The sequence below is a fragment of the Quercus suber genome, unplaced genomic scaffold, assembly GCF_002906115.3.
Source record: "Quercus suber isolate HL8 unplaced genomic scaffold, Cork oak 2.0 scaffold_138, whole genome shotgun sequence".
Classification (NCBI taxonomy): Eukaryota; Viridiplantae; Streptophyta; class Magnoliopsida; order Fagales; family Fagaceae; genus Quercus; species Quercus suber.
In genome coordinates, this window is record NW_027069600.1 from 112,668 (window position 1) to 183,286 (window position 70,619).

The 70,619-nt window shown below is 36.1% G+C and overlaps 7 protein-coding genes across 14 annotated transcripts in view; 4 read left to right on the forward strand and 3 right to left on the reverse strand.

Moving 5' to 3' along the window:
* Nucleotides 1-4,631: 4,631 nt before the first annotated feature.
* LOC112005223 (uncharacterized) lies at nt 4,632-11,194 on the reverse strand. Of its 2 annotated transcripts, XM_024037478.2 has the most exons (9): nt 10,811-11,193; nt 9,842-9,957; nt 9,356-9,409; nt 9,236-9,260; nt 7,786-7,908; nt 7,227-7,393; nt 6,926-6,995; nt 6,428-6,526; nt 4,632-5,114 (listed from the first exon to the last, which is right to left on the reverse strand). In XM_024037478.2, the coding sequence occupies exons 1-9, from the start codon at nt 10,991-10,993 to the stop codon at nt 5,025-5,027; spliced, it is 927 nt and encodes a 308-aa protein (XP_023893246.2). In that variant the 5' UTR covers nt 10,994-11,193; the 3' UTR covers nt 4,632-5,024. The 2 variants fall into 2 exon arrangements, with proteins under 2 accessions (XP_023893246.2, XP_065632728.1); XM_065776656.1 differs by lacking the exon at nt 7,786-7,908 and having other exon boundaries at nt 10,811-11,194.
* Nucleotides 11,195-11,833: 639 nt separating this feature from the next.
* LOC112005214 (mitochondrial import receptor subunit TOM20) lies at nt 11,834-19,934 on the reverse strand. Its single transcript, XM_024037471.2, has 6 exons — nt 19,682-19,934; nt 19,463-19,541; nt 18,930-19,099; nt 18,774-18,821; nt 15,817-15,906; nt 11,834-12,349 (listed from the first exon to the last, which is right to left on the reverse strand). Exons 1-6 carry the CDS (start codon nt 19,778-19,780, stop codon nt 12,215-12,217), a joined length of 621 nt encoding a protein of 206 aa, XP_023893239.2. The 5' UTR covers nt 19,781-19,934; the 3' UTR covers nt 11,834-12,214.
* Nucleotides 19,935-31,548: 11,614 nt separating this feature from the next.
* Nucleotides 31,549-35,550, forward strand: LOC112005135 (B2 protein). Of its 2 annotated transcripts, none has more exons than XM_024037384.2 (6): nt 31,549-31,685; nt 33,101-33,706; nt 34,068-34,168; nt 34,754-34,837; nt 34,932-35,042; nt 35,139-35,550. In XM_024037384.2, exons 2-6 carry the CDS (start codon nt 33,112-33,114, stop codon nt 35,184-35,186), a joined length of 939 nt encoding a protein of 312 aa, XP_023893152.1. In that variant the 5' UTR covers nt 31,549-31,685; nt 33,101-33,111; the 3' UTR covers nt 35,187-35,550. The 2 variants fall into 2 exon arrangements, with proteins under 2 accessions (XP_023893152.1, XP_023893153.1); XM_024037385.2 differs by lacking the exon at nt 31,549-31,685 and adding an exon at nt 31,724-31,862.
* Nucleotides 35,551-38,225: 2,675 nt separating this feature from the next.
* On the reverse strand, nt 38,226-44,065 carry LOC112005195 (transcription and mRNA export factor ENY2). The gene is made up of 5 exons (XM_024037447.2): nt 43,955-44,065; nt 43,680-43,767; nt 43,431-43,525; nt 39,406-39,482; nt 38,226-38,532 (listed from the first exon to the last, which is right to left on the reverse strand). Coding segments are annotated over exons 1-5 (336 nt in total). The 5' UTR covers nt 43,957-44,065; the 3' UTR covers nt 38,226-38,458.
* A 1,757-nt stretch (nt 44,066-45,822) lies between these two features.
* LOC112005144 (plastoglobule-localized metallopeptidase 48, chloroplastic) lies at nt 45,823-50,011 on the forward strand. Its single transcript, XM_065776657.1, is given in 9 exon segments — nt 45,823-46,267; nt 46,486-46,543; nt 46,761-46,828; nt 47,594-47,773; nt 47,870-47,966; nt 48,582-48,691; nt 48,790-48,923; nt 49,007-49,144; nt 49,601-50,011. Coding segments are annotated over 8 exon segments (1,011 nt in total). The 5' UTR covers nt 45,823-46,039; the 3' UTR covers nt 49,143-49,144; nt 49,601-50,011.
* A 1,574-nt stretch (nt 50,012-51,585) lies between these two features.
* LOC112005158 (uncharacterized) lies at nt 51,586-53,486 on the forward strand. Its single transcript, XM_024037408.2, has 4 exons — nt 51,586-51,772; nt 52,133-52,797; nt 52,905-52,982; nt 53,031-53,486. Exons 1-4 carry the CDS (start codon nt 51,586-51,588, stop codon nt 53,484-53,486), a joined length of 1,386 nt encoding a protein of 461 aa, XP_023893176.2.
* Nucleotides 53,487-64,984: 11,498 nt separating this feature from the next.
* The window catches only part of LOC112038896 (patatin-like protein 2), a 12,108-nt gene continuing 6,473 nt past the window's right edge, over nt 64,985-70,619 (forward strand). For 4 of the 6 annotated variants that reach the window (XM_065776659.1, XM_065776658.1, XM_065776660.1 and 1 more), the window contains exons 1-4: nt 68,140-68,390; nt 68,561-68,742; nt 68,868-69,057; nt 69,232-69,393. In XM_065776659.1, the coding sequence (XP_065632731.1) occupies nt 68,259-68,390; nt 68,561-68,742; nt 68,868-69,057; nt 69,232-69,240 (513 nt within the window). In that variant the 5' untranslated portion in view covers nt 68,140-68,258 and the 3' untranslated portion in view covers nt 69,241-69,393. Of the gene's footprint in view, nt 65,265-67,709; nt 67,911-68,139; nt 68,391-68,560; nt 68,743-68,867; nt 69,058-69,231; nt 69,394-70,619 lie in introns of those variants that run through there. The other 2 variants (XM_065776662.1, XM_065776663.1) reach the window with 2 other exon arrangements.

The following is a 70,619-nucleotide window of genomic DNA, read 5'->3' on the forward strand; positions in this document are numbered from 1 at the left end:
TGCATTACTATGTACCATAATGTTGTAGGTAGCAATTAAAAATGAATGTAAAGTCTTTTGAGCAATACTACCCTCACTGAAAGTTCTTACAGAAATCCCATATAGACAGACACCCAGGTTAATTACCTATTAGGCATACATCAATGAAATTTCCATATGAAAAATCTATAACTGCAGAAATTTCTTTAAATCTATCATCAAACTAGACGAAACTTGAGGAAATATAGCATATTTTAACATTAACGCCACTAAATAAAAAAATAGAGTGATGAGACTAACCATCTTCTACCTCATTCACCATATAAAATTCCTATCATCAATCACAGTATGAACTGCCCCTCTAAAGCAGATGATGTCAAAAATAGAAGACAAAGTTCCTTTTTTTTTTTTTATAACCCGACAAAGTTCCTTTTTAGACCATCCAAATTTGTAAATATGGATAATTGATTTTTCATAACATGAGAATAATTTAATGTGTTGTCCCTAGTCCCAGTCACCTTGCTAATTATCCTTACAAGCCTACACCGCTTGTAGAATATGAAGCTCACAAACTAGCACTTTCTTTATACAAAATAAAAATTTTACTCTAACCTAATCTAAGTATATATGTGTGTGAAACTCTCTCCTAGAGACTTGAACATCAGCCCTTGCCCCCCACACCCAACAAACACTTAGGGTATATTTGGTATACTGTAATAGCCCCTGTAATGGATTAATTATTTATATGTAATAGCAATTCGGTCATTTGGTTGCATTTTTATTACAAGGATTAGTTATTACATTGGAATAACTATTCTTTAAATTGAAGAATAATTATTCTTCTTTAAAATGGATGTAATAGTTATTTCTTAGTGCATATAATAGGTTTTAAAATTAATATATTTCTAAAAATATAAAGTTTCCTTATACATCATCTTTTACAAGCTTTCCATATGTAACATCCAAACATATGAATAATAATAGTTATTTCATTACAATGTTTTCTATTCCCAATAATAAAGATTACTATTTCTAATGTAATCTACATTCAGTATACCAAATGTGCCCTTATACTTGTAGAGTGACCATCGCGCTAAGAGTGCACGGTGGTGACAATAACTTTAATCCCATTAAGGTAACGTTTGAAACAATTGAAAACTATAAGCCACTTATGTACACAAAATTTGCCAACAAAAAGTCTTCCTTATAAAGTTACTAAATTGTCAAAAAGAAACTAAATTGTCATTAATATAAGAAAACTGATATGTTAATGAATAAAATTAATCTGATATTATTTTTTCAATTAATGACGATTTTATCAAAAATATTTTTTTATAAAATAATCTAATTCATAAACTTATTTTTTCATGCATATTAAAAAAAAAAACTTATTTTTTTATACATAATTTTAGATTACAAAAACTTACAATTTAAACAGTTGATTGATGACATAAGTATTGTCTTTGAGAAATTTTGCAAGTATGGAAGATATAAAAAGAAAATGTAATCTAATGGTAAATTTGTCAAAATCCATATTCAATAAAAAGATATTGAGTGATGTTATAACATATGTTAGGCTATTGGCTATATGCAAGTTGTATAACTAGATGCATTAGTTTACTTAATTGTACATTGTTAGTTAATTAGGCCTGGCTTAATTGGGTAGTACTATTATCTTAACTATCAAGTCCAGCTATAATTCTGTTATACTATTATAGCTAAGTATAAAGGCTAATCTGATTGTAATATGATGGTATGAGGATAATAATGCAATTGATTAGTTTCTCATTGAGATTCTAATTAGGAGTTTGATTATCTCGAAAGAATCATTGGAGGCCTAGTTCCCTTTAAGAACTACCATAAATGTGAGATTGTGAGTTGAAGTACAAGAAGGTTCTTATTATTAGACTACAACCAATTTTGTAGCAAATTTTTATCCTTAAATGAATAGAACCATTATATAATTGGAATTAATTAATCAATTCAGATAATTGGTTAATTGAACCGGGGTCAATTTCATCCCAACAAGTTCTTTCATGGCAAGTGATGAGCCCAATCGTTTTATGTGATGAAGGATGTAAGAGTCGTCAAGAGAGAGACCAAAATGCCACCATCATTAAATGTAAATAAGGAATATTCTGCCTGTGATGCCACAAAAGCAAGATCCTTAAGATAATAAGAAAAACGTTAGAACCATGCTTGAGGTGCTGTTCTAAGAAATAGAAGGTAGTTCTTTAGAGTCGACAAACATGATGAGGATAATTATGATCTTTGAACCCCCGAGGTTGACACATATATACTTCCGCTATTAAATTACCACGGAGAAATGTATTTTGTACATAGGAGCTTGCTAATGCTTAATAGCTTTGCATGCAACTATGCAAGAACAATATCAATTTTAATGTGTTTTACTACTGAGCTGATATGATTTTATGCCCCATTTAAATCCCTGACATTCTTATCGGAGCCCACTTTCGGGATAGTGTTTGAGCCCATACAAGACTTTGGTACGATTTATAATAGTCAAAAGAAAAACATTAGTCACATCTGCGATATACCCACAAAGAATTAGTCTAATTACAATTAAGGTTCATTATAGTTGTTCATCTTCAATCTAATATATGTCCAATATAAGACTCAAGACACACCCACGTAACACACAATTATCAATATTCAATCAATCTATGGCATCATAATATATTAGAGTGTTGAGGAGCAGGAGGAGAAATGTCAAATTTTGTAGAGGAGTAGGGTAGGGAGAACACATGGGAGAGAGGGTGGTAAATTGGGGTATCAAAGGTGCATGAGAGCAAAATAGGATTGGTTTAATTAAAATGTTAATGTGTTTTTTTTACATAGAGTGAGTAGGAACTCAAGATACTACATATGATTTAAAGAGGAAAGAAGTTTCGTTAAAGAGAGAACATGATGAGATATATATAAACAAAACTCTATTAATTTAGTAAATAATTTTTGTTTGTTTGTTTGTTTTTTTTTTTTTTTTTTGCTTTTAATATCTATTTTATCATTTAATTTAAAGCTTATCATAGAGAATCACCCTTAAATGTTAATTCTTGTGTACTGAAAATATTCTATATCATTTAGGGCTGTATAGGACAAACATTGAGCTACACAATAACATGAGAACAAACGTGAATCATACATATTCCAAAATTACACCAGCTAAAAGTCTTTTCAGAAGCACCCAGGACCAAATGTGAAGCACTTAACAGAGAAAATTCATAACTTTCCTAGTTTAAAAACCCAACTAGAAAAGCCCAAATAAAAACTGATAAAAAAAATCTTATCTTTAGCAAAACCTAGAACACCCATTGGAGTGAAAAGCATAAAGAAAACAAGAACTACACGTACCTGGCACTGTAGAGACAGATCTGGCGGTTTGAAACTACAAAACTCCAACTGGGTTTTTGTTTTTGTTCTTGTTCAAAGAGAGAACAACAAACTACAAGAAAATCCAATACTGTGTATAATGAGTGAAGAGAGAGTAAACCCAGAAAGCAAAAAAAAAAAAAATTGAAACTTGAAGGCTTTAGCCACAAACCCAGATAGAATATATGAAAAAAAACCCAGATAGAATCGGGTCCTTCTCTTTTCTCGATGAAGACATTTCCAAAAACACAACAACACTATCACACACACACAAACATAACAACACTATCCAAAATCTAAAACCAAACACAAAACAAGAATGACTTACACAGAGTCTCTGAGGGAGGCGAAGAGCTGAGGGAGGCGGAGAGAACAACAACGGAGTGTTGGGATTTTTGTTTTTTTAAAAATCGGGTTCAGACTTACTTACTTATATGACCCGACAACCGACCCGATACCGACCCGACCCGTAAATAACCCGAAATTAAGACCCGAAAACCGATCCGAATATTCTCAGACCCGCCCAAACCCTATCGGGTCGGGTCGGATCGGGTCGGGTTTTCGGGTGGGCCGGGTCCTTGCTCAGTCCTAGTATGGACCATCGAGAATCTCCTTCCACTGCTACTGAAGACGATGATGTAGAAGAAAATGCAGTGGCTTTCATTGGTATTTGGTAAGACTCCCTACTCCCTTCCTAGCCAGCTTACCGGCTACCAGATTGGCAATCGGCAAGTTGGGAGTTCCAGTTTTCTAGAGTGGGAGGCAAAGAAAGAAAGTAAAAATTAAATTTTGATGTTAACTTTGGTTCATTAGGTAAATTTGTTTTACAATCTGGTGAAGAATGGTGCTATGAATAAGCATATAAAATAAACAATCCACAAAACATCATAACACAACCACAACACAGATGCGTTATTGAAGACGAAAACATTGAAGCTTAGAGAAACTGAGTCACAAATCAGACAAAGTATTCGGACATCTCAACTCCTTGCTCCTTGAGTTTCAGGTCAAATCCATCAAAGGTCTCATGGTTCTGGGCCAACTTGGTGATAGATTAATCGGAGTGGGTGGCTTGTTTGCCGTTTGCATGGGTCGTTATGGGTTCACATGACTTAGTTTTTCATCCAACTTAACAGCCAAATATAAAGTATAACACAGAGTATAGTTAAGAGGGTAAAGTGTAATTTTCAAAAAAATAAAAAAATTACATACAGCATAGCCACGTCAAAGTAGAATGGCTTTTCAATGGCCAGTTCAGTACATAATGCAATTTGATTGCAAAACAAATCACCACATAGTTGCTCAATAAGTAGCTACGTACACAAAAGTATATTAAAATTCTCCCTCTAGGGTATTTCCTATAAACTTTTCCATTATTACCATTTTTTGACCGAACATTTACAGAAAATACTACTCTGTTTTAAACAACATTATACATATTTTCACACACTTTTTCACCTACACGTATTTTTACATGTTTTCAAACAACAAAACACACATTTTCAAACACATGTACCAAACACCCCCGACATTTCTCTAGTATCCTATATGTGTGGTACTAAAGCTTTAATCATCTGTCTGCAAGAGAAAGCAAAAACACTGTACAACTTCGAAGGCATACAAATAAAGGTTCTCTACAGGGTTTCCAATTATTCTTAAGTTGCAGAAGCAGTGACGAGGTTTGCTTCATGCACAGCATCAGATTCATTATCATCTTCAGCGACCAGCCAGTGTAATTTAGGTCCCTGAATCAAATATAAGTACAACAACAAACTTGAAGTCAGCCAATAATGCATTGTAGTATGTTGAGCACACAAGAACTTGAATGTCCCATCTAGTCTAAAGTCTAAACTACAATGGCGGTAAAATGCTCATAGGACTAGCAAATTTCAGTGAAATGGCTAAAGCGGATGCAGGGGCAAGGCTGTCAGTCCCATAAAATTGTAAATGAAAGCATTCATCTCTTGTTAAATAGGGAACCATGTTTATAAAATGCACTATGAAAGTGAACTTGGTATGTGTTATATCTAGAGAACCTTTGTTTCTTCAGAAATATCACATGTGAGAATGCGGCATGCTTCACATTAGTGACAAAATCAAGATTTTATTTTTGGAAGGCCAAAGCATGGAGTCATTAACCATAACATTTTCACCCTTCCAAATGAGAAATATACCAAGATTCAATATATACACACATATATATATATACATATATACGACAATAATTACTTTGTCGTATATTTTAACACAATCATTTATTAAAACGGAACTCAACATTTTATCATGTCATTATTTGTCAAATATTCTTCTTAAGAAAAAACCAATAAGTCTTGCCAAAGTTTTTATAATAAAAAGAAAAAAACAAAAAAAGGGAACACACAGACAAAACAACAAAAACAGATACCGAGACAGTTAGAAGTCCAATAATTGAAAGTTGGAAACTGCTCAAGCTCAGCTTTTTGTTCCACAATATGTCCAATATTATTTTAACTATAAAACCAATTAGTATTGCCAAGTGAAAAAAAATACCAAAAAAACTCCAAATAACGATTTCTACAGGACCAAACAAACTTAATTTCGTTAATTTGTTATAAAATCTAAATTATATTAGTACTCAAAGATTGGGTCCCAAACAAAAAAGTCACAAGTAGGAGAGAAAATCCGTGGGGGTGAAATGGAGCTATGGCCCATGGAGGGAGGAGGCAAGAGCCAAGAGTCTTTGCAGTAGATTCTCTCCTTGGTTGTACTACTTGAGGTCAATGGTTCACCATGCATGAGCTAGCAAGTGGCAATAGGTGGCAGTCCTGACAGCTCTGGATTGCTTAAGGTGTATGTTCTTTTTTGTATCAAGCTTTAGGAATTTTATTCATTCTGGGCAAGCTTTTAGGGATTTGTTAAAGAAAATAGCTTTGGCAACAACAGAACTCTTTCCCGTTTAGTTACAAAAAAGCAATAGAGCCCTTATGTTAAACAACAAATGCTATATATATTATGTAAAATGAAGTAACTAACTCAAACTATAGAGAGTATACTTCATCAATATTATGGAATTCATTACCTTTCCCTGCCGTATAATTTTTGGAGGCATCACTGTCATGTCAACCACAGTGGACGGATCTGCCACTCTTACCCCGCTATCAACAACAAAGTCAAGACCCTAAAATAGATTAAACTACTTGAGTCAGGTGCTAACTTTTATAATACTAATTATATATATATATATATATATAATATTTATATATATATTGAGTCAGGTGCTAACTTTTATAATACTAATTATATATATATATATATAATATTTATATATATAAAAAAAGAACCTGCAATTATACAGAAAGCTGTCATAAATTTATACATTTTCTTTTTCTTTGCAGCCTATAAATCATACCCAAAAGCAAGGATTATATAAATGGAATGTAATGAAATAACTTCCATAATGCATCCACTTTAATTTCTTTTTTCCATTTTGCATAAATATGGGGGCGAAATAATAACCTGCAAAGTAATTTTAACCTTAGAATTTAAACTAAAGCACCCTCAGACAATAGACTCATACCTCTGGTCCATACACATCAGCTATTACAACTGGATCGATCAGCCACTCATTCTCCTTTGGGCACTTGACACTGAAAAAATGGGACATACATTCAGAAATAACATCATGGAGTATATGTGAAATGCAAACAGTTGGTATAATATTTTTTCCTGCTTAAACATCAATGATTGATTGAAGAAAAAGAGTTTTCTTATCCATTTAGAGTTATCTGTACCAATAAAGAAAACAAAGTTTAAGGCACACATCGCTTCCAACAAATGCTATCCCATTAAAAGAAATTGAATAGAAAAATAAAACCAACCTCGTGGAAATTAAAGGTGCATCTGTCTTCTCGAGTATTGCTTGACATATGGCATCGTCAGGCATACGAACACCCACGTTTTTCCTCGCTGCATATTTGGCAGCTGCAGTTCTATTCCTTATACACTGTTTAGGTAGTTCTTTACTTGCAGTTAGGATGAAAGTATACTGTTGCATAGAAGATGTGTTAGGGATCAAAATATTCACATAAAGTGAACATAAATTGTATCCCGTGCATTGTCCTATGACCCCCAAAAAATCTTCAGGCCATATAAATTCATTAATTTGAAGATTTCTTTTTCAAAATTCACCATTCTCTCTCTCTGACTCTATTTATCAGGGAAGAGAGAGGGAGAGTAACAGGAGGGACGCTGCAAATACTTAAATCTATGTGATCTTTTGTATAGACAATAGACAGCTAGGTATACCAGTGGATGATGGGCCCATCCTAGAGCAATAGCTACAAGGTTACATGTAAGATAAAAATAGTTGAATCAGGACCCAACGGGTACCTCAGGTTTTTCTCAGCAATAATCATGTGATCCAGAAAACATACTTACAGGCCCAGGTAAGCAATGCTTAACAGCTCGGAATATATTAGCATGCCCTTGGCTATCACCACGAGGAAACCCTGTTGTATATGTATCAATGTCCCGGAAAGAGTGGCATAAGATGCTAAGAGGCTGCACTCGTTATATGAAGATAAATAAAAATATGCATACACAAGAAGTTCTCAAAAAGAAAAAAAGAATTGTCAAAACACAAGAATGCAGATATTGTAATCAATGGCTTCAACATGTTGAGACCATGCACCATCCAACTAGATTATAATATTCAGTATCAGCATATTTTCTTCAGTGGCTAGTTTTCTCACTTTCTAAAGCGCAATAAAGGAGTGATTTGGGTAAGTACTGTTATATTATAACTTTTTTTAACCTTTTGCTGAAGCATGAAATTTATTTGAGGAATTGAGGAGAGTGAATTTGGCATGGGGAGTGCTGAAATCAAGTTGAATTTGACATTCTTAATGCCAAAGTCAACGTGAATCAAAATTGCTACCTCCCCCACAATGCACACATACACGCTTCTTTTAATGTGCTGGCTCATTTCGTTCTTTTTGAATGCTGAAATCAAACATTTGGACTTTGATGGCACTGAGCTCAGAACATAATGATAATGACAAATGTAGGATCAGAAGACAAGAACTTGCACTTAGATTAGTCTATTTGACCCAATAAATTTGTCTATTTGACCCAATAAATTTTGGCATTCTGTGTGCTTATTGGGACTAGAAACTAATACTTTCATTGCTGAAAACTCTAGTGGAAATCATTTTGTTTTACTGAAATTACTATTTTATGAGAGTTTGGAACTCATTGGTTGCCCAATAAAAAGGGAGAACTTTTTGTGTGCAGAGAAAATTGTATGGGAATAAAGGAATTGAAGTTTTGGGTCTTAATTTTTAACTGTTTCAGACCAGAGTTCTTGTTTCTGTTGCTGAGAAAGTTAATGCTTTCAAAAAAAGAAAAAAGAAAAAAAAAAAGAGATCTTGATGGTTAGATTTTAAATTATTTGGATTCCAAGAAAATAACAAATAGGAATGTTTAATGAAAAATCATACCAAATCAAAAAGCTGATTTTGGCATTATCATTGTGTTGGACTTCAGTGCAGATTTTGGTATGCTTTTCATTAACATTAAGTTAGGATCTCAGTGCCAGCAAAGTCCAAAAGCTGATTTGAATTCGGCATTGAGGAAAAAAAAAATGATCCAGCACATTAAAAGACAATAATAGCTAGCAGTTTTGGCACTCTTAACATCAAATTCATGTACTTTGGCATCAAGAACTTCAAATTCAACCTGAATATGGCACTTCCCATGCCAAATCCACTCTCTCTCCTTGATTCCCCAAATAGCTTCACTCACACTACAGCAAAAAGTTTTAAAAGTTTATAATATAATAATATTTACCCAAATCACTCCGTATTAAACAAGAAAAGCAGTGTCATGCCTTTGAAGCTTCTATATTCTTGATCCTGCAATGGAAAAACATATATAATGCTCTTGTCAAAAGGAGGTGAAATATGTAGTATCTAGTGATAAAAATCTGTAAAATTAGCATAGTGTCTACCTCCGAAGACGTTCAATTGCTAATGGGCTTTTCAAATCACAGACTATAGCATACCTATAAACAAAGAAAACTTCTAAACTCATCAAATAGGAATGGGAAAAAAGAGAATAATCAAATGTGAACAAAAAAAATGTTTAGAAAGGATAGGAATATCAGCATAATGCTTTTCATCAACTTCAATTAATAACTAGTCATAAATAAAAGACAAAAAAAAGGGGCACTAAGGAAAGGTCAAAACAAATAATTACAGAAAGGAAATCTCCTTCAAAACTAAGTTGACCATACAACCACAACTAATATTACAGCAATAAGAAACATCAGAGGGTCCAGAACAAGCACAACAGCTTAGGTTATTCTAGAAACATAAGCCCACCAATCATAAATATCTCTCAATTATATTAAGCCATGACAATTGATGCAGCCTTGAAATAGCTGAGGCAAAATCGAAGAAGAGAGGAGGTGGTGAGAGGACGAAGTGCAACATACAAAGTGTCTGTCGGAATGACCCCAACAGCTCCCTGTTTCAAAAGATCGACAATCGGCTCCAATTTCCAGCTGTCTGCTCCTGATGAATCGGCTTCAACATAAAGCAAGCCACCCTCCTGATATTTTCATTCCAACAACAACTAAGCCTTACTTTTTTGGGGTCAATTACAGATTCACAATAGATTAGTTAGGGTTAGTTGCACCACATGTAAGAAAAATAAATATTTCCGTCTGCCTATACATCAACTCAGAGTAACTTTCGCGGGATTTATAGCACAAAATCTTTTATGTAACGACCCATCTCGCAGTGCAACAATTAGAAAAACACTTGATTCATTTTGAAAAAAAAGAGGGGGGGGGGGGGGATGCTTCCTCAGCCCATCAGAACTTAGGGAAGGGGGGGGGGGGGGGGGGGGGGGTGGATGCTTCCTCAGCCCATCAGAACTTAGGGAGCAAAATATACCCTGTGAATTCAGCAGACCACCTTGCAATGCAATGCATTACATTTTAACATAAACGATACGAATTGCTGCCTACAATCAACATAGCCATCAAAATAGCATACGTACTAGGTCATTTTTTAATTACAATTCTCCAATGCAAGTGTCAATAGAACATATGTCTCCCATTCAATTCCCAATATTAATATATATATATATATATAAAGCTGAAAATCACATAAATCTATTTCTCAATATGCTTTTCATTGAACCCATAGATGTCCAAACTTATGAATTAAGTGATCGTAACGCCTAGTTTTTTAATTAATTGGCAAAAATATGATACACCAGATTCTGTTGAGAGTTATGTCAGTTAAGGCAATGCAAACAAATGGATATTAGAGCAACGGATTCAACTAATTCAGCTATTAGGAACAAAACCATAACAACTGCATCGAACGGAATCGCACCATTTTCTAGGCAACCAAACAAAGTCTTTACAAGGAGAGAGAGAGAGAGAGAGAGAGACCTTGGCGAAGCGAGGAGTAGAGTATTTGAGACGCTTAGGGCTGCGCTTAACGGCCATGGCTAAGACTACTAGTCGTTGGGGTTTGGGAAACGCCATTAACGTACGGACACGTGGCGGACGCGGAAATTGTATAGAAAGTGATAGCGAATCGTGTCCGTACAGTTTCGCTTGCCAATAAGACATTTTTCGTTTCGGTTTTTGTTGCTTTTAGCCTTGGCTCCACTGATCTTAAAACTCTGTGAGGCGCTCTCGGATTTGGACACAGACAGAAGAGACAGCTTGGAGTTCAGACTGAAGAGAAGAGAAACTTCGAGTCTCATTGAAAGAAACGACGGCGTTTCCAATTATCTAATAAACGACATTTGTACGGCAAGAATGACAATATCTCGGATTCTCAATGCTGCTATTTCCATCCTAAATATGGATTTTTTTTTTTTTTTTTGGGAAAAGAAATTTTCATCCTAAATATGAAAGTAGTAAATGAAACCAAAAATAAAATAAAATAAAATAAAATATTATTTTCGACTCTTCATCCTTAAAGTATACACTAAAATTCGAGAAATTCCTTCCTTTTTTCTTAAACTATAATTTTTTTTTAGGCATGAACCTGCCTACACCAAAAAATAATTAATATATTAACTTGATAATAAAAAACAATATTATAAAGTATGCTTTATATATTAAATTCCTATCGCATCATATTTTATATATATATATATATAAAATGTTTTAAGGACAAGATTTGACTTCAAACATGTTTGGAATTATCTTACTCCAATTTATTATGTTTCAAAACCATTAATGCATAATTTTAGTCGTATAAATTTTTTTTAATGAATTATGTGACTTAATTTAAATAATATAAAAATAATTAAAAGTTTTTTTAATGGGTTGAAAAAATAGCATAACTTTGTCCATACAATATTATCACTTCATTTATACCATACAACATTTATTACTTAAATAAAAAAAACGTGCCATCTGGTGGCCATTCAAAGGAAGTTGACGGTAAGTACCACTGCATGCAAAAGAAGTCATCGCTTCTAATATTGCCATTTGCACTAAAAACTGCTTCTTGACCTAAAAACTTTTGGTTTCTTCTTTCTTCACACAACCAACCACCAGGAAAATGTCATTTTGCACTGAAACATTTTCCCTCCAGTGAAACAAACCAAGAAAAAATGGCTTAGTTACAGTTGTAGTATCACAATACAAACATAAATTGCATCCAGAAAGCAGCTGCCATTGGGAGAAAAATCCATATTTCATATAGGAAACATTACTAGGGTGAAAAAAAAATAACTAATGGACGATGAATCAGATGTGATGCTCAATTTTCTACATAATCAGCTTGAAACTCATGATAAATGTTCAATCTCTGCCTGAGACAACCAAATGCCTAACTCATCTTGGTGGAGGTGGAGGTGGAGGTAACTGGGATTTTGCAAATCCCACCCATGCAACAATTCCGACAGCAAGAATTATCCATCCAAATATGTCATACTTGAGATCACTGCTCTTCTTTTTCTTTAAAGTTGTCTGCAATAGAAGGGAAAAAGATAAACCAAAATTACAGATGTGTCAACTGATCAAGATAAGCCGAAATTACAGATGTGTCAACTGATCAAGAATATTAACAATAATGCAAAGTATTGAAAATCAACACATTACAGAAATCTAAAACCGGATATGCAGAATTGACTGTCAAAAGGGGTACAACCCTATTATGAACTGAGCAACCTACACTGCAATGCACTCTAACAAACACATAATGTAAGCATTCAAGGAGCATCCCAAACAAACACACTGATTAAGGATCCTGATAATTATGAGTGCAAGAAGCATGCTTGTCAGACAAAGGGTTGCATTTGGTTGGCAACTGGTCTTCATTCAACTGATCAAGATAAGCCGAAATTACAGATGTGTCAACTGATCAAGAATATTAACAATAATGCAAAGTATTGAAAATCAACACATTACAGAAATCTAAAACCGGATATGCAGAATTGACTGTCAAAAGGGGTACAACCCTATTATGAACTGAGCAACCTACACTGCAATGCACTCTAACAAACACATAATGTAAGCATTCAAGGAGCATCCCAAACAAACACACTGATTAAGGATCCTGATAATTATGAGTGCAAGAAGCATGCTTGTCAGACAAAGGGTTGCATTTGGTTGGCAACTGGTCTTCATTCGCCAAACCATCCCATATAGATCCCAATATATAGTTTAAATCTTAAATAACAAAAGATATGTTAAAACAGTATTCTCATAAAAAAGCTTCGTACTTACAATAACTGAAGGCATACAGCATGGATACAGAATGTATAGCATAGAGTCATAGACAGTTTCTACTGTAACTATTATGCACAAAATTTGTGAGTGTAGTATGTAACTCTCTTGACAGGAAGTGCCAGTATGCCTGTGCCTACCTCTATGTCAGACACTTGATCCTTGAAATGCGTGGTTGCATATGGTGGGATCCAAGGGCAGAACCAGGAATTTTTTTTTGGGTGGGCCAAGACTAAACTACTATTTTGAATCACCATTCAAGTAAAAACTCAACACACTATGAGAGCACTATATCTTTCTAAATCCTAGTATACAAAAATTTTCTAGTTTGCAATACACATGCATAAAAAATATTCAAAAAAAGAGACTCAGCATCTTGACCTTAAAGTGGCAATGTGGCATTATGCTACAAGAGTAAAACATTTGGCATCAAATTTAACTCCTCTTTAAATAATCAAATGACTAAACATACCAATATAACAAGAAAATGTATTCATCAACGGATAATCAATTGGCTTAATAAATGAAAAAGAAAAAAACGAAAATCATAAGCTACAAGATAAATAAATAGAAATTGAACTGAAATATAAATAAAAACAATAAGAAAATTTTGTACCTCTCAAGATTTAAAACTATTTTCCCTTAACTTCAAGTAAGAAAACTCTTTATTAAAAGAAAAGGTAATTGAATAAGAATGTGACTATGAGACTACTAAATGGATGGAAGTCAATGAAGAGTGAGACTAGAAAAATTGCACCAAGACGAGACTTTTTTAGAATTGAGTGGTTCATGGCTAAAAATTAAAGTACTTGGAAATGGAAATTATCAATTTGAGGCTTGAAAGGGACATGGACAGGTGGGGCCATACCCTTTTTTTAAAAAAAAACCCAACAACCCCCTTTCCCCCCCCCCCAACTCGTAAAAAATGGCATTGAGTCACATTTTTACCTAGAGTTTACCTACAATAAACTTTTTTGTAGGGACCATGGCCCCCCTGTTATACACACAGTTCCACCCTGGTGGTACCTGCACTTATGCCAACCAAACAAACCCATGGGCATGAAGGAGGCATATCATGGCCTGATCAAGGTGTTTTGGGCAGCACCAGGCTGTGCTGCCTCTCATTGTAGTGCATGCATACTTGTGTTGGCTAAAGTTGGCAGCGTGATGTTGCCCTGGTGATTGTGTTAGAACTTAGAACCATGGTCTTGGCCTGGGAGGTCGCAGGCTATGTGTGTTGTGGACTACATGTGCGGTGTGTGTTGTGGTAGCCTTGTATGGGCTTGACCATGGACAAGTTGATGAGAACTCAGTGAGCTACTTGGGTGCAAGACAAGGTTGGACAGCCTGTGTAGTATGTTGGTTCATTTGGTAAAAACAAGTTTGGGTTGTGGCTCACTTGAAAATGCACGACTAGGTTGAATATGGGTGGTGATGATGTAATGTGCTGTGTGGCTGAATTTGGGAGATGACATTGACATTGGCCAAGCCCTCCACTTGGTGTGCATGGACCAAGACTGAGTATCAGGCAATTAACTTGGGCTGTCAGGTTGGTTTGCATGGCCTGTTGTGAGCTGAAACATGTACACAGGTAGCAAACTTGTTAAACAGGTGGCAGCAACATTGTAGAGAGATTAACAAGCAGTTGCATGTCAAAAACAACCTTGTTCATGCGCTAGCAACATGAAAAGTCTCTAAAGAAAGCAAGCAGTTGTATTACTGCCTCAAATTTGAGCAGCAAATCTAGAGGGGGGAAACAGAGTGTGCTGTAACAGTTTTCCCACTCGATCCTTAAAGCCGCTGAGGGGGAAAACAGCGTGTGCTATGTAGAAAAGCAGTGTATTCTGTGTTTTTGTATGAGCTTGTAAGCCTCGGTGGCTGAATTGGACTAAGACATATCTCAAGGCAGTGTTTTGCGTAAGTGAAACCTCTGTATCATTTAAATGTTGTGCTAAAATAATAACGGTTACAAGTTTTCTGCTATAATTTCTGTGTTGTGCATTTCAAGAGCCTTGTATCTCAACTAGTTGGCACCTCAACGAAGACATCCAGGGTTCAAATACCCCCTCCCCCATTGTAACAATCAAATTATCATAAAATAATTTGTGTTGTGCATGTTTTGATACACAAAAAGTTTCCAGGTTTTTTGGGTTCAAGTTATAGCCCAGTTGTATTGGCACCAATTATGGTGATTGATGTTTGGGATTCAAACCTTACCTCGCCTGTCCCCCACTATTTATCTAGCAAAAAAATATTTGTTTCTAGGTTTCCTTGTATTGGTGTTGGGTTGTTGGTTGAGACTAAGTAGGGTTTATTTAAAGCCATCACAAGGCAGAAAATATGGATGAAAATCTGTCCTGTGACACTATAAAAGCCTGTGGATGGCACTGAGAAATTTAAAAGTGATGTTGGTCTAGCTTATAAACTAATATTCCAATGGATGGCATTGAAGTTTAACCACTGGAAGACAAAATGCAATGCCCTGTAATTTATTTATCTGTCAGCTGCAGAGAATCAAGTAATGAATGACGTCCATATACAATCCATTCACTTAAATTAAATCAACAATATTCCAAGAGCAGGACTGTTAATCTAAATTCTTATTATCGTTATGTAAAACATAACTAAGACAAGAAGAACAACAAAACCACAACAAAGTGAACAGAGAAACAGCAAATGTAAGAGAAGTTTAACTTTCAGGATCTCACCTTTGAACCTGATGAAGTAGAAGGTCCTGCTGATCCCATTGCTTGTTGTGCTAAACCATGGGCATGGATTTCCTTGTGCAATTCAGGGGCCTAAGAGTAAAGTAATTCAATTTTTTAATAATGGATTGAAAATTGACATCAAAACAAGTATACCATGGATATGTGAGACCAAGTGCATTCTATAAATGATAAATTAAAGGAAAAATATAAACAGCCAACATTTTGAAGAATTCGCTTCAACAAAGAAGACATGTCAGTCAAAAAAGTTCACCACACCAAATCTTTCTTGTGACTCAATAGATGTTCCTTTAGACCTAGTTTTTTTTCACCATTTCGGGATTACGCACCATATATATATATATATATATAAACTCTAAAAAGCCCATGAATAATAAAACTAATAAACTTGTCCAACCATTCAAATCCATGACAACCCAAAAATAAGGCCCACAAAGTTATTTTCATCAATGGTTTTTAAAATCTATCTTTTTATTTCTTTTATCTCTAACCTGTCAAACTCTTGTTCTAGACTATTCTATTTCTTCATTTCTTTTCATTTCACATCATCACTTTTTTAAGTTTTAAACATGTCAGCTTGAGCTTATCTTGTCTTCTCTCTTATCTGTAACCAAATCCCCAAGTCCCAACCCCATATTTAAAACATCTCTTTCTTTTCTATTCCAGTTAGTTTTGCTCTTTCATAGAATCTCTCAGCTTCTGTTTCTCTCGTTTGATCTTTGGTCCAACTCTAAAAATGTCCAGTGCAGTTTCTCTTCCAGAAAAGCTAGACTCAGTTTCTCTTCAAATGACGATATAGAAAGATTTTAAGATGTACTCAGTTTCTCTTCAATTCCAGTCTAGAACATGATTCTCGGCTGGAACAATGGAATTTCAGGCAGCACAGCTTAACAGTCTGGCACAGGCTAGAGTTTGAGGCGAAATGGAATTTTTTTTTTTTGGGGGGGGGGGGGGGGGGGGGGGGAGGGGGGGGGGGGTGGTTAGCTGCACCAGTCCAAGCACCAGAACAGAAAATTCTGCCCCTTCTTGCCGGAACAGAAAGGAATTCAAAACCTTGGGAAGGATTCCTTTTGCATACTCACTATATAACTGGGTTGCATCCCTGACACTTTGTTCATAGAAAATTTATAATTCATAAAAAATGCTCATATTTGGGAATATTCATATAAGACCTAAGAAATCTAAAAGGGTAATGCCCACCATCGAATGGTTAATTTTTTGTCTAGCAAAACACTCAAACATTAAGAAGCCTAGATAGCTCCTCAAGGTTATGAAACAAGATGCACAGACAGGATAAAGCTACATCCTTCCTCTTATGCCTACAACATGCACCTGGAGGATTGTTGCCAAGCAACAATACAGTTTTCTAGCTTTTTCTTTTTATTAAAAGGAAGGGACTCAAAGCAAGAATTACTATAAAAAATTATAAAATAGTTCAACTTTTACTCCTATGAGCATGCACTCCCTCCATGATATTTGTAAGCTCACTGAAAGTGCATGAGGATGAGCTAATCCAAAACATTAACCAAATCTGAGGTTCTACATCAGTAGGCACAAACTACTTCCTTTATTTTCATCCCATCCAACAGACCTACAGGGCCAAATCATTCACACTAAAGAAAGGAGACAGGTTCCTATGGGTTGGTTTCAGGGAAGAAAGGAAATTGCCCTAGGTGAAAGAAACACAATTTATTCTGCAATTTAATTGGGAGGCATTTGAAGGCTCAGAATCTACAACCAAGATCTTTTAGAGAAAATGGTTTTGGCATTATGCCACAAAAATAAATTCTATGAAGAGAAGGGTTATGGGGGGCTTAATATGGGGAAGTGGAGGGACAAGAACCACAGATTTAATGTGAAATCCTTCTATGGGGCTTTTCAAAAAGAACATAGAGTGGAATTTCCTTTGTGAGCCATTAGGAGACTAAAGTTCCAAGGAAGGATGTCATTCTTACCATGGATAATCTTCGAAAGCAAAAGATCATCATTGTAGATTGGCATTGTATGTGCAAAATGGATGGGAATACTATTAACTTCTCCTAAATTCTGCTATAGATAGGGACCTTTGGTCTATTGTTCTCTCTTTATTTGATGCCTCTTGGGTCATGCATTATTTGGTGAAAGATCTTCTGGCTTGTTTGACAGGTGCCTTCAAGGGCCATCAAAGTGCCGTCATGTGGAATGCTATTCCTTTATGTCTTATGTGGTGCATTTGGAAGAAACATAATTCCAGGTCATTATTGAACATATTGAAACTGATGTAGGAATCGTAGGAAGCCTAGGTTGTCCTGAATCAGAAATTCTATTGCTTCAACTAAAGTTCCTCTTTCCTAGGTCGTTGTTTGATTGGCTAAAAATCATTATTGATTTTAATTGTTCTTCTCTTTTGGAGTTCCTTGATCTTTGTAATTTTAGGGTTTAATTTGTTGCATGGATCTTGCATACTCCCCATGTACTTGCGCTTTGCCCTTTTTCTTTAAAAAAAATTGTTATTACTTCTTAAAAATAATTTTTTAAAATTTAAAAAAAGTTAACATTTCATTCAAGCATTATAAATTACCATTCATTCTTTTTTAAGACTTAAAGCGTGTGTTCCATCTCCAATAGTGCAACCTCTTGTGGCTGAAAAACTATAAAAACCACACTAAGGTAAAAGTCATGAATACATAACCATGTGCCTCATACTTCATTAGCTACTGTTGCGGGTATCCATCTAAAAGCAAGAGAAATTAAGAAATCCAAGAAATGAAATCTCTACTAATGCAACAAACAATGGCTTCTCATTTTTCACCTGGACATGCTAAGAAAAGCAATAATTTCTAACAAACCAATCTGAACAGGTCAGATTTAAGATAAATAGTTTCTTTCTGGAACACTTACATGATAGTATACAACATAATGCATATGGACATTTCCCAGAATAAGAAATAGTATATTACCTTTGCAGCGACTTCCAAGGACTTGCGATAAAGATCATTCCCCGGATCCTACCAAAAGGCAGAACTACACTGTTAATAAATCTACAACAGCACGGCATTTACAAACATAATACACAAGCATATGCTTGGTTTCCTGTGAGATTTTGCAAAAAATACCTCGTCAAGAGCTTGCTGAAAGTAGATAGCTGACTTGTCAAAATACTCCTTTGCCTCATCCAGGTCCGGAGTCATAAAAGCTTGAGAAGTGTGAGCATTTCCCAGGCACCATAGAGTATCATGCTTCTTGGGATTAACCAACAATGCCTCCTCAAGCTTTGAAATTGCCTCTATAAGTCAAAAAACACATCAACCCCTAATCATAAATTTTGAACCCAGCTACGAAATAATTCTGAACTTTGATACCCCTCACAAAAATTAATCAAAACAAACCCAATAACCCATAGTGGACTTGAATGTAACAGAAGCAAAGAATTATGCTGACAATAAATTTATAGTGTCATTCCAATATTAACTGCAACAAAACACTACTACATGGGTTGCCTTCAAGTCTTAACTCATTTAATGAAGAATCCATAACCATATATCATCCATAAAACCTATAGGTCCCAAAAATCTTATGTGAAGCTACAGTTTGGTAAGCCAGTAAAATTCAAAACAAAGTTATTAAGAAGAAAATAAATCTAAAGCACCTTGAATCATCTTTTTTGACTCAGCCATGTTCTGAAACTGAGACAACTCTAATAGCGCTCCTCCCCACCTTGTCAAGTTCTGCATAATCAACCAAATTACAATAAGCAATCCACAAAAAAAAAAAAAAAAAAAAAAAAAAAAAAAAAGACTATTCCATCTATTTCCCACAGTTTCCCAGGAACCAAACAGACTATTCAGAAAAAAAAAAAAAAACGAACATCGGCATCGAGAGGGTCCTTAACGTAGGTAGCCTCGGCGGTCTTACGGGCGTGCTCGAAGAAAAAGATTCGATCGAGATCACCTTGCTGCATATCCATGGCAGCAAGCAAATTTTTTTTTTTTTTTTAGGGTTTTGGGAATTTGGGGCAGAGAGAAGAAGAGAACTGCCAGTAAGATTTTGCACTGTGGGGGTGGCTCTTTTGATTTTGAATACAACGAGAAAGAGAGAAACCGAACTGGGCACAACCGCCACGAATCGGTTTCCGTAAGCCGGTTTCTTGGCCCGTACTCAGCCGTTAGATTTTGGAATATCACACTAGATAGACGGTCCAGATCTTTTATACAAAACCTTTTTCGGCCTAAGCTGTATTTGTTTCAGATAAAAAGGAAATTTGGAAAATATTTTAGACTCTTGTTCCAATTTCATACACTCTCTCTAGGCTCTAACTTTTGTTTAATTTTGATTTTGCTTCATATATAAAAAAAAAAAAAAAAAAAATTGATTTTGCTTCTAATTATTTGAATTTGAAATGACTAATGATAAGTTGAATTTGAGATATTAGAGATAATGTAATTATGTTCTGAAATATAAAATATTAAATGTTGGTAATTATATTGATATCCCTTTGGCCAATGGGGGCTTGGCTCAGCTGGTAAGGTTCGGACGCTTCGTCTAACTCACTTAGGTTCGAGTCCCGCTGCCAGCAGGTTTCCGTTGGTGGGCATACTTAGTGGTGAGATATACTCAAATGAGGTGACTCTCACGCAGTGGTACAGGCAGGCCCCCGAGATAGGGCTAACCTGTCCCGAGGCCACTAGCTCCCTGCCGGGGGTGTAATATAACCATAAAGACCCTCATTTTTCCTTTCTAAAAAATATATATATATATATATATTGATATCCCTTTCTTGCTTATAAAAATAATAAATAAATAAAATCCTACCTTTTATAAATGATGTTTCTTACAATTTTACATTTATTTTTGTGTTCTAATTAAAAAAAATTAATGTTTATACTAATTTGTTTTCCATTGTAACGAATAACAAATTTTTTTTTTTTAACAATGTACTGAGCAAAGCATTGCTATTGGCTAATTTCCATGAAAAGAAAGATCTTTATTAAATTTTACTGGTGCCTTTGGCTCTAGCAGCCCCTCATTAGTTGTGATTTGATCTTTGATTTAAGAAATTAAAAATATATATGATGTAGGGTGGAACCTTATTATACAATAGGAAAAGTTTTGTTTTTATGAGTTCTTATACTTTCACATGTCATCATTCACGAATTCAATGGTTTCATATAAGTTCCAATCTCATTCGTTAGACTTTAGATGGACCTTTTTTGTTCTTTTTTTCTCTTTCATTGGAGAGAAAATTGACGTGGAATAACCTTTTTTGCCCTCCAATCCATTGCTCATTTCTATTTCCCTTTGTTAGTTGCCTCTCACTTTAGAGAGCTTGATTGACGTACGAAGGAAATACTTGGATTTGAAGTTTTGAACTTCTTTTACTCCTGCCTTGGTTTTTTTTTTTGCTATCTCAAATCACAATTGCTGGTCTTGCTCGACTCGAAATAATAATAATAACTAGCCTTATCATATGCGCTTTGCACATTTGATGAGACAAAAAAAAAAAAAAAGCTATCTCAAATCACAATTGCTGGTCTTGCTCGACTCGAAATAATAATAATATCTAGCCTCATCATATGCGCTTTGCACATTTGATGAGACTTTTTTTTTTTTTAGTGTTATAATTTTCCTTTATTATTATTATTATTTTTTGGATAAGTTTATTTTAAAGACATGAATTAGTAGGAGAGTGTTTTATTTTGTAGGCATTTTAAATAAAGTTTGAGATATATTTTTATCGGGTTATTCTCAAATTTTTTTTCTTGTTAAACGTAAGACTTTATATGGACCTTTTTTTTTTCTTTTCTTTTTTTGTTGGAGAGAAACTTTAGATGGACCTATATTGACATGGATTAACCTTTTTTGCCCTCCAATTCATTGCTCATTTCTATTTCCCTTTGCTAGTTGCCCTTTGTGGGGCCCGTGGACCTGATAGCCTCGGCCCATTGGATAGTAGGCCCAAGGACACCGCCGAGGAGAACTGACCAGCCAAGGCTAAGTCAGGCAAAACCTCTGTTGTGACCCACGCCAAGGACCTGTTCGTCCTCGGCATTCTAAGGATAACTTTCGGGAGGGGACAAGCTCAGAGCAAGCTGTCACATTCGCACTTAATGCATTCACCTAACCCTTCTGGCCGCATTAATGGGGATATAACCCCTTGGCAGGGCAATGTTGATCAGAGTGAACCACTTGAGTACTGATAAGGCCTCTGATGGGACGGACGGCCAGAAGAAAAGCAAATGGATGATCAACAGATGGAATAAGGAGATAGGCAGATGGAAACTATATAAGAAAAGCAAGTGAAGAAAGAAGAAAGGGGGAAAAAAGAAAGAAGAAAAGGGTCTCCTCGACCATGGGCCGAGGAGCATCCCCCCATTTGTAAGGAAACTCTTAGTATTTTTTATAAAGAAAGTTCATGCATGGTGATCGACGGCCAGCACCTAAACCTTTAACCCACTCTCTATAAATTTATTGTTTGGGCTTGTTGGGCTGAAAACCCAGCAAAACTCAGGGTCAATCCAAACTGAGTCCCTACAATTGTCGCCGTCTGTGGGAAGGATTAGGGTGCTGGCCGGCGCACCAGGCGAGTGTTCCGAGTATTCGTTTTACAGTAGGTTAAAAAAAAAAAAAAACAACAAAAAAAAATAGAAGATTTGCCAGTAGAAAAAAAAAAAAAAGAGAGAAAAAAAAGAAGAAAGATCTTGATTTCATTATTTCATGAATAGAAAAAGTACAAGTTACAATCAGAGGGCCAGGTGGAGCCGCCCTAAGAAAAAACTAGCCGATGGGAAGTGTCAAGCCGTCCCTTTATTGGTATAAAGAGAATGAAAGAGCTTGACAGGAGGCGGAGAAAGGGAAGGGCAATCATGCTTCCGGGTCACCAATAACTCCCTTCTCGGCCGGGCGGAGCTGGAACAAAGAGAGGAGCAGATGCAGGGGCTCCGGGATACCTTCCCCCATGATGTTCCCTCGATTCTATCCGATCCTCTCGAGTGTTGGCCATTGGAGACGGCAACACTCGAGCACGCCCATGAGGTGAATTCGCACATCTTCCTCGTCAGGGGTGTGCTCCAAGGAAAGACGTTAGGTTCTTTAACAACACCCTTCTGGACACCTCGAAGGCACCATCAGGGTTACGCCTAGACTCTGCCGCACCGAAAGCCCAGTGGGGGCTGCGGCCATACCGGTTTTTGTCAATCCCGGTAACAATTCCGGCGGGGTTGTTAAAAGCGCTTAGGGAGTTGGAGGAATGTGTTTTGTTCTATTTGTGTTGAGAGGTCCATGGGTTGTGGAGAAACCATCTCCCCACTTTATATAGGGGTTGGGGGTTGGTAAGAATTAATTCATGCAGAGCTCGAAAAGAGAATTATCAGTTGAGATGATAATGAAGCCATCAATTTCCAAGGAGGCCGTAGACCATTGGACTCGTGTTAATTCACGAGGACATTAATGAAAGCGCGTTTCGCGCACCGAGGCGTCCAGCGCGGAATACGAACAGACAAAGGGCGCTTCATAAATGAAAAGGATGGGGCCTCGAGCTGGAGGCGAGATCAATGCCACGTGTAAAGATCATAATCTGACCCAAGGAGGAATCATCTCTAGTAAAGCGGTCTGAGGACAAACCTCCGCTTACAGAAAATAGAAGTGGTAGACAGAACCAAGGTATTGCATGGTCCTCGGACCCAAACCTATGGTAAAACTACACACACCATTATATCTGAGTACTAGGCTGAACCAAGGTCTTGTATGGTCCTCGGACCCAAACCTATGGGAAACTAGATACTTACAGAAAAATAGAAGTGGTAGACAGAACCAAGGTATTGCATGGTCTCGGACCCAAACCTATGGTAAAACTACACACACCATTATATCTGGACACCAGACATAACCAAGGTATTGCATGGTCCTCGGACCCAAACCTATGGTAAACACTACACACACCATTATATCTGGACACCAGACATAACCAAGGTATTGCGTGGTCCTCGGACTCAAACCTATGGTAAAACTACACACACCATTATATCTGGACACCAGACATAACCAAGGTATTGTATGGTCCTCGGACCCAAACCTATGGTAAACTACACACACCATTATATCTGGACACCAGACATAATCAAGGTATTGCATGGTCCTCGGACCCAAACCTATGGGGAAACTAGATGCTTATAGAAAAATAGAAATACTGGGCATAACCAGGGTATTGCATGGTCCTCGGACTCAAACCCATGGAGAAAATAACTGTCTGAAGAAAAACCAAGGCGTTACTCAGAGTCAAGCTATAATACGATCTTAGGTTTATATTCGAAGGATAACAGATGGTTTCATAAGGCTAACTCCAGAATAGAATACGAATATTGAGCAGAGTACAATAGTAAAGCGAATAAAAGAGGACATCATCAGATGGAAGCAAAGTATTATGTATTCAGTTCAAACGGAAAGTATAGAACTCCCTTACAACGCCACTGAGGCAAGAAANATTTTTTTTTTTTTTTCTTGTTAAACGTAAGACTTTATATGGACCTTTTTTTTTTTTTTTTCTTTTTTTGTTGAGAGAAACTTTAGATGGACCTATATTGACATGGAATAACCTTTTTTGCCCTCCAATTCATTGCTCATTTCTATTTCCCTTTGCTAGTTGCCCCTCACTTTAGTGAGCTTGATTGACATATGGAGGGAAATACTTGGATTTGAAGTTCTGAACTTCTTCTGCTTGTGCCTTCTTCTTTTTTCTTTTTTTTTTTTCTTTTTTTTTTTTTTTTGTGGCTATCACAAATCACAATTGCTAGTTTTGCTCTACTTAAAACAATAATATTAACTAGCCTCATCATACGCGCTTTGCGCGTTAGATGAGACTTTTTTTTTTTTTTTTTTTTTTTTTTTTTTTTGTCTAGTGTCATAATTTCTTTAAAAAAAAAAAATTGGATAGGTTTGTTTCATGGACCTTTTTTTCCTTTTCTTTTTTGTTGGAGAGAAACTTTAGATGGACCTAAATTGACGTGGAATAACATTTTTTGCCTTACGTGGAATAACCTTTTTTGCCTTCCAATCCATTGCTCATTTCTATTTCCTTTTGCTAGTTACCTCTCACTTTAGTGAGCTTGATTGACATACGAAGGGAAATACTTGGATTTGAAGTTTTGAACTTCTTTTACTTGAGACTTTTTTTTTAACTATCTAGAGTCATAATTTTCCTTTAAGAAAAATTGGATAAGTTTGTTTTTGAAGACATGGATTAGTAGGAGAATTTCTTATTTTGTAAGCATTTTAAGTGGAGTTTAAGATATATTTTTACCGGATTATTTTCAAGTTTTTTCTCTATTAAACGTCAGGTTTAAGAGTATTTCTGAACCACATAAAAGTCTCGTCCAAATAAATGAATAATAATTGCTGGTCTTGCCAATTTCATGGGCTATGTTAATGGCTGGACTTTGCTGGCCCAATTTAGATTAAATGCTAACTGCCCATTTGATCACTCATATGGATTAAAACTCAGTGTGCTCTTTACACAACTTGTATGGTTACATATGCTACTTCAGTGACCTGGCCTGAATCTAAGGGGTTGATTGATAGCTTGGGAAATTGTGGGCTTTATTCCATGACATATATGCTCTTTTGAAGATCCATCTTGGACCCATTTTAAGGCTTTATTTGCATCGTAAACGGGCCAATTTTATTTTGGGCTATGGGTTGATTGTTGTGGGATTCAGCCCATGTGATTTTTTTTTTTGAACGCAACCCATGTTGTTTTGTGTATTGTAAGGCAAACTTTTCAAGTATGGCCTATAATTCGATGGAGTTCAGTAGAACCTGATTTCTTTTAATTTTAAATTTTTTTTTTTTTGGCTTCTATCGCATTAACTATCAATAATTAAAATAAATTTTTTTAAGAGAATTTTAGTCCATAGCGTCCACTTCTGATGATAACTCTTTATCATCAGACCAAGACATCAATCAGTTTTGAGTGTAGGCAAGGATTAAACCCAAAATCTTTTATTCAACCATCAGAGACTTTACCAGTTCAGCTAACTGAAACCCACAATAATTAAAATAACTTAATTCTTCAAGATGGAGTATTTATTCTTCTCCATACCATATTGGTCATAGCTCATAGGTTTGAAACTTTGCCTCTTATGTATGTATGCCTGTGGCAGAAGCTGGACCCATTGGCTATCTACCAAGTTAGCAAAATGGTCAGCTTCACTTAAAAGTGCAAGGAAGCCCTGGTGATGTGATTCCATACCCTATAAGTTACACTACAACCAATTCCCACCAACTCTATGAAAATCATTAAAAAGACAATTCATCAATGCGAAATATGATTACAAGTTGATGATATTAAAAAGGGTTTTGGTCTGCAGCTCATGGGACATAAAAGCCTTGTTTAGTTTTCTAGTTAAAGAACAATTTTTTGGATTACTAGAATTGTACACTTCCTCTCGTGGAACAATGGATATGGACCTTGTAGCTTCATAAAGAAAGTGATTTGCCAGCTAATTTCAGACGAGGTTCACATTCTGTAATGAATTTTTGGAGTTACAAAATTGTCCCTTGAAAGTTTTAGAAATAGCAATTGGGGTCAGATTCAATTCTTTACTTGTTTATTTAATACTATAAAAAAGAGACTTATCTGATTATGATTAAAGGCAAATTACATTCTCTTATCATAAAGAATATGCGAAACTGCGAGATAAAGCAAGAAGGGCAATGCTTTTATTCCAATGTAATGAATGGAATTTTAAACGTGTGTCCTTTACTCCTTTTAGTACATGTGAAGTTATACTCCCAAGTTTAGGTGATAAGTTACACATTTCAAGAGTTACGCGTGTTCCACCATTTCGATGAGAGTACGTTGTAAGCCACTTAAAAAGATTCAATCATAAGTGGCTCAACCATTAGGCCTAATGGCCTAAGACCTAAATGGAAGAAGGCTTATTCAAATAAAATATAGTAATGTATTGATTTGTCTTGTGGTATTGCAAGAATTTTTTTTTTTTTTTTTTAGTACGGCCTCTCATCTAGCCAAAAAAAAAAAAAAAAACCCTTCTATTGGCCAACATAATGCTCTATCTATCTATCTTGGAATTTAGTCTTCTAAAATAAAAATTGGAATTAATAGTTGTGGGGGCATTTTTTGCTTCAAGGAAACTCATGTACTCCTAGACAATTTTTACTTGTCTCACATTGAAAGGACTGCCTCCCTCTTTCTTATAAGGGATGAGCCAATGGTTGAAGAGTACCACTAGTTTGGTCATGAGGCAATTCTTCTAATGTCTACTCTTCAACCATTGGCTCATCCCTTATAAGAAAGAGGGAGGCAATCCTTCCAATATGGGACAAGCAAAAATTACCTAGGAGTACATGAGTTTCCTTGAAGCAAAAAATGCCTCCACAATAGTTTTCTAGACAAATTCATTACTAAAACTCACAATAGAGTGACCATCTCAAACATGATATTTTTAACAATTTATTCTTATGCTTATTGTTTAGATTTATTTTTAAAATTAAAAGGTTTGAACTTTTTTTCTTCTAAAACATGTATAGCTTATAAAATATTAACTAACAATACATTTTACATTTGCACATACAAAAAGAAGTTATTCAAAATTAAAATTGACAACATCATATTTAAGATTGCTTATCTCACAAGAAAGATTAAGTGAATTAACGACATTATTAGTTAAAAAGGAAATCTTAGCGGACCTTGAACACAATACATAATTAATAGCAATCTTGCATCTCAAAAAGTGATAAAAATATATTTTTAAATGAAATAAATATCAAAACATAAATATTATTAAATTAATATTTAACAAATAAGAGAACACTCCAAATGTGTTGAGTCAGTCCTGAATTGGGCCTTATTATTGCATACCACAAATTTGAGCAAAGTTTGAAATGATTTTGTTTGAAGCTAAATTGAGGTATTTGACAAAAAATATATCATTTAGAATTTGCAAGTTTATATATATATATATATATATATAATGCTCCACACATATGAAAAATCATCACAATAAATCAAATGTATTTAACATGCCAATAACAGGGTTAATATTTCATGATTTTCGCATGATCATCGTGGTATTAGTACAAAAAAATCAATTCAATTGAGGCTAAAATTGTTTAAAAAAACACAACTATTTATTTGATAGCTTTGCAAAGAAGTGGACTACCATTAGGATATTGGAATAAACTAATAACTTGCACATAAAAATAAAATGCAAATTATCCTCTTACACTCCAAAATATGTTGAGCCGACCTAGATCCAACATAGAATATTTTACATGTTCATATAATGATTAGACCATAATTTACGTAATCTTTGGCCAATAATTATTTTTTCTATTATAAATTTAGCGCCCTAGCATACTAATGTATTTTCATATGAATGGATTGGAATACTATCCTACTAAAATTTAAGAACTTTATCCTAACCTATTCTATAATCCTATTTAAATCTATCCATTTAGTAGACTCAAATGGGTTGGATGAGGTTAGGTTGACCAAAAATTTTAACATTTAAAATCCAATTAACTACCAAAATAACTATAGACAACAAAAAGATCATTTCTGTTAACATGAGACCAAGCGTGTTCCTAGGACAAAGCGGAAAACTCACTAGACCTAAACTATCGTTATCCCTATATTTTTAGTGAGAAAGTCTAGAGATAAAATATAATCTCATAATATATTCAAAACACTCTTATTTTGAATTTTGATTGATTTAAGTATAATTTTTTTAAATTTTATTTTATTCTAACCTATGGTGGTTTGACGCATCATTTTTTATGTGCTTAGAAAACTCATTTTTGGCTCAAACTATCCATATATAAGACTAGCAAATAAGATGGTGAAACGTGTGTTTTAAAATTAGAATTTAAATTGCTTCATAAAAAAAAAAACAAAGAGAACCCTGTCACAGGTAAGAATCGTAAGATGGCATTGGCGGCACGTTCATAGCATGACATCAACTAGAACCCGTGAAAGATGCATTCAAAGCCTTTGTTTTTTTTATTGGTGGGTGGAGAACTGAAAGTGGATGAGCATGTGGATCCGTGTTTTAAATTTGAAGTTCACTGGTTTTGGCATTTTGTTGAGGGCTCTGCTTAACTTTTGAGTGGTGGAATTCCAATTAAGAATGATCAGCAAAGCTGACTGAGTCATCTGTGTTAGTAAAAGGTGTTCAAATTCGAGTTTGAAAATGCAGCTAAGTGTTAGCTTTTAGAAATACGAAAAAGTTGTAGACTCGAGAGAGTTCTAGTACTACTTCGTAGACTCGACAGATTACTGGTACTATTCACATCACCTGGCCAGTGACAAAGAGCTCAATTACAACTTTACAAGTACTCTTCTGTTTCTCGTGGACCCATTTATGACACCAATAGAGGCAGCTCCACTATTTTGCCAGGCATTTCATGTGGGTTTGAGTTTTTGACCAATATTGTTAAATGTCAATGCAACTTGTTTGTGCCTGTGGGACTTTACCAATTCTTGTGATCTATGATTGCCTTGCCCCCAAGAGTACTAGACTGTAACATTATAAAATCTTAACGTGAGTGGAAAATTAAGAAGGGTTTTATATGCACTTGGAGCGTATATTAATAAATTATTTTTAAAAAATTTTTATGAAAAAACGAAAATGTGGTTAATTTTTTTAACAATTTTTTTTTTAATTTTCTATAAAAAGCCCTTTACTAGACCCAATTAAGAATTCACAGCACTAGTTTATAAAAAGTACAAAAGATAAAATGATATGGAATAAAGAATACTGCAAATGAGTTTTAATTAGTAACATTTTATTGTCTTATAAACGAAAGGTAAATCACCATCTTATTGAAAAATAAAGGTAAATGATAAGGTTGTGGTGGATTTAAAATACATTGAATATGTGTAGTTTACCAATAAAAAATATTTAAGCAAACCTTTTGCAAGAACTTTAAAATATTATTACTAATAATCTAATTTTTTTTAATTTTAACTTATTTTTGTAGATTAAATAGTATAAAATAAAAAATTTCACCTCAAAGTCTCAAAAAAACAAAATAATAATCTTTTCATAATATGGGTTTTGAACTAAATCTAAAGACAAGTATAGATTTAAAAAATAAAATGCATGGAGGTATCGTGTATCAACAGCTCTTGGTAACAAATCTTATCCATAACATTTACGAGAACGTGTAGAGATGACAATTTGTCTCTACTCACAATCCGGGATAGTTGCCACTACAGTATACCTTAAAACTAAAGTCAATGACTTTACGCAATTTAAGAAGGTATATTTTAATGTTAAATGACTAAAAATAATTTATATATTGTTTTAATGTTAAATATTTATCTAAATTAAAATTAGCTAATGACGGGTAAGTAGTTGAACATTTAAGTATATTGCAAATGGGTCTAAACTAAATGACATTTCATTATCTTGATAAAAGAAAGGTAAACGATGAAATTGTGGATTCAAAACGTGTTTTATGTGTGTAATTTACAAATTAAAAAAAAAATCTAACTAGACTTATAATTTTAAAAATTATTACTATCAATGCAATTTCTTAAATTTAAAATTATGCTTTGATGTTAAAATTTAAAAAGTTATACAGTATAAAATAAAATAAAAATTTAACCTCAAACAAAAGAATGCAAATTAATAATCTTTTTAAAATATGAGTTTTGAACTATTTTTGGTGACAAATGGGCCTATTTGGTAACATTGTTTATATTGCTTGAAAATAAATATAAGTAAAAAGTGCGTCAAAATACATATAATATTATTTAAAAATTAAAAATTATTATTTAAATACATACACCAAATAAAATATGTAAATTTAAAAAATTAAAAGCATGGAGGTATCAACAGCTTTTGGCAACAAATCTTATCCGCATCATTTACAAAAAAGTGTACTGATGACAAATTATTTCGACCACACACCTTGACAATTGCCACTAAAGTATTTGAAAAGAAGTCAATAACTTTATGCAATTTAAGAAGGTACATTTTGTTTTAACATGGGCTTTTTTAATAAAAATATTTTTAGCTAGTGACGAGACATTGGATCTTGCAAAATATTTTTCAACAGAAAAATAATTTCAAAAAAGTGATTAACTTTTTGCTGTTTTTTTGTCAGCTTTAAAATGATTTATAGTGTCGAGTAATTACAATGGTGGTGACAACGAGCTAGTGGTGGTCGGTGGCAATTATAATGACTGATAGGTTCAGTGATGGTAGTTAACAATAACAATGGGTAAATCAAGTGATAGGCAGTGGTGGTCAATAGTCGTCCGATAACTAGTGATAGTGGCGAGACTAAAATTATAGACTTAGATAACGAGAGAATGTAATAATAACATCATATAAGAGTTGAAAGTTGCAAAAGGGAAAAAATAAAACACAATCCAGGTACTTTAGGAACTGTCAGCATCTTGAAGCCATTTTTAAGAAATTTTTTTGTATAATAATTTGGTATGTGTAGAACAAGGTGGCTACACATACCTAAAAGATCGGTCTTCCATCATTTTAATGTGAATTTTTTTTAACCATTAATTTATTATTATTATTAACATTTTCAATTATATTAATTATTAAAAACTAGAAGATATAGAAAACTTTTTATGTTAAAAAGAAAAAAAGAAAAAAGGAAAAAGAAAATGGCAGCCCCGTAATTGAGTAAATTAGAAAAGGGTATTTCGGGCAAACTGAACTAAATAGATCTAAGCATAAAAATCCAGCTCCCATTTCCATTTTCTGTCTCTCTCTTTCTCACACACACACACACACACACACACACACTGGCTGTCGTGTCCTGCGGGTCTCACAGAGTCACAGCCAAGCAAGCAAGCAAAGCTTGGATAGAAGATAGAGAAAAGATAAAAGGTGAGCTCTTTATTTTTTCCTCATTCTTTGAATCCCCACCCAAAAATCTAGGGCTTTCTCTTTACTCTTCTCTCACTTCTCATCTCAGAATCTCACTCTCTACATTATTAACTTCCTTAATTCTCGTCCTCTACTACCTCTAAACTCTCTGCTTACTTCACCTTTGACTTTCACTTGGTAATTTACTTTCCAATATTGCATTTTTCTCTTCTAGATTTTCTCATACTCTGCATTTATATATATATTTTTAATTATTTGGGCTGCATGTGTTGGATCTTGATGTTGTGGAAAAATTTGTTTGCTTTATGTGGTTTTTTTTTGAGTTTATTAGCTCGATTTAAGTCCAGATTTGGAGTAATGTTGGTCTTTCCTGGGTCAAATGATGTTGGAGTTTGAAATTTTTGTTTTTGTTTCTGGGTTTTTTTTTTTTTTTTTTGGGTCGGGGAATTAGGTTTGACTTTGAGTTTTTTTTTTTGGTTTTATGGGTTTTTTTTTTTTTTTTTTGGGTCGGGGAATTAGGTTTGACTTTGAGTTTTTTTTTTTGGTTTTGGGTCCCCCATTTCCCTTGTTTGCTTGCCAAGAAAGAGAGGTAAAATATTGGAAAAAATGTGATCTAATATAAAAATTAAAAAAAAGAAAATTGCGTAATAAAATATAATATAATTGGAGTAATGTGGATTTTGGAATGTGGGTGTCTTTTTCAATTTGCGTTGAAGAGTTGCTTCATAAGTTGCTGGATGGCTAGGTAGGAATGGAAATACTATAGCTGATTTTTTGGTTGAGGTGTCTGAGTTCGTTTTGAATGCCTTTAAAAAATAAGGCTTTAATCGGCTCTTTGTAAGTAGTTCTGAAAAATTAATAATATTTCCACAATAACCCAGTTGCTGTTATGGTCTGTGCATCTTTTGGTCATGACACGTTGAAAGAAATGAATGATCTTTTCAAGGATCTGGTCTATTTGTAGTATAATCTTTGATGTTTGTCACTTTTTGAATTGTTGCGACTTGTGATTTCTTCGTGTACTGCTAGAATGATATACATGATTTTCATAACATATGTCTCTTCTCTGATGCTGATCCTCGAAGCTTAAAATAATAAAACCAAGTAACTTGATCATGAACATGTAATTTTTTTCTACCTTGTTTGGCAGTTTTTTTTGGTACCAAATTTTGGGACTAAGGTTTTGTTGTTGTTGTTGTTTGGTAAATATGAGTCAGTTTGTCCTTTTTTAGATCATGAGAAGCCCAAATGCTTCTTCTTCTTCTTCTTTTTATTATTCATTTTTATTTTACGGTTAAAATTGTTTTGTTATTTTTCTTTTTATGCATTGGATTCTTTGGTCATACTTATTGGGTGAAATAAGCATTTTCTTCTCTTACATTAAAATGATTTGTTCCTTGTGTCAATGAAATTAGGTTTTGCAAAGATGGAGAGCATGCATAGCTTTTGGCAATTGGGTGATGAGCTTCGAGGACAATCAAAAGTCTCAGAGGATCACAAATGGTTAGTGGCTGCTTCAAAATTGGCTGAGCAGACAAGGATAAAGGGTGAGCGCATGAATAACCTTGATCTCTCCAAGGGCCCAACTGAAATGAGGACAAGGGAGAAGTTTGGGTTCCAGGAAGACAACAAATTTGAAAGCATCAACTTCAACATGTTGAACTTGGACTCTAAATTAACTGAAAGTGTGAACAAAAGTTCTTCCCTCAGGAACGGTATTTATAATATGAATGCAGTTTATCAGAAAAACAATGCAACCCTTATGGGAAACATAATGGGTACCAAGTATAGTGGCAATAACCTCATCAGCAAAGCATCCAACGACAACATCAGTAACAATAACTCCAACAACTCCACCGCCAACAACAACAATGAAAATGCCAACTCCAACAATGCAGTTGACAAAAGGTTCAAGACCTTGCCAGCAACAGAGACACTCCCACGGAATGAGGTGTTGGGAGGATACATCTTTGTATGTAATAATGACACAATGCAGGAAGATTTAAAGCGACAGCTATTCGGTAATCTTCTCTTTTATATCTTTTCCTGGACTTAAACAGAGTACCTAGGCATGAATAGTTCTGACATGTATTTAGGCATCTTTTATATAATGTTGTGATCATACTCATCCATCAAAAGGAGTTTGTATGTTTTTGCCGGTGATTGAAGATGGATTTGGAAATTATAATCAGCGGTTCAATGGTCCAAAACCGAGTATTTAATACTATAAGATGGAGTGCCACATATTTGAGGAACATGATTGCACGTATTCATGTTAGAGTGTTATTATAGTGGCTGTTTAAGTTTAGTATTTTTTTTTTTCAGTTATTGATCATATCAGGTGAATGACTTGTGTATATTATTATTGAATTCATTTTATAGGTTTGCCTCCAAGATATCGGGATTCTGTTCGGGCAATAACCCCAGGCTTACCTCTGTTTCTCTATAATTACACTACTCACCAGTTGCATGGAATCTTTGAGGTTTGTTCTCAGTTGTTCCTATTTATTGCATTTATTTCCTTTGAAATTCTCTTGGTAGTACAGGGAGTATTCTCAGTTAGATTGTCAGATTTTCTGCTAAATTGATTATCATATCATTATTTTCCCTGTTATTTGATCAAGAGACCATAGTTTGGCTTTAGATTGTTTTATTTTCATTCTTTTGATAGTTGGGGTAATAACTGATAAGTGTTATCTTATAAAAAAAAAAAACTGGCAAGTGTTGTATTGGTCATCTGCTTTTGTATTTCTCCTGCCTTTCAATGGGCACGAGCTTGTGAAAAGAGCATATTAGCAGTTGTTGAACAAGGTTTAGGGGGAGGATGGCCAATGGGCAGTAGGAGTTATTGTCCAGTATATTACTGTTTTCATCAGAGATGGTTAGATATCTGGAATCCATGTTAATTTAGTTACCTCTTTTTGTTTCCTTTTCCTGTTTTCTTTCCTCCTTTCTTCTTTACAATATGCCACGCATGGGCAAAATTTTTCTCCCTAGAGGAATTATGAGGTGAATTAGTTTTATGCTTAACTTTGAGATTGATTATGTGTTTTTTTGATAATGGTTAGGCAACAAGTTTTGGGGGATCTAACATTGATCCAACTGCTTGGGAAGATAAAAAATGTAAAGGCGAGTCAAGGTTTCCTGCTCAGGTATAATTTAGATTTATGAATTGGAAAGCTTTGTTTGTTTGGTGTATGTGGGAGATATCAATAGCTGATGGAACTGTTTAACCCATTTAAATAGGTGAGAATCCGTGTTAGAAAAATCTGCAAGGCTTTGGAAGAAGATGCCTTTAGGCCAGTCTTGCATCACTATGATGGCCCCAAATTCCGTCTTGAGCTCTCAGTTCCAGAGGTATATTGGATATCCTTGATTATCATATTCATCTTCTTTCTTTTTTATTTTCATGTCATTCTGATGACCATAAATTTTTATTCCATGATTTTGCAGACCCTGGATCTATTAGACCTCTGTGAACAAGCAGGCACTGTTGCATAAGCAATATGTAAGCAGAATTATGCAATGTAGTAGGTTTTTGTGGGGCATGTCAGCTGTGTGCTTTCCACAGATTTTCCATAGAGCGCAAGCTTCGGGGATAAGTCTGGTTGGGCAAATGTTCTTGAAAAAAAATAGGTTAAAGTGTGTGTGAGCCAGCTGAATAAATAGTCTTGTATCTTGTGAGGATACTTTTTAAGTTGCATGACATTTGATAGCATTATAAATGTTACAGACAGAGTTGCAAGGTGTAAAAGAGAACAACCTCTGTGTGTAATGCTAAAAAGTCCTCTAAATATAAAGGGCTTGACGTGTTTATCATTTGTGATTATGAACACAGTTCCATAAAACTATTTTCTTTTGTTTTTGCGTTTGGTTAAAAATGGACAGCATTCTCGACCTTGTGGTGGTGGCTAGTTATTGAATTCAAATCCTATTAGTTTGGCAGTATCGATCTTCTAGCATTTAGAGGCCGGCCCCTTAACTTTGTTCTTTGTTTAGTGTGAACTATGATTGGCAATTTGGCATATTGGAATGCCCCTTCAATTTTTTTTCTCCTTTTCTTTACTAGTGATAGAAACTTACTGTATGCTCATTCAATATGAAAATAATCGGACAAAAGTGTTCATAAATAATAGAAATGATCGTTAATGCCAAGGAGTTGGTCCAATGCTATTTTGCTAGTCCTTAAACTTACCGTATGCGCATTCAATATGAAAATAATCGAACCAAAGTATTCATAAATAATATGAAATGATCCATGACTCTTTTATTCAATTCAATGTATTGAGGAAGATTCTGTTATTGTTTCAAATGCTATTGCTGGCATTTCTCCTACTCCGGCTTTGATAGCATCAGTTGTGTATGGAATTATTTCTCTTTTAAGTGCTTTTTGTAGTTTTTCTATTTCACATGTTGGTAGGAAAGATAATTAGGTAGCTCACTTGTTAGCAAAACATGTTGTGTTGAGCAATTTGTTACTTGGATTAAAGAGAGCCATTGTTTCTTAGAACATGCTCTCTTAGCTTATGTAATTACTTTTCATTTATGTTAATAGATTTTCAGTTTCCTATCAAAAAAAAAAAAAAAAAATTCAATGTTTTGGATTATCAACAAAATTGGAGTATCTTTTAAGTTGGCCTTTGAAAACTTGAATTTGAATTTAAATTTAGATTTTAAAAATCATTAAATTTTAAATGCTTTCATTTTAAGTCATTAAATTTTAAATGTTTTAACTTGAAAACTATCCAAACACAAGGCATTTTGATTTAATAACTTAAATCTAAATTCACATACCCAAATCTTGCTATCCATATGCACCACTAAGAAATTTATTTATGTAGTTATCTGATATATGAAATGGTGAGATTATAGTCCCCTAGAGATTAGTGAAGCACTCTGATATTACAGGAAAAATGTGTTTGCTTATATTGATTGAAAATACCAGAAAATGCCAATTAAGTAATATCTATTTGCAAATATCACCTTGTTATTCTTTTAATATAGTCGAATTAATTGTGTTTATATAGGCAGTTAGACTCATATATTTATCACCATAGCGTATAACACCTAGTATAATTTAGGTAATCAGGATTCCAGCCTTCAGCTAAGCCTAGTCATTTATTCAGAAAGCCTAGTTCGGCCATAAGATATTTTCCCTTCTAGATAAGCCAAGTGGCAAGTCTCTTTCATTTATCTCTATTCTCTATGGCATAAATCTCCAGCTTTAATGGTTCGGAATTGGGATTTAATTATCAAAGAAAATAAAAAAAAAATCCTAATACCGAGGTGGCCGACCAAAACTCGTACATAGACAAAGTACTAGTGAAAATCGAATAACCTCTTCTTTCTTCTTAAAAATTTTCCCCTAAAACCTAAGACACAAGATATGAAAATAATTACAAATTGACAGAAATATCCTAAACTTTCATAGTATAACATAAAATGCAAAGCTAAAGAGGTAGACTAGAACTCTGAGGGTCCGTTTGGATAGGACTTATTCTGCTGAAATTGAAAACTTATTGCTAAAAACACTGTAGCAAATAAGTAAAAAAACGCAGATGATATCTTTTCTTTTGATTCCGCGTAATGGGTTTGCTTTCATGAGTTTCATCAACTGATGTGCTCTGTTTTGATGGCTTTGTGGTTGGTGGGTAGGTGCAAGACATTGAAAAGGATTCGGACAGAGCATTGAAGGGGATTGAAGGCATTCTGCCACGGTAGTTGAGAGAAAAAGCAGAAAGATGAAGAGAATGGAAATAGTCGTTAAGAGTTGTGCATTGTTTTGATCAGATGATTCTCCAAGCTTCTTGTGCGATAAACAGAACACATAAGGTTTTCATTTGTTGAGCGCACCATTTTCCTCAACACACTCCAAAGCCATGAACAGTATGCGCAAGAGGCTTGTGCATTTAATATATGAGATTATTGTTTCAGCTCTTGAAATGAAACGATGCATAGAGAACTTAAATGAAACAGTGCGTAGAGAGAAAACTTGCATTTCAGCCTTGCGTTTCCTTAGCTTCAACGTGCACGTGAGTCCTAGCAGTAAACGTAGACACAAAACGTAAACACCAATTAAGTTGAATCCAAACTGATACTAAGCATTACTCAAATTCAACAACCTAACTATCTGAACATATCCGTTAACACTGCCTTCCTCCATTTCAATTGCAACATTCAACTTCTTTCTTTAGAAAAAGGAACTATATACTATCAAACCTCAATAACAAAAGACCACATATGACATAAAAATTACTTTTTTTTTTGGTAAGGATTGTTAGAGTTTTATTATTATTATTATGACAAAAGGAGTTTTATTATTCACTGTTAAATCCCGTATATATGTCTTGTGATACACTCTGGACTGGCCGGAACTGTTCAGTGTCGAACTTAAGAGTTTAATTCAGGTAGGGGGACTTTTTTTTTTATCATCTAATGGTATGGGATTGTATTCAATAACCAATGAACCAGAGTTAGCAGTCTTCCTTACCCAAATTCGCAAGCCGAACATAGAATAGAGGACATACAAAGATCCAACAGTGGCCAAAGAAAGTATTTGTCATTAAGAAGTAATATTACAAGCATAAGGAACCACTTCCTATAATAACAGCAATAAAATGATGAAACTTTTCTCAAGCATTGGGCTACCTCTTCCAGAAATTACAGCTGTCTCAACCCCTAGAAACCTATTATCTGCTTGCTGAACAAAGGCTTCTTATGATTCAACTTTTGTAACTTTCATAGAGCTCATGCTAGACAACCATGCTGGTGTATCAGAGAGCTGCTGACACAAGGAATTTACGAATTCTTTGCAACAGTTCAGCCTTTATAGAATCAGGAACGGAGGCTGCATGGACAGAGGGAGATGTTAAGAAGTCCTAAACACAAGTGTTCAATTGAAACCACAAAACTAATTTGAAGGATTGAACTACATGAACAAGGCATTACACCATGAAAATCAAATCTGGGCAATTGTATAAATTAATGTCCATGACCATCTAATAGCCAGCTAATCACCTGGATTTTTACGACTCCAGTATAAATTTTAAATCAACGCTTATAATGAGATAAAACAGTTATGCTCTTTAAATTAAGCTTAGCCTCACTGTGAAAAAGGTTCAGAAGTAATGTGTAACATCAGAGTTAATTTGCAAGAACCAACCCTTTGCCTCCGGTCCACTACACTACCAATCCATGTCAATGACATTGCCTGCCACTTCCTACACCCTAGTTGATACTATCACTGCATTCTGCACCCATCCCAGATGCTTCTCACACTCTAATTGAGAATATCAGCGCTTTATTTACAAACTGTGTGGACACTGTTCATCTGTCATTTCTATTTTATAAGAATCTCTTGAAATTCTGTCTCACCACTAACATTGCATTATGCACATATCATGAATGCGTTGTTTATCCACTAGGTTATTCCTAAAAGATATAAAACTAAGAGAGTTTATAAAAAAAAAAAAATATTTTTATTTATTATTTATTTTTTTATAAATAAGAGTTTATAAAACAAGACATAGAGAAATTTCTTATAAGCATGAGCAAATTGCTTAACTTAAAACTAAGTATGCCCAAGATCCAATAAGAATAAGAATAAGGTGTTCCAAGCAGTCATGATTAAGTTGCTTCCTTATTATAGACAATTAGAATTTATTAAAAAAAAAGAAAAAAAAAAAAGGGAACCATAGGAAAGAAAAATAAAAATCCTTACCTCTGCCCTTTGGAGTAATTACATGGACAAGGTCATCCACTGTAACATTATTTCTCCCTTTCTTCTTTATAAATGCCCTGAGGTTAATAAGAAGAATGAGATGGATTCCTAAATGTTACAATGATAAATAAAAAAATTGATAAGGATTTTTCCTCCCCTTAAAACTTATCAAAAAAAAAAAATTTGATAAGGATAACTAGATGTCATTACTAAAATAATTTTTTTTTTGTCTTTTTGTTCCAACAGTTCAAATTTCTTGAATAGTAAAAGGGCCTTAGAACCTGTGTATGAGGAAGTAAAACGACTACAACTATGTTAGTGATGCTAAGCCAAAAACCAGGTTTATGGTCTTAAAACATAGAAACATCACCAAGTGAAAAGGGAGCATTCTTGACATAATATATACACCATGCTCAAGAGGAACTTCAATTTACCCTCTCATCCAGCACTAGGATGAACACAATTGACAAATTACTAAAAAGCATACATTTGAAGTAACAGCAACAATAATGTGCAGCATGCACCCCCGATTTAGCACTTTTCTCCTTTTACTAATAATAAAGCTGCATCTAAACTGCAAGGTAAGCGGGCTTCTAATCTACAGAAGGGTCGATGTAGTAATGTCAATCCTCTCTGTTGTCTACTTGTATGTCATATCTACCATGAAGCTTCCTATCAGGCTATTAGCAAATGTAGTTGGTTCAACTCATATGTCATCAATTTCCCATGAGTCCATACATGAATAAAAAGCCTCTTAACTGGAGATGTCATAAGGACACATGCAAAACCATGTTTAATGATTAATTGGACTTCTGCCTAATCAAGCTATGTTTTTGGCATTATGCAAACTAAATTCAAATATATTAATCCACTAAGACTTTTATGGCCCTCTTTCTCAAGCATATCTGAGATTACCAAATGTATTAGATCTTATTGATCTTCTGCCAAAAGAAAAAAAATTAAACAATGCGCGCATAGACAGGAAGGATTTGAAAAGCGCAACATCTGGTCAGCCCGTAGCTAAGCATATCCTATCCAATCCATCCCAGTTTCTCTCCAAAACTTTGAGAATAAAACAATTCTGATGTCAGAAATCTACTTGACAGAATTTCAATATAGTTATGTTTCCTATTATCAAGGTTAAGCCAACAAATTAATCCTAACTTGAGCTCAAGACAATTTAGCCAGTGCTAAATGGACTACAGTCTGGTCCTTATCTCTACCACATAGGATTAAATTACTTCTGTGAAATCTCAAAGAATACCTATCCCTTACTCTTCATGAGATTTGAACTTACCAAGTGAGACATCACCCCACTTGCATGTGTTAATTGTGGGGTTTCCTATTCAACAAAGACACTCTATTTCTTTTTAATGGATTATTAATTTACTTCAGCAGTTTCCACCCAATATATGTCACCTATCAAATTTCCATTCTATGATCAATATGAATGATGCAGGGAGTATGAAAACAATTTCATTTAATTTTGAAGTCAATCATATTCTTACTAATGGTCCATTGGATTCTAATTTAACTCTTATTAACTAATCAGCTTATTAGTCTTTCATTTAATTTTCTCAAGCCAAGGTTTTTTTTTTCATAATTCTATAATTAGGTTTTAGCCCAAATCAATTAAGGTTAGGGTTTAGTCCTAGTAGTTATGATTGGATGAATACAATTCTTTTTGAAATTCTCCAATGGCTTGGGGCTAACTCCAGGCAACCTTAGGTACTGACTTCTAGGTTTTTTTTTTAATTTATTTTAATCCCTTTTTTCCCCCTTGGTGCTAACTCCTAGGGTTTATTTTTTGTTCTTTAGTTTGTTTCCTGCAATTTTCTTTCGTTTTGTGCTACGTCAATGAATCAAGTAGAAAACTTGCAATGACCATCAGTACCTTGATGCGAGGATCATCTTTATCAGTGATGAGGTATTCTCAGGGTTTAAGAGAGTAAAGACTTAAAGACCTCCTTGATTCTAAGCCAGGTTGTGTTGCTTAGTGAAATCATGCCAATAATCAACAATCCCATTTCATTCCCAGTGCTAAAATTTTTAGCGTACATGGAAACCCTCTATTAGGCTATATAGGTTTACCAATTTTGTAATTGATGTGCTCTTATATTCTTTCAATGAAGTTCTTTCCCTTTCACAATATAAAAACAAATAGTGATTTTCACAATCCCTTAAGCTAAGCTCAGTGTTTAAATTGTACAACACACCACTCTCCTATCTCACAATCTACATTTTATCTGTTTAAAAGTAGAAAGCTCTCCATTTGTTTTGAAATGAAAAGGGACCATTTCCTTTTTTTTTTTTTTTTGATAGGTAAGAACAAGTTTTATTGAAAAATGATAAGCATGAGAAAACACAAGGTTCACGATAGTGAACAAGAAGAAAAAAGAGGTAAAAATAAGCAAACAAACACTAAGCTACACTAAGAGACAAAAGAAAATCCGTGATAGTAGAACAATCTGAGAGGCCCCAACACCAAGACCAATCAAAAGGGGTCTGTCTGCATAACTCCAACAATTAATCCAATGACTTCCCCATATCCTCAAAAGAATGCCGATTCCATTCAATCCAAATATTCCACATTAAACAACCCGGAACCAGATTCCGAATATCAGAATTATGTTTCCCAAGCCAATGATACCAACAGAAAAATAAGTCTGCAATAGAACCTGGCATGACCCAATCAATCCCAAACAGCCGAAGCATATACATCCACAGAGATGAGCAACGGGACAAGAAATCAGCAGGTGATCCACAAATTCCTCATTACAACAACGATTTGCCAAAATGCGGCCACGGAGCATAAGATTATCCATAGTAAGAATCTGACCATGAGCTATTGTCCACATAAAAAATGCCACCCTTCTAGGAACTTTTACTTTCCAAATGCCCTTCCAAGGGAAAGTAGGAAGAGTTACATTTCGAATCTTATGATAAAAAGACCGAACATCAAACTTCTCACTTCCATTAAGACACCAAGAAAGTTTGTCACTACCTTCACCCCTAGGAATTTGAGTTTGAATGAAGTGAAGAAGGGAATAGGAAGCCGCCAACTCCAAATCATTAAATTCCCTATAAAATCTTAAACTTTGTACTCTGTTATTATCATCAATTGGAGGACTTAACACTTCAGAAACACAAGCTTTCTTATTGGCTGAACACACAAATAGCTGAGGATAAAGAGATTTGAGAGAATTATCCCTAGTCCACTTATCATGCCAAAAAAGAATACAAGAACCATCCCCCACCACAAAAGACACATGCCTAGAAAAACCTTCCCACCCTTCACTAATACTTCGCCATAACCCACAACCATGAGCCCTTCTACAAACTCTAATGCTCCAACCCCCTTTCCCCTCCCCATATTTCATGGCTATGACCCTCCTCCATAGATGAGAAGTTTCATGACCATACCTCCAAAGCCATTTCCCTAATAGAGCCTAAAAATGAAGTATTAATTCAAGCCATTTACTCACCAACAAATAAGGAAATTATATTCTGAATGTATCTAGCCCAATATTTGCTCAATACATCAAGAACATACAGTTTTTCAAGAATGTAAAGGCATACATGAGGCAATGTCATCTAATTTTAAACAACATGGTACTATATACAGCTTGGAACAGGATCCCTAGAGTTCATATCATGATTAACTTTTTTTTAATAGGTAAAAATGATATTATTGAAACGAGACTACTTCATGAAAATAAACACGAAGTAGCCTAAAAAATTACAAATGGGATATGAATTCACACTAAGAAGAAGTGAACAGAGTTACTATCAGTAAGACCCGATACAAAATACCACTCATATCATGGTCAACATTTTATTTTTTGCATATTGCGTCACTTAACAGCACAGGATACACTTTTGATTTGTAATATTTAACCTTTAGACTTATACAAAATTAAATCTTCAAAACTTCACCATGAAAAAGTAATGCTTTAAATAGATAGTAATTTGAGGAGGAAAAAAAAAGGAGTGAAGCTGAAATCAGAGAAGAAGCAAAAACCCACCTGCAAATAGCTTTCATTTCATCCTTCCAACCACACTCTACAAGCCTTTCCCTCAAAAGCTCCATTAATCGCTCCTTTTCTCCGCTCTCAATCAACTGTTTCATAACATTTTCAATTCCTCAATACAACAAAATTTAAAGCGCAGTAAATGAAAATCCATGAAAATAGTAGTTCAATTTCCAAACTTTGATTACAATAATGCTAAGTTTTACCCCCAAAAAAAATTAAAAAGAAAAAAAAAAATCAGACCTTGATATTAATAGTTTCTTGAAGCGTTGGTTCTTTTTCTTGATTTTCATGTACGTCTGGCGTTGGAGGACGATTCACCGATGGCCTCCTTTTTGGAAAAAGAAAAGAAAAAATAGTGTCACTTGACCAAGAAATACACGAAATTAGCAAGTAATGGTAGATAATTTCATAATATATATATATAATCTATGTAAAGGAAATAGTTTTCCCGAGAAAAAAAAATGAATATATATGTCAGGTCAAAGAGAAATCTCTGCCAAGATTGGAGAACTGACATGGTTTATAAGCTACCGCAAAGCGAGAAATCTGCAAGTGTCGATGGAGTGATCTGAAGAGAAGAGGAGGAAGAAAAAGTGAAGCTTATATATTCTAACTAAACGGCGGCGTTTATAATTTCATCTAAGATTAAGAACTCCTTTTGTAAAAGATTAATTTGTACTTTTGGCCTGTAAAAATTGGGAATGTTTTTATTTTAACCCTTTATGTTTCAACATTTTCATTTTGGCTCTTCTTAGATTCATTATTCATTCTTAAACTTTAATTTTTTTTTATTTTATTCCTAAACTATTGAAATGTTACGCTTTCTATCTGTAATTATTTAATAACTTTCTTTGTCACTAAATTATTGAAAAAAATTTCAATTTTAATCTCTAAATTTTTATTTTAAAAAAACTATTTAAAAAGTTCAAGGACAAAAACAAAATTTATACAAATTTTAGGTATAAAAACAACATTTTAGCCAACAACAAAAGTCTACGTACACAAAAATGTTTACATTTTTTTACCCAAGAGATTAGTGTATAATAAAACGTTGTTAATAATTTAATATATGCCCATTAGAGTGATGTTATTTCAATAATAATTTATAATCCTGACATATTATGAAAAATTTGTGAAAAATATTTGTTCCTCACATTTCTTTGTCTTTTTTTCTGATGAAAATTTATAATTAAGGGCCCAACTGGGTTCCTCACATTTCTTGAATATAAAGGATGGGGATTGTACACTTAAAATCCTATAATTGAGGGATGGTTTTAAATTAAACCCCTTCCTCTTTTTCTTTCTTTTCCCAATCACTCAAATTATTATTTTTTTCTTATTATTATTATATTGAAGTTGAGGCTCAATCAAAAATTTAAATTAGATTGTAATTGCATTTCAATTTTACGTGATATAATACTTTACATGTGTATTAATTTTAACATATTTTAAACTATTTTAACTTCCTAAAACTACTACTAATCCATTTTATTTAAATCTAATTTGGAAACACTTCCAATCCATTCTAAACTAATCTAGATTTTCATTTTTCTACAAAAACTTATTATAAGTTCAAATATAAATTGAAATGAAATTTTGTTTATCATATTCTGAAAAAATTAGTCGTTCATATCTTATTTGAAAAATATAAAAATGAAATAAGTTTATTGCATAGCAATGACAAAAATTAAGTTAAAAAGTAACAAGATATTTTACATTTTCGAGTATAAAAAATCATTAATGAACAATTTGCATACTCTATCAAATAATATCCTTATAAAACATTTTTTTTTAAGTTGTTAAAAAAAAATGATCAAGTAGTATTCAACTTAGGTAAGAATTTTAGTATACATCTAATTATTAGTATGTTTTTAAATGAATTCATATGCATGCATTATTATTTGGACAACCCAAAAACATATATCTGGAATCATCAACAATGAATTTAAAGATTTTGTTCTTAAATTATTGGCTGTGTTAATTCAAACCATAAAAATATATAAAATAATATAATATTACATTTAAACTTATTTTCTCTATTGAGTTGAAGTATTTTCTATAAAACTGCATTATTAGTTTTGAATCTCTGATTTTTTGAATTGAATGACTTAATTTGTAGTTAATTTTAATTTTTACTAATACAACATCAAATAATTTGAAGTATAACATGATTGGTTAAAAAAAAGGACAAAAAATGAGGATAAGAAAAATCAAGGAATTAAATAATTGATACAATCAATTCATTAAAAATAAAATAAAATAAAATTTGAGTTCTAAAAAGAAAAAAGAAAAAAGAAAAAAGAAAAAAGAAAAAATCAGACGAGGAGGACACAATAGTCAACAGAAAACGAAACGGCGCGAAGCCGTTGCCAGGAGTAGGCTGTGGACACAAACGTACATACGCCTCATTTCAAACATAGATCACGCTTCTCATTCGGGCTTGGCTGTGCGTGTCTCTCTCTGTGTCTCTTACTGTGTTTTCAACTTTCATCGCGAAAAAAATGAAAAATTTCAAAACGCTTTTCTAAGTCTGAACTTCTACTACTACTACTTCTTTCTCTTTTTCCAGCTCTCTCTGCTTCAGCTTCAATCAATTATCAATGGCTTCCGTGCCTCTCTCCTCTCTATGTTTCTCCCAAACCCCCAAATCTCTCTGTTTCAGCTTCGTCGCCTCCGATAACCTGAGGTTTTCTTCGTCTTCGCTTCGATTCTTAACGCCAAAGAAGAATCGCACCAGGATTAGGGTTTCGGTTTGTAGAGCCGCGACGCCGTCGCTTGTCTTTCGCAACCTCGATGCCGATGACTTTCGTCATCCTCTTGATAAGCAGGTTTGACTCTTACTGACTGACTGACTGATTTCTATTTTGTTATTGATTTCTTTGATTTCTGTTTGTTTCTCTAGAAATTTCTTTGACTAAGTATTTCTACATGTTTTCTCAGCAAACAAACAGTGGAATTAAGCTTATATTGGCAATAGTGGAGTATTTAGAGTTTCTCTGTGGTCTGATTACTATTATTGTTTTGGTTTAATTTTGAATTTGTGCAGAACACGCTGATATTGAGAGCGATTCCAGGGTTGAAAGAACTCGGAAGGGCTCTACTAGGTAATTGAAATGTTATATGTGTTCTGTGAGAGAAGATTGTGCATTAGAGAATATAGGAAATGAATGGAGAGGTTTTTGTCTTTGTTTTCAGTATGAAAACGACGATGAGTTATTTTAATTCTTAAATTTTTTGGAAATGCTGTGTTCTGGTTGGATAAGATTTGAGTGTAAATTCTTGAGATGTTACTTTAGTGATGATCGAAACGCGTTGTTGCAGGAACTGTTGCCGAGCAGGTCATGCTTCTGGAGAATATAGGGACATCGGTTCTTGTTTCTAAAGATCAGGTAATATGCGATGCTTTTTTGGCGAAGAATATTGTAGAGGAAGGGAAGATGTGTATATCTTGTTTGATTTTGATCCATGTGTTCATTTTCTTTAACCGGGTCTCTTTGTGAATGTATTAAGTGTTGCTAGTGGATTCTTGTTTTGTACATTTATTGGAGAATTCCAAAGCAGAGATGAACATGTAATTCAATCTTTGTTACATCTAGAATCTTCATTGTAATGTGTACACTTCGTGGTCTGTTCAAGTTAGTTTTTCTAGAAGTCTATGGAATACTCTTGTTTGTGATGTTTGTGTTTTCTTTTACTCATTAGAATATGGTTATTCATATTTATTTTCTTTAACTCCTTGAAAGTGTGAGGATCTCGCATAAGTTTGTCCTTCTGACATCAAATTGTGTTCATGTTGTTGCCTGATAATTTTTTAGTAATATTTTTTGTTGTTGCCTTATAAGTATATGTATGGGATATTAATTGAAAGAACTTAGTTTTCATTAGTCATGCTTGTTGTCCAACAGGAGTAAGGTGGCATTTCCAATATTATTACCAATGTTGTGCCATTTTAAAAATGGGTGTGGCACATCTTTAAAAATATTTTAACTCTACCTATAAAAAATATATGTGTGTGTGTGTGTGTGTGTGTGTGTTTTAGGTATATTCAATCAAGTTTTCATCCCTTGGTGAAAGAACATGTGTGAATGTGAAAATCATGTTTTCCTGTTATCAACTTATCTAATGGCTTTAAAATTATGTTCTTCATCTCTCAGCTTTCTGATCTTCATAGATTAATGATTGAGGCTGCAGAGGTATTGAACATTGAGGCTCCTGCTCTGTATGTCCGACAAAGTCCTGTACCAAATGCATATACTTTAGCTGTAAGTGGTAAAAGGCCATTTGTTGTTGTTCATACCAGCCTTGTGGAGCTTCTGACACAGAAGGAATTGCAGGTCTTTTTTTTCAATTCTTTGTTATAAAATTCTAGTGAAAGTTTTATCTTTTATTATGAAATGTTATTAACTTCCTGCCAGTCTACTGCTATTTAGGCTGTTCTGGCTCATGAGTTGGGTCACCTGAAATGCGACCATGGTGTATGGCTTACATATGCGAATATTCTTACCCTTGGGGCTTATTCTGTACCTGGTAGGTCATTTGGTTCTTTATGCTTGTTTTGGTGAATGCATACTACTTACCCTTAGTCTTTACTTATCCCAAAAATAAAGGGTAAATGCATACTATTACCATACATTTCATTATTATGGGATTGTGATAGACATCAATTCAGAAAAAAGGGGTCTGGATCCTGAACCACAAAATGATTGGATTTCAGACTGCACTATAAGATCTTTCAGGTTCTGAGGTGCATTTTATTTGGCAGATCACAAGTAGATATATAAAATTTGTTCATCTGACTGTGAGGAGAATGTAGCTGTTACATTGTGCGTTTGTGTATGTAAGTGCTCTGAATGTCTGCATGTGCATGCATGCAGGCATGTTAAGGAGGGGTGTCTTTAACTGAATGCCTGAAAGTGAAAGTACCCAACCATTTGTATTAGGGAATGATTGTTAGAATCTGGTTCTGTTTTCTGGATATTTCCCATTATCTGGGAAGTGTAGAGCTAGGGGACTCTTTAATGATATTCATGATTAAAAATTCTGCATGTCACATAGTAAGATGATTGAACTTCTTGTTACTTGGTGTCTGGATTAAATTATCAAATTGCATCATAGTGTTTTTAATGTCCATGACTTTTTCAGGTCTTGGTGGGCTAATAGCTCAGAGCTTAGAAGAACAGTTATTCCGCTGGCTCTGAGCAGCAGAGTTGACTTGTGATCGTGCAGCCCTTCTTGTTGCGCAAGACCCTAAGGTATACTGATATTAAAAACTTAAACTACACATTGCACTATTATCTGTTGTATACCAGTTTGATTAATTATCTGATTTTCATCTGAACTCCCACAAGAGGTGGTCATCTCTGTGCTTATGAAATTAGCTGGGGGATGCCCATCTATGGCTGATCAATTGAATGTGGATGCATTCTTGGAACAAGCTCGTTCTTACGACAGAGCTTCCTCAAGCCCAGTTGGGTGGTATATAAGGTGAGCAGCCATTCATGCAGACAACATAAATTGGGTTGTCATTTATTTTTGTTACTGATTCCTAATCTACTTATGCTTGCCAGAAATGCTCAAACAAGGCAACTTTCACACCCTCTGCCTGTTCTACGTGCTCGTGAGATTGATGAATGGTCTAGGAGTCAAGATTACAGATCCATTCTGAAACGTGCCATGCCAATCAATTCTTTACAAAAGGTTTAGAGGTTAGAGTTTAAAACCCAAAACAGTGCCATGGTTAGCTTTCAAACTTAATTTGCCTTTTTTCTTCTGAAGCCTTACACTTGCAGAAAGTAGTCTCATGTGGTAAAAACATGCCCCATATAAGTCATACAGTAATATTACTTATTGCATTGTTGTGCACATAGCAAATTACTTTTGACTCAGTTGTGGGGTGGAATGCCCCTAGGGCTTGAAGGTGATAAATGATAGTGAGATGACACGCTGTTTATTTTCCAGTAGAACAAAATGTTAACATAGATGGCATCTTATCAACTTCAGCCACTGGAAAGTTGTAATTGGACTTTATAAAATGGCGTCTTACACCCCCTAACCTCATGCATTCAGACCCCACATGCCACTTCATTGTTTTAAGTCCTTGTCTGATTTTTGTTCATGAGTCCTAGTTATATTCTCACTGACTTATCTTCTTGTGTCAAAAGGGTACCCCAGGCCAGGGGGAAGGAGGACAGGTGTCATTGAGAGGATTTGTTAAGATTTCGACACTGCAGCAAAATATTGGCTTATCAAATTACAAAACATTTACAAATGGAAGTTATACTGTCTTGTTTTCTTGGTCAACCTTGTGTAATTATAAAAGAAGTTAGTTTTGAGAACGCATTGCTATGTATTATAACCATTGTTGTAAATCCAGGTAGTTATACATTTTTCTTTTTTCTCCCTCCCTTATACAGTTACTGGGAATCTCTATCTGTTTTCTGATGGCGTCAAAATGTAAGGTCGAGATTAAGTAACATTCAAGTGATATGGGTATGTAAGTATTGATTCAGTCATAAACAATGTAAAGACAATGCAGTTCCTTTATATGCTTGTATAAAGCTGTCTGTCCAGAATTGAGGCCTTGTGTGTGTATCTTTGTTTTATTTACTCTAAAAGTTGCTTGGATTGCAAACACCATTAACGCTTGTGCTGCAAAAATCCTGGGGTGAGCATTCGGGTGACATTCATAAATCAATCTTTCAGGGGTGAGAGAGATGGCATATACATCCGAAACAAAATATAATTTTTCCATTCGGGGGCTATGCTGCTTTGTGCATGCCACAGCAGCAATGTAGGGACTCAAATTGAATCGGAACCAGAATAGGGATGGGTTTCTAACCCAACAAGCCCAAACAATAAATTTTTAGAGAGTGGGTAAAAAAACTAGTTCTATTCGGTAGGAAAAGTCATGATAATTGTGCAGCAAAGGACGCTTCAAATTAATCAAATAATAAAAACTCTCTTTGGCTAAGTCTCAGGGGATATCTTTCTGGGTTCTATCGTTTTCTTCCTTTTTTCTCCGTCTCCTTTAATGTCATCCACTTTCAGGTCATATACCACGTTCCTCACCCCATTCTCACCGTACACATGTAGGTTCTATTCGGGGAACTCCTTTCTGTCCCATCCGGCACCTCCTAGAACCTTCGCTCAGCAGCCATAAGGCTGCTTAGTTACTGTTCAAGTATCACCTCCACATTAATGCGGCCAGAGAGTTAGTTGGGAAGCGTTTAATGTGGATGTAGCAACTTTAGAAGATATTTGTTATCTCTCCCGGTTTCTTCTTTGTTCTATATTCACTTTCCAGTTCTAATACAACTTTGCGGAGTACCCTAAATAGTAAGATAATTACATCCACCTTGGACCATGGTATCTGAGATAGATCTTATCCTCGGATGTGTTTTAGGTCACTATATATGACTTCTATCCCTTTTTCTTATACTACTCCCACAATATCTTTCTTTAACCATCCTCGGATAAGTGAATGTCCTCGGACTGGGCCGTTAGGTCATAAGCCCATTTTCTACGATTTTCACATCGTCTTTTTGGATAGTCGGCCCCACAATAGCCCTTCAAAATCTCGCTTTTTGTCACTTCGGAAAAAAGGAGATTTTGATATCTTGCCCTCACCCCTTTCGTGGACTTTCCTAACTTTCAGAACGCCTTTTTACCTGCCCAAGGCATGCTCTTGACGTTTCGGCGTCAGGAGCACGCCATTATTAAATGATGACGGCTTCTTTGTCCCCCACGTTCAACAGCAAGATGTAAATCTAACGGTGGAGGACCTTTCGTGGACTTTCCTAACTTTCAGAACGCCTTTTTAAATGACGACGGCTTCTTTGTCCCCCACGTTCAACAGCAAGATGTAAATCTAACGGTGGAGGACCTTCAGTATTTATGAGCGGGATTTTTCCTACTTACAATTTCTGCGCCACTATAAAGAGCTTTTCAAATCAATTCTCTTTTCAGTTACAAAAATCACACTATCTTAGCGTGTATTCATTGAACCTGCCTCTCTTTCTCACCTCTCCACACTCTCATAAATACTGAGAGTCTATCCGAGGACCTCCTTTTTTAAACCTGTAAGTTTCCTTAACCTTTCTTAGCCTTCAATCCTTTTTTACTAACTTTTCTTCACGACTTTTAGAAAATGGGTAGGTTCAAGAGTCTGGTTGAGTCTGAAGAGGATATAGAGATATTTAGAGCTAAGTATAGGATTCCCCCAACAGTGGGTATGAGATATGCTTCTCCAGAAACATGGATAAACGATAGGAAGACAGCAGAAGTGGTCATCCATATGATCGCCTTTATAGAAGGAGGGATGACTATTCCTATGGGTAATCTCACTAGAAGTTATCTTAGATTCTTTAGGTTATCTCCCACACGATGTGCCCCAAATATGTTCAGGGTGCTAGGGAGTATAGAAGCCCTAAATGAGAGGAGGCCTGACCCATCATGATGTGAACTGGATGTACAATCTTAATCATCTGAAGGGTTAGGGTTACTATCTTAAGTCTAGGCACCCTGAAGTAAGGTTAATCAAATGCCTCCCTACATCGAATAAGAGATTAAAAGATGACTTTTTAATCTTTTCTGAGGAATGGCATGATGGTTTACCTTGTCCGACTAGAGAGGGAAGTCTGACTAGAAGGTGCCCCCTTTTACTCAGCCCTTATTTGTGGCTACTCCTTCTATAGGAGCTTCATCGTCACGCTCCATTCCTCAGAAAGGGAAGGAGGAAGAAGAAGAAGAAGAAGAAGAAGAAGAAGAACAGACTTCAGAGGGAGTTGTAGAGTTTTTAGATTTTGCAGACGAATTTAAAGTATTCAATCAACCCCTATCTCCCGAGGTGATTTCTGACGAAATGGGCATCCAGAGAAAGAGTCAGAGGAGTTTGATGGACGTGATCGAAGGCCAGCCTGGAAAGGGTGCACTGAGGAAGTCAACTCATCCTAAACTCCCCCCCCCTCCCCCTCCTCCCAAATCCCATTTTCACCCTCCTCAATCATTTCAACCAACTGGGGTCGAACCTAATGATTTGAAGAGAAGGAGAGAGTCGAAAGATAAGGAAGTGATAGAGACTGGGAGATCTCATCCAACTTGTGAAGACGAGGCTCAATGGGCTGCGAAGCAGCAAAAGGTTAGCTATGGGCCTCAACGAGTCGTAGAAAGGACAACCACTCAGTCCTCGGAACCCCAGGCCTGGCTCCCTGCACCTATGCTCAGTGGTGAGCCCCTGAGGGAAGATGCCTCGATTAGGGACTTCAACGGCGAAATTGGGTGTCAAGTTGCTTCGGCCTTAGAGGAAACTCTCCTACTTCCCAAGGATATGACCAAGCAGAGAGGCGTAAAGAGGAACGAGGTTTTTCTGAATAGGCATGGTATGATACCCTTCTTGCTTTGTTTCTTTAATTATAAATGTCATACACATAATTTTATTTATTGCATCCCTAACTCTTTTTCCTTTAGGCTGTTCAAGCCACTTTCAGGCTGGAGGAGATAACCAATTCTTGCTACCAGCAAATAGACGATGAGAGGAAGAAGCGAGTAACAGTTGTGCAAACACTCACCATTGTTTAACAAAGCAACACACAGCTGAAGAAAAAGTTAGCTGAGGAAGAACATGCTCGGAAGAGTGCTGACTTAGCCTTGGAGAGCACCCAAAGGCAAGCCGAGGACCAGAGGAAATGTCTGCGTGATGCTAATGACCAGCTGGCAGCTTCCAAGGAACAGGTATCAACTCTAAAGAAGCAACTAGAGGAAGCCCAAAGGCTGAGAGACCAGGCTGAAAAAGCAAAGGCTGAGGCGAAGAAAGCAAAGACAAAGGCTAAAAAAGAAAAAGACCAAGCCGAACAGCATGGGTATGACGTTGGCGTTGTTGAGACTGAGAATAACTTCCGGGCTGAGGTGCCCATCGTATGTCAGGCATACTGTGCCCAGACCTGGGAAGAAGCTCTCAACCGAGCTGGGGTTGAATCTTCTTCTGAATTGAGAAGGCTAGAAAATGTTTATTTCTCTCCAGCTATACGAGCTTCAAGCCCTTCTTCTTAACAAGAGGAGGCATCCTCCACAGTTGCTGATTCGACCAAAGAAGCACAAACACAAAATCCTCCCATTCTCAACTAGCAGAAGCACCCTGAAGTGCCTGAAGCTGCAAAAAATATTTCTTTAGACAAAACAGCAGAGGGACCTAAGGATGGAACAGCTTCTCAAAGCTTTGAACAGGCCTTGGCTTCAACCATCTTACCTGCTAGAGAAGTTCCAAAGGAAAAAGAGAAAGATGTTCCTCCTGAGGCAACTGGCAGAGCCCCCCAACCCAAGCTCCAAATAAAATTAAAACCATAGTTAACGCAGTTAAATTCTTCTTATTTTCCCTTTCAATTTTTTTTTTTTGGAGGATATTTTTAATTGTGATGTATATTTCCCTTTCCAAATTTATATGAGATGTTGTTGCTTTCTCTATCACTTGTATAATTTTCTGCACGAATATTCTTTGTTTTTACATGATCCCAGGCAACAGAAGAATAAAATCTGATACTATAAGAGAAAACTTGTATGATAACTAGAAACCAAAGCAGACTATAACAGTGAACTCCACAGCCCTACAGCGGCTTGCTTCTAATTCATTAAAAAGTATCCACATTGAGAAAGTGCTCTAAATGTTTAACCCAGGGAGGTACTGAGCACCTTAAAATGCTTTAAGTGATGCTCATGGAGTTTGCTTTGATACACAATTTTAGTTGCACGGACCTTATTTAAAAAGCATTGACTCCTACTAAGTTTGTTGTCTAAACAATCTGTCATACCTTAGTTTCTGTTTAATACTTCAATAGATGTCATAGTGTATTAATTTTCACTAAGTTTGTGGTCCGAGGACCTGACATAACTTAGTTTCTGTTTAATACTTCAATAGATGTCATAGTGTATTAATTTCCACTAAGTTTGTGGTCCGAAGACCTGACATAACTTAGTTTCTGTTTAATACTTCAATAGATGTCATACTGTATTAATTTCCACTAAGTTTGTGGTCTGAGGACCTAACATAACTTAGATTCTGTTTAATACTTCAATAGACTGACACAAGTTGCAGAATTAGGATAAATCGTAAAAGGAAGTAAAACAGAACTGTTCTTGTTAATAATAATACCTCTTTAGGTTGCTTACATTCCAGGGATGGAGTACAGTTTTTTCATCTAAATTCTCTAAGTAATAAGCACCTATTCCTGCTATAGATGTAATACGATACGGTCCTTCCCAATTAGGCCCTAACTTTCCCTAGGTTGGATTTTTGGTAGTTCCCAAGACTTTTCTCAATACCAAATCTCCTGGAGCTAATGGCCTCAACTTGACATTTGCATCATAACCTTGTTTTAGCTTGTGTTGGTAGTAGGCCAACTGAACCATCGCATTCTCTCGTCGTTCATCTATCAAGTCTAGATTCTTCTTCAACAGTTCATCATTTCCATCTGAGGTGAAAGTACTGGTCCTTAGTGTGAGAAAACCCATTTTAAGAGGAATCACAGCCTCAGCCCCATACATCATTGAAAATGGGGTTTCCCTTGTTGACCATCGAGGCATTGTTCGATACGTCCAGAGGACATGTGGCAACTCCTCCATCTATTTTCCCTTTGCATCATCCAACCTTTTTTTAAGCCCACCCACTATGACCTTGTTGATAGCCTTGGCCTGCCCATTTCCCTGTGGATAGGCTGGAGTGGAATATCTGTTCTTTATCTCCAGATCGGAACAATACTTTCTAAAAGCCTTGCTGTCAAATTGAAAACCATTATTCGAGATGAGAGCTTGAGGAACACCGAATCGAGTAATGATATTTTTTCAGACAAACCTCTTGACATCCACATCCTTGATATTGGCCAGAGGCTCAATTTCGACACACTTAGTAAAATAGTCTATGCCAACTAGCAGATATTTTCTATTTCCTACTGCTTTAGGGAAAGGGCCAACGATATCCAAGCCCCATTGAGCAAAAGGCCAAGGACTAGAAAGAGGATTAAGAACTCCCCCCGGCTGATGGATGCTTGGTGCGAACCTTTGACATTGATCACACTTCCTAACGTATTCTTGTGCTTTTTTTTGCATGCCTGGCCACCAATACCCCTGAGTAATTGCCCGGTGAGATAGAGATCTTCCTCTAGTGTGACTCCCATAAATCCCTTCTTGTAGCTCTTCTAGAAGTGCCTTTGAGGCTTCGGGGTGTACACAAAGCAGATATGGCCCAGAGAAAGAGCGTTTATATAACTTTTTGTCCTCGGACAGCCAAAACCGAGGAGCTTTTCATCGTATCTTTTTAGCTTCTGATTTGTCCTCGGGTAGTATATCCTTCTCAAGGAATAACAATATAGGATCCATCCAACTATGCGTCGAATTGATTTGATTGACTTGAAGCGAGTCCCCCGTTACTGGGGTGGGTGCGTTTAAGTCTTCAACCATTATCAATCGAGGCAAGTTTTGCGCCGAGGAGGTAGCAAGGGTGGCCAAGGAGTTTGCATAGGCATTTCCGCTCTTAGGGACATGGGTTACTTCAAAAAATTCAAAATTTATTTGCATACGCCTAACCTAACCCAAGTACTCCAGCATTCTTGTGTCCCGAGCTTCCAACTCCCCTCTAACCTGGCCTACAACCAGTCTCGAGTCTGAGAAAATCTCCACTATTTTTTCACCTAGTTTCTTGACCATCGCCATCCCCATTAATAAAGCTTCATACTTTACCTCATTGTTAGTAGCTGAGAATCCCAACCTCATAGACTTCTCGATAGTGACATTTTCAGGAGATATCAGAACCAACCCCACTCCTGACCCCCGCTGGTTTGCTGCTCCATCCACATACACTTTCCAAGGTGAGGCATGTTGCACGGAGATAAGACTAACTGATTTTTCATCCATGCCATGTGGGCTTGCTTCTATTTCTTCAGGGCCTTCAGCAAATTCGGCCACCAGGTCGGCGAGAACCTGGCCCTTCACAGAGGTACGAGGCATATACCTAATATCAAAAGCCCCTAAAATTGTGCCCCACTTGGCAATCTTGCCAGTGTAGTCTGCACTTCGAAGTACGGCTTTGAGCGGATACTGAGTTAGGACAACCACAGTGTGTGCTTGGAAATAATGGGGAAGTTTCCTTGTAGTTGCACCATTGCCAAAATGGCATTTTCCAACGGCAGATAACGTATTTCAGCCTCATGAAGCGACTTGCTCACGTAGCAGACTGGCCGTTGGACGGCATTATCTACTTGTATCAGAACAAAACTGATCGCATAAGTGGCTATCGCCAAATAGGAAAAAAGGACATCATCCACCTCAGGACTAGACATGATGGGTGGCCAAGATAGATACTCTTTAAGCTGCTGAAATGCCGGGGTGCACTCCTCGGTTCATTCGAATCCTTTCCACTTGTGGAGTAAAAGGAAAAAAGGTCTACACCTATCCGCCAACTTGGATATGAATCTATTCAAAGCTGCGGTCATCCCAGTCAACCTCTGGACCTCCTTGGGATTCCGAGGTGGCTGCAAGCTACTTATGGCTCTAATTTGATAGGGGTTCACTTCAATTCCTTGGTGAGTCACCATGTAGCCCAAAAACTTCCCTGAGCTTACCCCGAATGAGCACTTAGATGTGTTTAGTCACAATTTGTGTCTCCTTAAAATCTCAAAAGTGTTGGTGATCTGTCACATGCTCAGCCACTACCTTACTTTTCACCACCATATCATCAATATAGACTTTGATGCTCCTGCCCAACTGTGGCTCAAACATGTTCGTCATCATCCGTTGGTATGTAAACCCCGCATTCTTCAAGCCAAAAGGCATTACCTTGTAGTGATAATTTTTAGTGGGAGTGAGAAAAGCGGTCTTTTCCTGATTATCCACTGTCAGTGGGATCTGATGATAGCCCTGAAAGGCATTTAGGAAGCTCATCCGAGGGTGGCCTACTGTTGCATCCACTAGCTAGTCTATACGGGGTATAGGGAAAGGGTCTTTTGGACAAGCTCTATTAAGGCCCGTGAAATCAACACACACGTGCCATTTTCCATTTTTCTTTTTCACCACGACCATATTAGCCAACCATTGAGGGTAAAACACCTTTTTGATAGCCCCTGCCTGTTTGAGCTTGGTCACCTTGTCTATGATAGCCTCGATATGTACTTTGGACGAACGTTGAGGTGGCTGTTTCTTCGAAATAACAGAGGGATTGACATTCAAATGTTAACAAATGAAGTCTGGATCCACCCATAAGGCTTCGTAGGCATTCCATGCGAACACATCAATGTTTCTCCTAAGGACCTCAACCAATTGCTCCTTCTCTAACAAAGGTAACTGTGGTCCAACCTAAAAGTACTTATCTGGATCATCCCCAACACTCACCCTCTCCAAATTCTCACACTCCGCTCCACCGGCGGATGTGCTATAGTGGGTTGCCGGAGTCTTTAATTGCTATAAGTCATTCTCGGTCGTGGCCGAAGTATCTGTCTCTGGCTGATGTTGAATAGCCGTTATCAAGCACTGCCTAGCCATGGCTTGATTTCCCAATATTTCTAACACTTGGCCTCCCGATGGATATTTCATCTTTTGATGAAGAGTAGAAGAAACATCCCCCAAGGTATGTAGCCAGGGCCTACCCAAAATAGCCGTATACGGAAAAAAAGCATCTACCATAATAAAATCCACCTCCACCACATCTGAGCCAGTCTACATAGGTAATCTAATCATACCCATCAGAATGACTGATTTACCTTCAAAACTCACCAACGGGGAGCTATAGGTTGTTAGATCCTGGGGTCTCAAATTCAGCCTCCTATATAGGTCAGGATACATCACCTCAGCTGCGCTTCCCTCATCAACCATCACCCTTCTCACATCATACCCCCCGATTCTAAGTATAACCACCAAAGTGTCATCATGTGGTTGTATGGTTCCTCTCTTGTCTTCATCCAAAAAGCCCAACACCAATGAGGTGTCCAGTCTGGTTCTCTTCAGCATTGAATTGGAGCCCTCATCCAAACAATAAGATACAAACATTACCCTAGAGGGGCAAGACCCAGTTCTTCTCGGGGCGGCAAATATAACGTTTATTGTGCCTAAAGGGGGTCCTGAAGAAGCATCTCCCCGAAATGTTGAACCTGCCTGACTTCCTCGGCCACTAGAATGATGCAAAAGCTAGGTCAATTTCCCTTCTCGGACTAGTTGATCCAAATGGTCCCACAAATTTCTACAATCTTCAGTAGTATGTCCATGATCCTGGTGATATTGGCAGTAAAGGTTTTGATTACGTTTATCAGGATCCCCTGCCATCCTATTGGGCCATCTGAAGAATGGCTCATTTTTTATCTTCTCCAGAACCCGTTATACTGGTTCTCGGAACTCGGCGTTAACCACCTGGGAATTAGCAGATCCTGGTTGCCCCCCAAAGTCCTTCCGAGGTCGGTTATTATTTTACTGGTCCGACCTAAAATTCCTCCTCTCCTGAGGGATTACCTTAGACTTTCCTTTACCCTGTATCTGATCCTCCTCTATATTTGTCAATCCGATCTATAAGCTAACGCATGTTAGTAACAGGTTTACCAGTCAAAGATTTCCTCAGATTATGCTCGGTTGGAAGGCCAGCCTTAAAAGTATTAATAGCCACGTCATTATAGGCTCCATCTACTTCATTGAACATTTCCCAGTATCTATCAGAATAGGCCTTCAGGGTTTCCCCCTTCCGCATAGACATGGATAATAACGACCCCAAAGGCTGAGAAACCCTCCTGCAGGTGATAAAGCGGGCACCAAAAGCTTGGGTGAGCTTCTCAAAGGAGCCAATGGAATTCGCTTTCAGCCCGTTGAACCATCTCATCACCATTGGACCCAGGCTAGATGGGAAGACCTTACACATCAAGGCCTCATCCTTAGCATGAACAGCCATTCTTTGACTAAAGTGGCTAACATATTCCACTGAATCTGTTCGACCATTATAAATGGTGAACATGGGCTGATGGAATCGCCGAGGAAGATCTGTATCCTCAATACGTTGTGTGAAGGGCGACTTGGAAACTTGACTCAAAGCTTTGTTCAGGGCGTCATTCCTGAAACCCTTGCGAGGCGGGCTCTTATACTCTCATCTACGGTGGTAGTCCTCATCATAGGAAAAAGATTCACTGGGCGGAGTTCTTGACCTTTGCCTATAACTGGTGTCATCTGACTCCTCAGAAGATTGCTTGGAGTTGTGAGACTTACGCCTTCGTCGCTCGTGTCGCAATTCCCCTTTCAATTTGTTAATCTCATGTTGCATGTCCCCATCGTTCTTTACATGGGAAATATGGTTTTTCCCCCGAGAATGACTTCCATCAGTATGGGTTGTTCACACACTTCCCTCACGATCCCCTCCTTGTTCAAGAACTACCAACAAATTACCATGCCGAGACCCCTTGGACTCTGCCTGGTGTGGATTAACATCCATCTATTGTGGGTCCACCATTGGCTGTTGCAATGCTCCCCCTCCCATCACAACCGTTGCACTTGCCTTTCCCTACAAATAGATCAAGTTCTTTCCACAGATGGCGCCAATTGTAGGGACTCAAATTGGATCGGACCCAGAATAGGGATGGGTTTCTAACCCAACAAGCCCAAACAATAAATTTTTAGAGAGTGGGTGAAAAAACTAGTTCCATTCGGTAGAAAAGGTCATGATAATTGTGCAGCAAAGGACGCTTCAAATGAATCAAATGATAAAAACTCTCATCGGCTAAGTCTCAGGGGATATCTCTCTAGTTCTATCGTTTTCTTCCTTTTTTCTTCGTCCCCTTTAATGTCATCCACTTTCAGGTTATATACCATGTTACTTACCCCATTCTCACCGTACACGTGTAGGTTCTATTCGGGGAACTCCTTTCTATCCTATTCGGCACCTCTCGGAACCTTCGCTCAGCAGCCATAAGGCTTGCTTGGTTATTGTTCAGGTATCACTTTCACATTAATGTGGCCAGAGAGTTAGTTGGGAAGCATTTAATGTAGCCAGAGAGTTAGTTAGGAAGCATTTAATGTGGAGGTAACAGCTTTAGAAGATATTTGTTATCTCTCCCGGTTCCTCCTTTGTTCTATATTCACTTTCTAGTTCTAATACAACTTTGCGGAGTACCCTAAATAGTAAGATAGTTACATCCACCTCGGACCATGGTATCCGAGGTGGATCTTATCCTCGGACGCGTTTTGGGTCACTATATATGACTTCCATCCCTTTTTCTTATACTACTCCCACAATATCTTTCTTTAACCATCCTCGGATAAGTGAATGTCCTCGGACTGGACCGTTGGGCCACAAGCCCATTTTCTACGATTTCCACATCATCTTTTTGGATAGCCGGCCCCACAAGCCAGTTTCATAGTTGTCTTGTGTGAAAGCGAAAGCACCTAATTAGACAATTTCAAAAAAATTTAGTACTTTGAATCCAGGAAGTTAATTTCGTACCGTACTGGCCGGTACTGCCAGAATTTTCCGTACCGGTGCTTAGGCCGGTACAGAAATGCTCTTGTTTCGTTTCGGTTTAGATATTGGCTGTACTGGAGCCGTTTCGGACATACCGGGATAAATACCGGGTTTCGGCCGGAAAATAGATGCTGGGCGAAACAGAAAAAAACTCAGAAAACTCCCAAATTTTAAGATCCACCTCGTCAATCTTACCTCGGTTTTTCCTCATCTTCTTCATATTTGTCTCTGCTACGCATTTCTTCTTCTTTTCCTTTGTTTTGCCGGCCTCTGTTTGTACATCTGCTTCATCTTCTTCATTTATTTCTCAGCGTGGTCTGTCTCTGTTTTTAGTTTTGGAACACTCACCTGAAAGTAGAAACAAGAATGAAAAAAAGCAAGTGACAAGACTTCAAAGCAAAACGTGTGGAGGTGAAAATAAATAAATAAAAGACTAATGGGCTACAGCTGTTAGCAAGATGTGTGGAGGTGAAAAAAACGAATGAAAAAAAAAAAAAAATCCTAATGGGTTAGGACTTCCAGAAGTTGACCCTATAGGTGTAGTACTTGGAAACTCTAGGCATTTCAAATAATAAAAAATTTATTGGTTAACGTAAACCATTTTAATTTTTTTAAAGGATTAAATTTTTTATTTTAGCTATGGCTCTGTTATTTTAACATATATTTTTGTATTTTGATGAAGTTAAAATAGCTGTATAGCTATTTAGCTTCACTGTAGCTAATGCTCTAACTCCACCAAAACATACAAAAAGTTGTCAAAGTGATATATTGAGTTATTAGAAATATAACTTTGTATATTGTATAAAATAGTAAAAAATAGCGATAAACCCGAAACGGTACACCGGTATTGACCGGTATCCGAAATATATCGTACCGTTGGCCAAATCGGTACAGCCTCCGGTATGGTATTGACTTCCTTGCTTTGAATGATATGAGATATAGAGTTCAAATCCTACCTACAAATAATAATAATAATAATAATAATAACAATAATAATAATAATAATAATAATAATAATAATAATTGATTACTTAGCCTGTTGATAAAAGCAATTATCATTGAGTGGACGGTATATATTTAAATTTTGCCCTATCTAATAAAAAGTATAATTAGAGGTGTTGAGGCTCATTTTTATGAAGCCCAGCAGGCCGAAGGCCTAGAGTTGCGGGCAAACTGAAAGAAACAGCAAAAAGAAAAAGAAGGCATATGAATGGTTCAAGGGTCCATGAGATGGGTCTAGAAGAAGCAAATGGGCTTGAATAGGCCCGGAAAGAGAAAAGAAACAAATCCGTGGAAAGGATGAGGGAAAAGGAAGAATGGGCCACAGCAGGCCCACTGCAATAAGAAAAGAAAAAAAAAAGAGAGTAACAGGCAAATGGAGAACCCATTAGCCCAAAGGATAAAGTTTATAGAGAAAATTGGGCCAAGAAAGCCCAAAGTGAGTTAGCAAAAATCCATGTGTAAAACAAAACCAATGGGCCGGGGATGCCCATAAGAAAAACAAGGGACATTGGAGCCCGCAAGAAATGAAAAAGAAGCCCAGCAAGCATACTGGGCTACTGAGAAGGAAAGTACACGGCAAGTTCGAAAGGGCCCAGTAGGATTGAGTTGAGCAGCAGGAATAGCAAACCTGGCACGGCAGGAGGTGCAAAGCCATAAAGCAAAATGCCCAAACTAAAGGGAAGCCCACTACAGAGCTCAACCCTCCAAAGAAAGGGACAACACATGGGCATTGGCCTGCCGGGAAAACAATCCACCCAAAAGAGGCAAGGGTGGGTAAGAACCGCTGGGTGCATGCCATGAGAGACCGAGAGAGAGAGGACACACTGGACGAAGTAGAAAAGGAAGCTTCGTTGTCTAATAGCCATGGGTTAATGGTGGATCAGAACCATTTGACTCGGTAAGTGGATGGCAAAAGGCTACGATAGCAGAATAGGGCTATAGAAAGGCTAGAACAGTAAAATCGGCCACGACAGGCCCTATATAAGGGACTCGTGGCTGTGTGCAATAGAACAACAAAAGGGGATCAAAAAACAGGGAGAAAAGAATTGAAAGAGAGAAAACAGAGAGAAAAGAATCAGAAGAAAGAAAACAGAGAGAAGGAAATTCTAAGAAAGAAAAAAAAAAAACAGAGTGCTTATGGCAGGCATGCACCCAAATGGGTTAACCCCTCTCTCCCTCAATAGCCTTGTCCTCAACAGGCAATACAAAGTCTATACCTGGGCATATACCATTTGGGGCTGTCCTCTCAAAGCAATTAATTTCACCAAGTGAAGTTACTTGTGTTGAGGGAGTAGTTTTCCCTTCCGTGGTTGGAATCCTGCGGCAATACTAAATATGGCAAACCCGTTATTTCGCTCTACTAATTTCGCTCTATTATTTTGTTTAAGCGTTCTTCTTTAAAAGCAAGGCCTTTAAATCACTTATCTTGTTTGTTGCGGAAGAAATAGTGAATGCATTTTTTTACATTTTCTATTTTATGTCTGCCTGCCATAACTTGTCAACAATAACTCTGCTTGCTGTGAGCTCTTAAATGAACTTTGGCAGACGCAGCAAAGATTGTGCACAAGCCGGGCCAAGGTGTGCTCCAATTGGGCCGGTCCCAACTCTTCACCCAGAAACAACCTAGGCCTAGCACGGCAGGAGCTTGCCCAATACCCCAAGCCAGGCCCACCCCCTTACAACTAGCAGCTTACATAACACTTTCACAACAAAATTTAGGTAGCAAGTTGTTAAAAATATATAATTAAAAAAATGATGTGATTTGTGAGTTTAGATAAAAACCAATTAAAACTTACCACTTAACTTTTATTGTAAAATTACTATGAAAATAGCACTAAAATAATTATATTCAAACTTATTTCAATTAAGATTAAAAAAAATTAGGGTTAGAATGTTAATTTTTTTTTAAAGGTCAAAACAAAAAGAATTAAAATATTTTATATATAATTTTTTATTTTTAGCAATTAATAGTATATAATTTTTTATATACTATTAAAAAATCCAATAGTCTTTACTCTTTTTTTTTTGGAAAGGAAAGCTTGGAATTTTGAAATGCATAAAACAACATCTAGAATTTCTTATTGATTGTACTATGATTTTGTTGCGCAACATTTTTTACACCTAAATGGAAATAAATAACTTGTTCTTTAGACTCAATTTTTTTTTTTTTTTTTTATGAATACTTTTATAACCAAGATTAGAGGCATCAATTTCAACAATTTACCACTAGTGTCTTTAGATTGAACTATTATTTGGTGCCAAGTGTCCTTAGATGTTTAATGCATTCCACTTGCATGCTAAGTGTCATTTCATTTAGTTTTGTATCAATTATATTTACACTCAAATTCATGCCTAAACTTAGAAAATATTATTAAAAAAAAAAAAAACTCAATTTGAGTTTATTATATTTCTATGTAATACTATGAATGTATACAATATATTATTTACTTAAACAAAAAAGTTCCATAGATACACATACAATTATAGTTATTTTTAATAATTACACTCGTGGATATACAAGAATTATTAGCTAGTAAATGTATATGTTTGAGAAGTAATTATTAAGTACTCTCATATTATATATGATGATACGGTGCTCTTTCAACTCACATTTATAGTGAGTCTCATTAATTAAATTTATTGCAAGTCTACCGTATATGCAAGAGAATGGAGCATCATGTGACCATACTCCCTATGTACCTAATAATTTTCCATATTTGACAGATTGAGACTAATTTCAGTTTAGACTCCCTATACATATGGGATGGGCTTATAATAAGATGTTAAAATTTGAATGGGACAGGATCTCTTAAAATTTTCTCTACCAAATAGGAAATTTCATGGATTTGTTGGGTTTTTAGTTTCAATGCCCTATCATGCCCCCAAAAAAAACCCAAGTTCCCATATTTGGGCCTAGATCTGCAATAAAAGAATTTAAAACTGGCCTAGCCCAGATATCCCTATAGGCTGAAACACAAAACATAAGCCCATTTATTTTCAGTATGGGCCATATTTAAATCAGGCCCAAAAAACTTTCATGTATAAATGTTATTGGATACGAACCAGTATGTAAAAAGCCGAAGCCGAAGCAAAAGCAGAGTAGAGAGAAAGAGCATCAGAGAAATCTTGATAAGAAAGAAAACTCAGAAGAGAGAGAGAGAGAGAGAGAGAAACACACCCTACATGTCAGGTATGGAGAGAGAAACACACTCAGATTCGCCGACTCTTGATTCGTCGGAGCAAGTCTATATCTCTTCCCTCGCTCTCCTCAAAATGCTCAAACACGGTACTCCTCTCTCTCTCTCTCTGGCTCTCTGTATATATTGAAGACTCTAATCTTAAACCCTAAGGTGAGATTTGGCTCTCTGTCTATTTTTGTATATGTGAGATTTGATTGTTATATTATTGCTTGCTATTAGTGGAGTGTGAAATCCTAAGGTTGCTTGGTAGATTTGTAGGTTATGGGTGTTTTGTGTTTTGCTTCTTCTTTTTAAATTGCAATTTGGGAGAATGTAACTGAATTTTGTTCAATTGGGCACTGGATTTATGAAGGATTTAAAGGTTAGACGATGGTTAAAAGAATTGCAATTGCAATTGCGTGAAACCATTGTTCAAAATTAATTAAGAACCATTAAAATTTAATGGCTTTATGTAGACACATGAAATTTATGAAACTTCTATTTCCATAATTAGAATTTGTGGCTGTGGATTGGTGGGGTTTTAAAATACACATTTTTTTTTTTTTTATATGATGGTCTTCTGTGATGTATGTTGATGCGTCTTTTTCAAATGTTGTCATCATGCTTATTCCTAATGTGATAAGGTCTAACAGGAAAGATATTATCAATTTTCATACTTAATTTGTTCCCTTCTCAAAATATAAATTAATCTTCTTCCTACCTTGCTAGTAAACTGCAGATAATTGATTTAAAAATATTGCAGCAATACAAATATCAGTTAATACTAGATTGGAAATGCAGTAAGTCAAATACTGCCATAGAAAATTCTAAACAGGTGGTGCTAAATCAATGTTCTGGTCAAGAAAAAACTTAGTAAACTCTCAACATGAACTACTTACGGTTAGAATAATGGTTAAATGATTTAATTCACCATTTTCTTAATAGTTTAAGTTTTAGAGACAAGTCACATAATTTCATGCTGCAGTTCTTTCATTAATCTCTACTGTAATTTGTTTTTTTTTTTTTCATTAATCTCTACTAAAGGTCCTAGAAATGATCAAGTTTTGAAAACAAAGCAGCCAATAAAATGATCAAGTTTTTACATTTCTCTTATGCAGCACTTGAAATTGAATGGTACGCATATGTTGAATTGTTGAATTCTAACAAGTACTCAGTTACTAGAATTGCCTTTGCAAGTTATCCTCTGATAATGGATATAATATTCTTCACATTTAAAATTCCATTTGCCCTTTCTTCACATTTGTTTTAGCCAAAGAGAAAAGGAAGCATAACCTAGAAAACTCTCTCAAAAGTTTGACTATGTCAACTGGGAAATTTACCAAAACTAAGTATCGTAGCTATAAGACTTACTTCTCTTCCTTTTTGACAGAACAATCAAATCTTTTTAGAATGAATAACCATGCATGTTGGATTTGCAAAATGGTATAGATACATAGGGTCAATAATTCAACACGATTTAAAGACAAAATGCATAAGGCCAATAGAATTATTAAGTTTTTCACATTTCCTTTAAGCATTAGATGTAATTGAATTGTACACATTTGTTTGAATTAGGCCTGTCCACGGGTCGGTCCAGATCGGGTTTGTGCCCAACCCGGATTTGACCCGACCAGATCGGTGGTGAAAATTTCAACCCGCCGCCAACCGGAGTGGTTGATCAGATCGGATGGGTCGGAGCTTCCATAGATGTCGGGCGGATTGGTCGGGGTTGATTATTTGGAAAACGACGAGAATCCGGCCAAGAAAAGATGAAAAACGGTAGAAATCCAGCAAGGAAATTTTGAAAAACAGTAGAAATCCAGCCAGATCTCACTAGATCCAGCGAGATCTTGGCCATTTTCGGCAAGATCTTGGCTAGATCTAGCGAAATCTCGTCGGATCTAGCTTAAATCTTCCTAAAAAAATCTCAAAACTCGCCAGATCTACACCTTCTCGTCGAAAAAATGATGGGTTGGTCGGATCGGGTTTCTCGGATTTGAAAGGAGGAGATCCGATCTCCGACCCATTGATCTCGGATTTTGGAGAATGAAATCCATCACTGACTGTCGAAGCAGTCGGCTCGGTCAGCGGCGGGTCGGGTTTGATCGGCGGCAGCAGGTGGGTCGGTTCCAGCAGGTCCTTGGACAGCCCTAGTTTGAATATTGAATTCTTACAAGTACCCTATATGACTTTTCAATGATATGATCAACGGTTGGGTGTATACGCGTTATTGAAATCCTAAATTGAATGATGATAATAATAATGAGTGATTAATATAACATAGTTGAACTCATAGTTAGACCTTTTGAGTCAAGTGTGTCTCTATAAATTAACTACTCAAGAAGTCTCCTTAAAAGTGTTTTATCTCCCCAACATCATCGTCATGTTGGGAAGATAATACTATTGGGAAAACTCCAATTGAGTCCTTAATATGACATAGGAGCTCTACTATATTATATTCATTTCTCAACTTCCTTTCTTTTTCTCTATATGAACATTCTACTCACATGTATATATCCAACACATCTTTTGGTTACTTGAGGTGTCGCCTTTTGCGAATCAAATTAACATGTAAAATGCAAAGTTTGATTCTTTTGTTATTCTTGAATGTTGCAGCCCTACAATTCTCACTTACATGAGCGCCTTCATGAGCGCCTTTGTTAGGCCTGTTGCCTAACCAGACCCATATTGCCTTTATGGTCTAACCAAACTCATTCTTACCTACAATTCTTTTGAAGTGGTCACCCCTACAATTCTCACTTACAGTGACCATAGCCTAAAGGGACAATTTTTGTGACAAAGTAAGAGGCAATGCTGGTAATTCACACGAACTTTCCAATCACTACATTGGTTTATGAATTTTCAGTATATATGTACATAAACAATATCAGAAAAGGTACAAGTTATCGGTCAAATTTGATGCACTTTGATCCGATGACTTTCTTTTAAGGCTTACAGCCCAATCCAATGACGTGGTTGAATCTTTGGACAAGGAGATGACTGAGGAGTACTATAAATACACATACTTCCATGAAAAGAAGACATTTCAAGTCACATAATCCTCTCTTTTTAATTTCCTTAAAAGTTTATAGTTTCTCTAAAGCTCTTAAATCCTCTCTCTCTCTCTCTCTCTCTCTCTCTCTCCTTACCTGCATCTTTATCCCAATGGGCTCAACAAATGTACCCCTACAACCTCCAACTTATGGAAACCCAATCACTGTTCTCAGCATTGATGGTGGTGGAATAAGAGGGGTTATCCCAGGAACTATCCTTAGTTTTTTAGAATCTGAACTTCAGGTAGAAAAATATGTTATATATTAATCATACATGTTTCATGCCACAAACCTAAAGAAATTCAACACTTTTTTTTATTCACTAGTGAAGTTCTGCTTTGTTAAATCATTTATAAAGGTTCAACATGCAATCTTTCCAAGTACTTACTCTATATTTGCTTATGTATGGTGCAGAAACTGGATGGTGAAGATGCAAGAATAGCAGATTATTTTGATGTTATCTCAGGAACAAGCACAGGTGGTCTTGTTACCGCCATGCTAGCTGCTCCAGATGAAAATAACCGACCTGTCTTTGCTGCCAAGGATATCAAGGATTTCTACCTAAACCAGTGCCCTCGTATCTTCCTACTGAACAGGTAAGAATTAGAGTATGAGATATAAAAATATCATTAATATATATATATATATATATCTGTTTGATTATTGACTTGACCCCATTTGTTTTGGTTTTTAACATGATATTATTTTTTCCAAATTGCAGTTGTCCAGTACTTCCTCATCTTACAAAGATTATCAAAGCTCTAGCTGGACCAAAGTATGATGGGAAATATCTGCATAAGCTTGTTAAGGAAAAACTGGGACATACAAAATTGGAAAAGACATTGACTAATGTTGTTATTCCAACATTTGACATCAAAAGACTCCAGCAAACCATTTTTTCTAGCTATGAGGTTTGTCTTCTTCTCATTAAAATGGTTTTTTAATTGGTTAATTACCCTGGTATTTTTTTTTCTTTAATTTCCACAATATATGTAGTGGTTCAGATTAACCCTGGATAAGAAAGTGACTGCAAATGATGGGGCTGAATTGTACTAACATTTACTTTGATTTGGTCATGAAAACAGGTAAAATGAACAACCCAAGCATGAATGCCTTACTCTCAGATATTTGCGTAGCAACCTCAGCTGCCCCAACTTATCTTCCAACTTATTACTTTGAAACTGTAGACCCCAAGGGAAATGTGAGAATTTAACCTTACAGATGGTGGTGTTGCTGCTAATAATCCGGTATATGTCTTTTTCAAACTTCACATGACTCCTAATGATTATTATATATAATAAATTTCCTAATATTTTTTTATTATAAACTTGTTTAAAAAATAATAAATTTAATCATTTAATTTAGCAGTATTAAATTGGGGCAAAAACGCAGCTATAGTGTTTCCTATAGCTGCAGGTTTTAATTGCAACTATAGGTTGATCAAATTTTTTTTTATTTTTTTGAAAAGGGGCCTTTCAAAACACGGCTATAGCCTGCCTACAGTTGTGTTTCAGTAAATTGTGGCTTAAACCATGTCTGTAGCTGCGTTTCTTTAAACGCGGCTACAAGTTTGGTATAAATTAAAAAAAAAAAAAAAAAAAAAAAACCCCTCAGATTATTCTCTCTCTAATCCGGTCTCTCACTTTCTCTCTCACTCTCTCCCTTTGACTCCAAGCCCTCACCGCCGATCCACCCCTCTACCACCGATCCTCCTCACCATGGCCGAAGCCTTTCACATCTCAACCTCAACTTCTCTCTAAAACCAAAACTTATAACCTCTCTCACTCTGGATCAGTCTCACCCTCTCTTAGATCTAAACGAGGCGCAGCCTCCTAGCTCAGTCGTGAAGCCCAACCGCCACCACCATGATGGTGGTTCCCAACCTCTCATCACTTCACGGATCTGCCAAGAACCGTGGCAGATCCAGTTCCAGGACCAGGTCGTTAAAATTATCGGGTTGATTTCGATCCAACCATTTTTCGGAGGAGAGGAGAGAACAGATTCAGAGATTCGGTTGCTTAAAAGTCCAATCGTTTCGTTGGAACGAACTGATTGGCTTTGGAAGGTGTTTTTGCCTCAAGGGTCGGATGAGGATCATGAGGCAGTCAATGTGAGTGGGCCCAATGCGGTTGATATTTCGGGTTTGGAGTATCCGGAAACGGTTGTGTTTGTTGGGGGATTCGACCCGTTACAGGATCGGCAGAGGAGTTACTATGAGTGGTTGAAGAAATCTGGGAAACAGGCTTGCTTAATTGAGTATCCAGACATGATGCATGCGTTTTATGTGTTTCCGGAATTGCCTCAGTTGATAGCACAGGTCAAGGATTTCGTTTCCCATAAATGCAAAACTTCCAATTCTTAGAGCATCTCCAACAAGGCTCTCCATCTCTGAAATTTTTTTTTTTTGATAAATAACGTAAGAATATTATTAATAATAAAAAGATTGCCAAGCCGAGTACATTGGGGATGTACT

Excerpts from the sequence above, each read along its gene's own strand:
- LOC112005223 (XM_024037478.2), bottom strand. The coding sequence starts at position 10,993 with ATGTCTTATTGGCAAGCGAAACTGTACGGACACGATTCGCTATCACTT. Across the intron at positions 7,909-9,235 it reads AGAATATAGAAGCTTCAAAG|CCTCTTAGCATCTTATGCCA; the intron begins GCATGACACTGC and ends TAACGAGTGCAG. Across the intron at positions 6,527-6,925 it reads CTGATGTGTATGGACCAGAG|GGTCTTGACTTTGTTGTTGA; the intron begins GTATGAGTCTAT and ends AATCTATTTTAG.
- LOC112005158 (XM_024037408.2), top strand. The coding sequence starts at position 51,586 with ATGGGTAGGTTCAAGAGTCTGGTTGAGTCTGAAGAGGATATAGAGATA. Across the intron at positions 51,773-52,132 it reads AGGGATGACTATTCCTATGG|GAGCTTCATCGTCACGCTCC; the intron begins GTAATCTCACTA and ends CTCCTTCTATAG. Across the intron at positions 52,983-53,030 it reads ACGATGAGAGGAAGAAGCGA|CTGAAGAAAAAGTTAGCTGA; the intron begins GTAACAGTTGTG and ends AGCAACACACAG.
- LOC112005195 (XM_024037447.2), bottom strand. Across the intron at positions 43,526-43,679 it reads AAGAAACTATTAATATCAAG|TTGATTGAGAGCGGAGAAAA; the intron begins GTCTGATTTTTT and ends GTTATGAAACAG. Across the intron at positions 38,533-39,405 it reads AATTACTCCAAAGGGCAGAG|CCTCCGTTCCTGATTCTATA; the intron begins GTAAGGATTTTT and ends CTGTCCATGCAG.
- LOC112005135 (XM_024037384.2), top strand. The coding sequence starts at position 33,112 with ATGGAGAGCATGCATAGCTTTTGGCAATTGGGTGATGAGCTTCGAGGA. Across the intron at positions 33,707-34,067 it reads TTTAAAGCGACAGCTATTCG|GTTTGCCTCCAAGATATCGG; the intron begins GTAATCTTCTCT and ends TTCATTTTATAG. Across the intron at positions 35,043-35,138 it reads TTGAGCTCTCAGTTCCAGAG|ACCCTGGATCTATTAGACCT; the intron begins GTATATTGGATA and ends ATGATTTTGCAG.
- LOC112005214 (XM_024037471.2), bottom strand. The coding sequence starts at position 19,780 with ATGGATATGCAGCAAGGTGATCTCGATCGAATCTTTTTCTTCGAGCAC. Across the intron at positions 19,542-19,681 it reads AGGACCCTCTCGATGCCGAT|AACTTGACAAGGTGGGGAGG; the intron begins GTTCGTTTTTTT and ends TTGATTATGCAG. Across the intron at positions 15,907-18,773 it reads CCTTGGAAGTCGCTGCAAAG|GCCCCTGAATTGCACAAGGA; the intron begins GTAATATACTAT and ends CTTTACTCTTAG.